The sequence below is a fragment of the Vitis vinifera genome, chromosome 2 (assembly GCF_030704535.1).
Source record: "Vitis vinifera cultivar Pinot Noir 40024 chromosome 2, ASM3070453v1".
Lineage (NCBI taxonomy): Eukaryota > Viridiplantae > Streptophyta > Magnoliopsida > Vitales > Vitaceae > Vitis > Vitis vinifera.
Window position 1 is genome coordinate 18,313,532 of NC_081806.1, and position 72,089 is coordinate 18,385,620.

A 72,089-nucleotide genomic window follows, 5' to 3' on the forward strand; every position below is an offset into this window, starting at 1 on the left:
AAACATCAAATTCTTTTCAAGTCCTGAGTCCAGACTTTCCTCCTCTTCAATCTTCAAAAAGCTTTATTCAAGCCTCAAAATCAAATTACATAAGTCTTCTTATTCAGGGTCAATCCAACCCTAGTACTGTTTCAACACTTCCTTCTTCCTCATCTTTACCATATAGTCAATATGCTAGAAAACTCAAAACATTATAAATTGCTTTCATTGAGCCCGAGTTCAATTTTGAAGAAATTCCTAGAATCCTTCCTTATATCTTTCCTCAAGGAGTTAACTTCAATTCAAATGACCATTTGAAATCTCATCACTTTTATGAGTTTATCTTGGTTGACATTGATTCAGTCAAGATTACTCCTAATATTGATAGAAACAATCCTCAGAGAATTGCATTCTCTAAATGTCAAATTTTTATAGTCATGACCATTGTTGATTGGAATCAAAAACCCTTCACTTGTAAAGTTTTTATTCAACATTTTCATCTCATGAGCTTCAACTACATAGACTATATGGATGCTTGGTACAATATGTTTTATTTGCAAAGTTATCAACATTCATAGTTCATTCAATTTTCAAGAGACTACAGTACCAAATTTCTTGCTTGGTTTCAAAAATGGTGGATTTTCTTTGGTCTACTTGAGTCAACATTTCTTCCAAGATTCAGGAAAAATTCAACTTGTACAAGAGCAAGACTTGAACTCAATCTATTACCCAACCGAGACTTTTGACGTTCTATTCCAAATTAAGAATTCCATGGATTCTTAGTTGGAATGTTTTCAAGAAACAAGAGCAACTTGTTTCTTTTCCCCCTTCTCTCTCTAAAGAATTCAGTATCATGTGGTGGGATAAATTCAATCAAGAATTCGTGTGTCAACAAAAGATTTTACAAATAATTTTGAAACTAGGATCATCAAATTCAAAAGATTCAACAAATTTCTCTTTACAAGGGTCAACTCAAGCAAAATTTCTAACTTTGAAAAGCAAATGTCAAGCTTCATTATCGACCACTACAAATCTAAAACAATATCGATAAGGACTTATTCAAACTCTCAAGCAATTCAGTGATAATCAAAACAAAGAAGAAAATGAAGATATAGTCCTATCAAATGATTCATATATAGATACAGAATTCATCCTATATGGTGGACCTATGGATCAATCTAGATAATTATCTTTCATAACTCGTGTAATCCTATACTATCCTATTAAAAAAAAGTTGTCAAGTCGCAAGATGTAATTAATATTTATCATCATTAATTTTAATCTTAAATATAAATTTGTTTATTAAACATCTATACATAAAGTATTATAGATATATAAAATTATAACCTTAAAATATCATTATAAAAAACGAGTCATGGTTTCTAAATATACTCTCATTAGATGTGAGTAAATAAAATAAAAAAGATTTGAGATTAAGAATAAGTTAATTATTTTAACTTAATAATTAAAAGTATTTTTAACCTTAAGTTGTTATGTTAAGTTATTTTACTAAACATGTTTAATATATTTAATAACTTAAATTAAGTTATTAAGTCACTTTAGTCATTAAATTGATTTATCAAACATCCTCTCATAACTAGAATTTGATTATTTTCCTATAATAAAATATTATAAGGGGGACAAGGAATAAAAATATTCATGTCCATCTATAATATATGAATGGGAGAAAAATCTCTTGACCCCTTACCATAGGTCAATTTACTTCGGCGAAAAGGAGGGTCAAATTGATCGAACCCTCGTGTGGACCCCGTATTTCTGCTCATGCGTTTTCCAATGGCTCGAACTCACTTTTTATTTATTTGAAAATGATTTATTTTTTAGAAAATGACTTAGAGTCGCCACTTATTTTTGTTTATTTTTAAAGAAAAAATAAAATAAAATAAAAAAGAAAACTCTAAGTGTGACTCCTTATTTGGAAAAGGTGGTCTGTTTAAAACCAAATATAGGCTCGAAGGTCAGGTTACTTGTTGGGAAGGTACGGTAAAGACCGTAACACCCCTCTAAGTCCCTAAAAATGGGTCTCTACTAATAAAATGAAGTAGACATGGTAATTGATTGATCAAACATGGATAGCGAATGAATATCAATCAAAACAAAATAACTAAATGAACAAAAGAGGCAAAGAGTGTACCTGAGTGATGAACTGATTTACTTCAAGGAAAACAAAGGTTAGTAAACAAACACAAAATAATCGCATCCATGTCATAGAGTGGAATAAGTCAATCATGTATAGCAATCAATCAATCAATCAATCAATGAGAAAATCACATATGCTAGGCCCCCACCAAAGCCTGATTATTTTTGCACAAATCAATTCTATAAATCCCATCACTTGGAATTACAAAGTTAAATTTATGCTTTTAAAATATTTTAAAAATGGAAGAAAATTTGTGAAAGGTACTTACCGGAAAGAAATATGGTAGCAAAAGTTTATTAAACATGGAATTTTGAGAACCTAAAAATTCTAAGGATGAAAAATAGTGGAGTTTGGATTATTTAAAAAAAAAAAAACAGAATCTGGAAAACTATTTGAAGAATGGGAGTATAGGGAATTATTTTAAAAATAAAAGATGAAATGGTGAAAGAAAGCCACGTGGCCCAAAGATTGTGGCCATGCAAGGAGCATTTTCTATTGGGCGCACTCTAGAGGAGTACTCCTTTTGTTGCCTTTTTTTTTTTTCCAGTGCAGTGAGCCCAATTTGAAAGGTTGATTCAACTTTTGATCCAGGTCGCTTTGAGGAAAAGGTCACAACTTGTTCCCCTTTTAATCTTGCCAAATAGTACTGAGCCTTTGTCAGTAGTTTCAATCCTATTGTGTCTTCACATTCTTCCTCTATAAGTGGTTCCGAGAAGGTAAACATCGAACCAGAAATTATTACCTATGAAGGTTGACCTCCTTTAATGTGATACGGAGCCAAATGTACACATGGATTTAAAACTACTTGAACTTTCATAAAAGCACCAGCTTTGATAATTCCCACCTCTACAACATCACGTGTAAATTTTATTTTATTTTTACTTATAAGGTAACGGAATGAAATGCGCTCAATTAATCGGAATGGCAATGTTCCTTCACAACCTACATGAACACCATCAAAGCTTACAATCACGTCCCCCTCTAAGATATCGTTTGCATCATAAGTGGGTTCAACTTTCTAGCTTTCTGGGTGGATCTGCTTCGGCGTTCTGGACCTCGGAACGACATGCTGGAAGCTGTTGTTTAATCATGCAATTTACAACATGAGGATGGGCTTAAGGGCAAGTTCAAGCTAAAAGACTTCATAAAATTCCTTTATTAAAGACTTGTGTGTCAACTGAAAATCATCAATATAGTTGATATCTGATGCTCCACGTCGATTGGATGACCCAAACTCCCCAAGAATCCCCTTAATGCGTCCAACCTCACGGTTCCTTATACAACATGGGACTATCAGCTGAAAGAGAGTAAGGTTTGTGGTGACATTCAATGCTAAGCCATGATACGCTATCCATTGAGACACTCGTGAAGAGTTTTGGAACGTCTCAAACATGCGTGCCAAATACGTCTTTGCTGTTTGTGAGCGGGATCCAACAACAAAAGCTTGATGTTCGAAGTAATTACCACTTGGGCAGTTGTAATAGCAGTGAGCCCTTGCTTCATCCAAGCCAGCTACAAGCGGACCAACACCATAAGACTGTTTCTAGGACCTTTGGGTGCGAACTTGGACCTTGTCAGCAAGCTGAACGACCAATCGACCAACAAAAAGCGGTGACTCATAAGTGAAGCTGTAATAGATGCATTCAAATCGTACATACCGAGAGAGGACTCTGCCATCAAAGGTGAGACCGGTGATAGCTACTCCAATATGATCACCGACCTTGAAGATCTTCTTCTAGTGAAAAGAGAGCTTGGAGTTAGCCTTGTTGACACAAGCTAAGACGACGTGAGTATTGAATCAGAGGCTAATTGTAATGACCGGGTATTTTATGCCACATTAGCATTTCTATTTTGAAAAGTCTTATTTTGAGTGATGGTTGAAAAGTCAAAAAGAAAAGTGTCTGAAGAACACGTGTTAGTTTTGGATTAGTGAAATTCAGTTTATTGTGTTAGTCAATTAAGCGAGTTGAAAATTTTATGTCATGTCATCCTTAGGGTAGAAATTTCTTAGGATTTTAGTAATTGAGAATTTCCGGAAAAGAAAAACAAAAACGAAAATGAAAGGTTAATTAATTAAAATTAATTAGAATTAATAAAATAAAAAAAAATGAAAATGAATTAATTTGGGCTTAGATGAAATGGGGTTTTAAAAGAAAAATGGGAATTAGTTATTGGGTTTTTGAACTTTGGGCTAGGCTTGAATGGACTGGTGGTAAGTGGATTAAAACAAGGAAATGAAATGGGTTTTGTAAAAGAAAAGGAAAACATGGGAATTAGTTATTGGGTTTTTGAACTTTGGGCTGGGCTTGAGTGGACTAGTGGTAAGTGGATTAAAACAAGGAAATGAAATGGGCTTTGGAAAAAGAAAGGAAAATAGTGGCAAAATGGGTGAGAAAAGGAGGTGGCGGCACTGTGGAGAAATTTCATCTCGTCGGAACTTTGATCGGCCATTTGGGTGGCCAAACGACCTCCGTTTCGGCTTAGGTTTTGAGGAGGTGCTCTACTCAACGAGAGGAACAATCCTATGATGGCCAATCGTGTTTTTAAAGGTTGAATTCTTAGATCTGTGGTAGGGGAACCTAACCCTAAAACTTAAAATTAAATGTGTTTTCCTCTGAAAAAAATTGTAAATCTTGTCATTATGAATTAAGTAGGAAATATGGGTATTGTATGAATTTTTATGGATTATTTGGAATTTGTTTGGAATTTTTGTAATTGCGGGAAATTGTTTTTAGTTGATAATTAATTGTTTTTAATTGTTAAAAATTATTAGAAGAGTTGAAAAATTCTGAAATTAGGGTTTAATTTCAAATATAGTGATTTGTGAATTTTTGGGCATTGGTTAGAATATTTTTTGAATTTTTATGGTGGAAAGTTAGTTAATTTCAAATATTAAAAATTATTAGACGGATTGAAAATTTCCAAAATTAGGTTTTAATTTCAAAAATAGTGATTTGTGAATTTTTGGGCATTAGTTAGAATATTTTCGGAAATTTTATGGTGGAAAGTTAGTTAATTTCGAATATTAGAAATTATTAAAATGGTTAAAAAATTCTGTAAGTGTGGTATAATTTCAAGTTTATTGATATGCAAATTTTTGAATATTTATTTGAGATACTTTCGAAAATTTTAATGTGGAAAATTATTTTATTGGATTATTGGGGAATGTTGAAATTGCTGATATTATTGAGGAACTTTGGAATTGTGGCATTCATTTGCATCATGGTTATGTGAAAAAAATTATGAAAATTGTGAAAAGTGTATGAAATGGAAAAAAATGAAATAGTGATGAAAAGTGAAAGCTTGTGTGAAGCGAATTAAGAAAGGAGAGAGATCCCTAGGGTGAAAGACCCAAAAGTTACCCTAGGAAGACTCCGAATGGGGAGTGTATTTAGGTGCGGACGCGTATCCTTCGATGAAAGCCCGAGAACAATAGTGCATTATATGACTGTGTGTCACTGTGGACCCGCATTTTTCATGTGCGCCTCCACTCGATCGGCGAGACTCGCTTTTCATTGGTAAAAAATTAATTTTGGAAAAAAAAAATCGAAGTCGCCACTTATTTTATTTTTATTTTAAAGGAAAAATAAAACAAGAAAGAAAAACCCTAAAATGTGACTCCATAATTTTTGGAAAAAACATGTCTTTGAAAAAACCCGAGTCTAGGTCCGGAAATCTGGTTACTTATTGGGAAGGTACCTCTAGGAGGTAGCACCCCTCTAAGCCCTAAAAAGGTCTCTACTAACCAAGTTGAGAGAAATATGGCAATTAACAGGTTAATCATGGATACCTAAGTAGGCTAGGTGATTTCGAAAAATAGTATGCTTAACAGGAAAACCAATCACGATCGTGAAGAAGATTTAGGGTACGTACCTGGACTGCTTCTTAAGCGCTATCACAAGACAGCAAAGGTTAGTTTGAAAATACGATGCATAATATGCATTTTTATCAAAGATGATCAAACAAGCATCAAGGCAATCAATTATGGCATCAAACATGGACATGGCTCATGATAACATACACATTCATAGAATTTTAGAGCTTGAGGGCAAGAAGAGCGTACCTGGATAGCAAGCTAATACTCCTCTATGGGAAACAAGTTTGCTTAGTAACAAGTGCGAAATAATCTCAATACCACAAAAAGGAAGCATAATCAATCAAATATCAAGCAAACAATATTGATGAGAATATCATCAATGTCGGGCCCCCACCAAAGCCCTAGTTGATTTCGCATGAGTTGATCCTATGAATTCCATTGTTTTGGATCATGGAGTTTGTTCATGCTTGTTGAAAATCGAGAAAATCATGAAAATAGTTGAAAATAAAATAAAATAGTGAAAATGCATGCCTAGAGGAAAGTGGCAGCATATTTATTAAAATCTGGATTTTAGCGACTAGAAAGACTCTAAAGATGGATTTTTCAAAGCTAGAAATATTTAGTTGAAAAATGATTTAAAAATTCAATTAAAACAATAAATTCCCAATCAAAGAAGCAAAAGGAAGAAGAGGTGTGTGTAGCAAGGTAAATATGATGGAGTGGAGTCTGGGAGGTTTAGTTGTATCTAGATTGCTGATGGTTGTGTGAAGAGACCTTTGTACATTGTTAGCATGTTTGAGAAGAACTGGCCATATTCATTTCAGAGCACGTTGTCACGGACTTAGTCGTTCACTAAGCTCGTGCGGCACTTAGACAAGCCAAGACGCTTGATCTTGCTAAGTCAGCCTTGCTCCCAATACTTAGCTTGCTCGGCTAAGACACTCGCGACTCAAAAGCTTAAAAAGCTTGGTAGGCAACTCCTTAAAGAATGGAAGCTCTTATTAACTCAAGAAAGCCTTTACAAGTGCTTGGATGCTCACTTGCTTGGTGTCTTGGCCAAATGAGGCCCTCACCTATTTATAGGCACCAATGGAACTCTCTGGAACCTTGGAGTGTTCCTTACAAATCAAGACTATTCTAGAATGTCCTACATCATTCTAGGTACAAGCCTATATACAAGTATATACAAGAGTCTTCTAGATTTCTCTAGAAAGCCCCGGACTCCTCTCGTGCCTTCTACCATGGTGTAGAATTGTGTGGATTCCTCCAGACTTCTCTAGAACCTTCCACACTCTTCTCACTCTAGGAGTCTCCAGAAGCTTCCTGGCTCTATATAAGGCCATGGGGAGGCTCATTTGGATCAGCTTGTGACAATGTGCTCACTTGCTGCCACTCATTCTCAAGTTTCAAATCTTCATTCAGAAGTTCATCTGGTTTATCAATTTTCTTATAGTTCACTTCCGGATTTTTCTGTAGTTCAGAATCTGAGTTTTCTAGCTCATCACAACTTCATCCTTTGCCTTTTCTGTAGTACTAACTGATCTTCTTTAGCTGGCATAGGGATATTCACTGATGTAGCTTTTCGAATAAATACACGGACTATTGCAACATCTCTAAGTTGTATGTGTGTGGTGCCCCTTTTGAATTTTGGCAAGTGCTTTAAAGCTCATTTTCTTTTAAGGCGAATTCCAATGCTAAGTGGTCCGAAGGTTGGATCAATTCTCTCTGTAAGGATGCAAGAACGTGTCTTGAAGTTATATCTTCAATAGTTTGTACAAGTAAGAACAGATTCAAACCATCTCTTCCTCTGAAGTCAATAAGCCATGATCAGGCCTCTCTAAACTGAACTTGGCTCTGATGGATCTACTGCTGGTTTAGGACTCTCTAATTTCTTTTTAGCTGACTGCAATGGGAACTCTGAGACCAAAGGTTCGCTTGAAGATTCTTTTAGACAAGATTTTGAAGGAGTATCAAAGCAACTTTCTTGTTCTATACGATTCGAAGTATCGATTTGCGGAATCCGTTGAGAAATCAGTGGTGTAAAGCACAAGATTCTGGTCAGTATGCAATATAATCATGGATCTTCCTCTCGAGTTATTCACCTCTGAGAAACGAGCAACAAGTTTACTGCCTTGATTCAGCATCTGAGTGGGTAGTATTGTGTCTGTTGGAGGATTAAAACTCTGCCAGAAATAGGTGGGATCGTAGCCCGCAAGCATAAGATTTCCAATGTCCAGCATGGTAGCATAGGTGACTCCAGTACTATTCAAATCAGCCTTCGAACATGAGAGAAAGAGAGAGCATTATAAATTCTATTTCGATTTTCCCATTTCTAATAGCATTTGCCTCAGCTTTTGGAGAAGAGTTTCATCATCTGACCTAGCCGTTTGCAATGCTTCCAAGAAATTCTTGCAGCCTGCATCATCTTGATCGCTTGGTTCGCTTTCCACATCGTCAAAAAAATGACCTTCAATAAATTTAGAAGTTGCTCCAGATGAGCCATATTCCTCAAATAAAAGGGTTGTTTCAAGAGGATCAACAGCAAAGCGATAGATAGGTATCCTTCATGATGCAGCCCTTTATCTACAACTTCATCCTCAAAGAATAAATAGCACTCATAAATCATTTTTTATGCTTCATTGAACCGTATTCTTCTCTCTTCGGGCGCATTGGAAATATGTATTTTGGTTGCTGGCATAGTTCAGTAATTCACCAAAATTTCTCATGAGCATGTTGGGCAAGATTCACAAAGGCGACCTTATTGAGAGGCTCTTTATGTTTCAGCTTCAGAAAATTATCTATAATAGACATTACTTCAACACATTAGTAAGAGTTCAAGATGAATCTGCATGTCCACTCTTGAATGACTCAAAGATGACCCCGTCCAAAACTCAAAGCCTATAGAATTCTCCAACAGCATCCTCTAATAGCTTATCCTGCTCATTAGTTGCTTCTCTGCCACTCCTTGCATAGAGCTTCTTAATATTCCAGAGCCTATTCATGACTTATCTCAAACGCAAACAAAATAGAGAATCAGGACCTTCAATTGATGCCTGCATTCAGAAGCTGTAACTGGGCATCAAAATCATCTAGGCATAGATCACAACCCTCAACATGAACTGTGTAATCTTCAATGAACTGCAAAATGTCATCCACCCGCTTTGGAACAGCAAATAAGAGCAAGCAAGGAATAAGAAAAAAAATAAAATTGATGTGATCTCCTCCAGTAACATCATTCTAGTATACTGAAACAAGGTTTCAAATTCCATTCTAACCAACTCAGAATTTTCCTCTCCATGCCATCTTTTGGCAAATAGTATGTATGTTGGACCACCAAAGACCTTGTCTCTTTTGGATCAAGGATCAGAAGCTCATCTGTTACAGCAGCCCCTCTAATAGCTGTTATAGTTCTAAAAACAGCAGCATACCAAAACAAGTTGCCACCAAATATATGGCCTTTTATTCAATGTTTTAGGATTAGAAACAAAGTCCCTTCGAACACAAAAGTTCTTATCAAACATGCTCTATAGTCTGCACCAATTCAAGGTCCATTCAAGGGCCTTTGTCAGTGTCAGATGATGCTGTACTCCATTTGAGCCAAACTTAACAGTCGGTCCAGCACTTGGGACTCAACGAGATATTGGGAAAGCAAGAACTCTCTTATGGAACACTCCAATTAAGTAATTCTCCTTCCGTATCAATCGCATCACCACGTCATGAGTAGAAAGATCCTTAACTACACAAAGTTGTGAATTTTGTGACTGAACAACCTTTCAAGAATTGATGCCCAAGGAATCGTTTGAATCTCATTGTTAGTAACATGGAGGCTGTTGTAATCAGGATCCATGTTGGATGATTTTTCTCTTAAATTATACATATTTTCTTCAATAGGTGATATCTGGCTGCACATTTCATCCTTCACTCCCAGAAAAATATCACTTCATAACCAAAAACACACATTCAAACAACTTCGTTGTCCTCTGGCTTTACTAAACGCAATCTCCCATTACAGGAGCCAAAGTACCATAGGGTTACCTTGTCCCAAAAAATGCTTATACATCAAATATCCATTGAAGCTAAGTTCATCAAATACGTCAACCAAGCAAGACAAACAGTCTCTGATGGGAGTTACAGCTCTGCAGTGCGAATTCTTCACAATAAAACAGGATTTCTTGCCATCCAAGAGCGTAATCAACAGATGGCTTATCTCTTGATGAAAAATAGTGTGCTTAGAGGAATAGGCACCCATTTCTTCCTGTCTCTGCTGTCAATTCAGTAACTGCTTGAAACAAACTAAACAGAGCAAGTTCAGGCAGAAGGTCTCCTCATAGTCACAGTCATTAATACAACACCCACAATGAAAATAGCGTGCTATACACAAAGTGCAAGCTGTGCACAACTAAGTAGGTTGATGTTTCCCTTGGCAACTCCCTGATGGGCAATTATATATTAATCTCACTTTCGGGCATCTGGGGCAAACCTCGATGTCAATGGCATGATCATCATCACATGAAAGATACAACTTCTCTCTATGATAAAACTGTGGTTCGATCTCTTGTTGCAGGCACTCAGTGGGGACAGTTCCAGTGTAGAGATGACCTGATGCTCTTTTTTACCCAAAAGTTATAGATTTTCTTTTATCAATCATACAAGCAAAATAAATACTAGAGGGTCATCTTCATAATTTAAATCTCTACAGCCGTCTGACCCCAAGCAACCCTGTTATACACATATTTCAAGAAGTTTCTGCCTTTCTTGGAATATTCATATCATCATGGTCCGTAGCCCAGGATACCAAAGGGGAAAGGGAAGAAATATGGATACAGAAGCAAAGAAGAAAAAAAATAAAAATAAAAATAATCCAAGAAAAAAACAAAGCAAGGGAGATAAAGGTGGGTAAGCAGATAAACCACATTTCATTATTTTCAAAAGGGCTTTGAAGAATCTGAACACATTAAGACAAACTTAGTTAAAATTATATCAAGATTCCACAAACATTAAAGTTCAAACATAAGTCTCTGTTTCAGCTATTTATATAAAAAGAAAATCAGATAAATCAAGAACACAATCATAACAGAGCAAGCTTGAAGGAAATTTCGATTCAACAACGCAAATAAGTGGCCCTCAATGTCCACTCCAATCAGTAAGAACAACTTCTCGAAAACAGCCAGAGAATCTAGAGTGAATGTAAACAGGAATACCAAAATAATTAAAAATAAATAAAAAAAGAACAAGAAGCATACCTGGACAAACCTTGGCTGCAATCTCCCTCTTCCGCTCTTGTGCACCTTTCCCACCCTTGACAATCAAAGAATCCTCATTTTCTTTCTTTTCACTCAAAAATTCCTTTTGCACCTATATATATCAGCCCCCAAAGACCCAAATCTGTTCCCAAACAAAAAAGAAAACCTCCCTTTCCTTTTTATTCTTTTCTTCCTTTTTAAATCTACTTTCCTTTCTTTTATTTCCCTTCCTTTCCGAAAATCAGAATGCTTTTCTCTTTCTATCTAGGATCTTCTCCAATGTGTGCATTCGAATCTCATGTTAAAATAAAATAAGAATTAAAATTAGTAAAGGTCATGAAATTGAAAATTAAAACTAATTTAAAATTATGCAATTAAAAACATTATGTCTATCATAGGTACACAAAAAAATAATTAAGACATCATTTTACACAATTAATCATTAATCTCATGCAATATTCTATAAAATAAATAAATAAAAACAAATAACTAACCAAATAATAAATAAATAAATAAATAAATAAATAGATAAATAAATAAGAAATCAAGTACATGCAAGCATTAAAAGTGCAAATCATGCAAATTATGTAAGTCGTATAGGAATTACCTAAAAGGTAACATAGGTGGGCCAGATGCCTAAGTAGACCTAAGTCTAAGTGAGCCTAAGTTTAAATCAAGACTGCCAAGGATCATAATAAGGGGTTAGGCAATCCCTCAACCAAAGTCTCCAAGGTGGCTCAGAAAAAGTAAATCGTATGAGTACTTATGGGCCACTAAGGAAGTACTATGAAGCAATGGAAATGAACTTAAAGACATGTGATAAAGGGACAAAATTGAGGGTCTACAATCACACGTTCATGTGCATTCATTTAATTGTTGAATGTTGTGAAATTGTGTATAATATTATATATTAAACTATGTGGTTTGATTGATACTGTTGAATTGTTCCTGTTGTGTTGAAGTGTTCTTTTCGTATTCTTTGGAACTTAGTAATCCCCTTAACCCCTTGGGTGTTAGGCATCCTACTAAGCAATGTGGAAATGCTCACCCTTTCCCTTTTTACATCTTTTTAGATGCAGATATCACTCCTGAGGATCCACAGGTGGGGCAGGGAGGACTTCAGGATGCTCCTCGAGCAGCCTAGTGGAGCGTGGCATTTTCTTTTATTCTGTTTTTTTTTTTTTTTTGGATTTTGGGATTTGTTTTAGTAATTATGACTTATGGATTTGTTATGAAGCCTTATTTTGATTAAGTTGTTTAATTATGAACTTTTATTTTTGAACTATAATGAATATTTATTAAACCTTGTTGTTTTGAGTAGTTTTGGGATATTGTAGTTTATGAGAATTCTAGTGGGATGTATGTGTAAAAAAAAAATTCAGAGTGTTTTGGTTGACTACCAGCGTGGAATAGGAGGAACCCTTAGGGTCAAACCTTTGACCTGGGGTCACGGGCCAAATTTTGGGTTGCCCGGAATTTGGGTCATGACAGCGTGGTATCAAAGCCAAGGTTGCAATAATACCTTGGGGTCAATGTTTGTGGGTGTTGTGTGTATTGTAATGTTATGTAATGTTATGATTTTTTATATGTGTTAGTTAATGAGTTTATTATTAAATAAATTAGTTAATTGTTGATTCTTGATGTTTGAAAAGCCTTGTGATGGTTCTTGTTGATGATAATAAGAAACATGATGATGTTAATTATGTTGAATTATGTATTGTGATTGTAGGAAAGTGAAAGTTTTGATAGTTGTTGAAGTTGTTAAATGGGTACATGTGAATTTATTTTGCTCACCTTGGTAACGTGGTTGAACTAGGGATTGTTAAATTTGAAATGGCGGGAAGGACCAAAAGAGGAGGATTTGAGAGAAATGAGGAGTTGGAGTCGGTAAGAGAAGAACTAAGAGAAGAACTACTCCGAGAAGTAAGAAGGGAGTTGAGAAAGACTGTTCAGTCGATGAGAGGCCAGGACTCTAGGAGATCAGGAGGTACCTAAGGCCATGAGGATTCAGACCACTCACATAGGAGGAACCGCATTGAGAGGCCTGTAATGAGCCAAATGGAAGCGATGAAAAGATTCATGGTGATGCAGCCTCCATCTTTTAATGGAGAGCCCAGTGCAAAAGCAGTTGAGCATTGGTTGAGGAGAATGAGAAGAATTCTGGTGGGGTTGGACATACCTGAGGAAAGGAGGGTAAGTCTGGCAGCATACATACTTGTGGATAAAGCTGATTTCTTATGGGAATCGATGAAAAGAGTGTATGACACTGAGGTTATGACCTAGGATGAATTTGAGGGGATCTTTCTAGGCAAGTATTTTAGAGATGTGGCTAAGCACGCTAAGATGATGGAGTTTGAGCACCTCATCCAGAGAACCATGTCGGTCCTGGAGTATGAGTCACGCTTTTTGGAGTTGTCTATATTCGCTTTAAGGATGATCGGGGAGGAAAGAGAAAATGCTAGAAGGTTCCAGCAGGGGTTAAGGCTGTTATTAGGAATAGATTAGTCCCATTGGCAATAAGGGACTATTCTGAGTTGGTTAAGAGGGTTTTGATGGTGGAGCAGGACATTGACGAAACCAACCAAATTCGAGAGCAAAAGAGGGACAGAAAAGGAAAACAAAGAATGGGGGAAAGTTCCCAAGGGCCGCAGAAAAGGCAGAAGACTCAATAGTCTGAGAGGCATCCCTCGTTCTATGCAGGAGGTGGGCAAAGTGCTTAGAGGGCGGCTGCTAATAGAGTATGTTATGGTTGTGGAACAGAAGACCACTTATGGAGGGCTTGCCCATTGTGGGGCGTACAGCAGGCTCGACCTTAGTCTCAAGGAAGTTCTCAACAGCAGTCAGTAATGCCTTTCCAACCCCCTCAGTTTCAGTTGCCTTACTACCAGATGCCACAATTACCCCCAGTAGCGTAGGGAACCAGGACAGCTACCACGAGTAGTCAGACCCGTTCTTCTCAGGGGTCGAATGCTAGAGGTAGGGGAAGGCAGACAGTTGGGAGAGTTTTTGCCTTGACCCCAACAAAGCCAGAGGAGGACGCCCTCTTGGTGGAAGGTATGATTTTGGTATATAGTACTTGGTGCGTGTTTTGTTTGATATTGGTGCAACTCATTCTTTCATTTCTGCATCTTGTGCTAATGCATTGGGGTTGAAATCGAAAAGGGTAGAGAATTTGTTACTTATTGAATCCCCTATGGGTACGAACGCTAGAGTTGATAGAATATGCAAGGGGTGCGTTATTACCTTGGCGGATAGAGCATTTAATGTGGATTTGAGGATTTTAGATATGACTGGGTATGATGTTATTTTGGGAATGGATTGGTTGATAGTGTATAGAACGCTTATCGATTGTCATCACCATAGGATAATATTTTGTCTGCCAGATGGTTTTAAGGTTTGCTTTGTTGAAGGAAAGTGTGTTAGTTTACCTTTTTCGCAGTCTGATCCGTGTTATCAGTATGTGTTGAGGAAATGATCAATAAATTTCCTAGCTTGCCTTCGTGGTAAGGAGAAAGCACAGAAGGGCATTACAGATATTCCACTAGTGAGAAAGTTTCAGGATGTATTCCCATATGAGTTACCAGATTTACCACCTCATAGAGAATTTGATTTCTCTATTGAAGTATACCTAGGAACTGATCCTATTTCAATATCCCCTTATAGGATGCCCCCTCTTAAGTCGAAGGAATTGAAAACTCAGTTAGATGAATTGTTGGGTAAGGGTTTTATTCGTTCGAGTATGTCGCCATGGGGAGCCCCAGTGTTGTTTGTGAAAAAGAAGGATGACACACTAAGGTTGCGTATTGACTATAGGAAGTTGAATAGAGTTACTGTGAAGAACAAGTATCCTCTTCCAAGAATAAATGACTTGTTTGATCAATTGAAGGGTGCAAAGTATTTTAGTAAGATTAACTTGAGAACTGGGTATCATCAATTGAGAGTTAAGGAAGAAGATGTTCCTAAAACCGCTTTTAGAACGAGATATTGGCATTATGAATTTCTAGTCATGCCTTTTGATTAACTAATGCCCCCGTTGCTTTCATGGATTTGATGAACAGAGTATTTCGTGCTTACTTGGATCAGTTTGTGATTGTCTGTCTGGATGACATTTTGATTTACTCCAGGAGTTTAGAGGAGCATAAACAGCATTTGGTGACCACTCTTAAAACTTTAAGAAGACATCAATTGTATGGGAAGTTGGACAAAAGTGAGTTTTGGCTTACTGAAGTGAATTTCTTAGGCCATGTGGTTTCGAAGGCAGGAATAGCAGTAGACCATTCCAAGGTGGAAGTTGTGCAGGAGTGGCAAAGGCCTACTAATGTATTTGAGATTAGAAATTTCTTGGGGTTGGCTGGATATTATAAGAGGTTTGTAGGAGACTTTTCTAGGATTGCAGCACCAATGACTCGATTGACTAGAAAATGGGTGAAGTTTGAATGGAATGAGGAGTGTGAGAATGCTTTCCAAGAGTTGAAGCGGAAATTGACCACTGCTCTAGTGTTAACTGCTCCTATTAGTGGAGAGTTGTTTATGATTTATTGTGATGCTTCTACAATGGGGCTAGGGTGTGTGCTAATGCAGCAAGGCAAGGTGGTACCTTATGCCTCAAGACAATTAAAGCAGCATGAGCAGAATTATCCAGCACATGATTTGGAGCTTGCAACAGTGGTGTTTGCTCTAAAGACTTGGAGATACTATTTGTATGGAGAGAAGTTTGAGGTGTACTCTGATCACAAGAGTTTGAAATACATTTTCACTCAAAATGATCTGAACTCTGGGCAGAGGAGATGGATGGAGACATTGGAAGATTATGATTTTGCCCTTCATTACCATCTTGGAAAGGCGAATGTGGTAGCAGATGCCTTGAGTAGGAAGAGTTATGGCCAGTTGTCTAGCTTGGGGTTGAGAGAGTTTGAGATGTATGCAGTTATTGAGGATTTTGAGTTATGTCTTAGTCGGGAAGGACATGGTCCATGCTTGTACAGTATATCGGTTAAACCAATGGTTATCCAAAGAATAGTGGAGGCCCAAGTTCATGATGAGTTTTTAGAAAAGGTTAAAGCCCAGTTGGTAGCAAGTGAGGTAGATGAAAATTGGTCTATGTATGAAGATGGGAGTGTGAGGTTTAAATGGAGATTGTGTGTGCCAAAAGATGTGGAGATGAGAAATGAACTTCTAGTAGATGCTCATAGGGCGAAGTATACCATCCACCTTGGGAATAACAAGATGTATCAAGACTTAAAGAGACAGTTTTGGTGGCATGGGATGAAAAGAGATATTGCTCAGTTTGTAGCCAACTGTTAGATTTGTCAGCAAGTGAAGGCTAAACACCAAAGGTCCGTAGGGTTGTTGCAACATTTACCTATACCTGAGTGGAAGTGGGATCATATCACTATGGACTTTGTGATAGGGTTGCCAAGAACTAGAAGCAAGAAAAATGGAGTTTAGGTGATTGTGGACCATCTTACTAAGTTAGCTCATTTTCTAGCCATAAAAACTACTGATCCCATGAACTCTTTGGCTAAGTTGTATATACAGGAGGTTGTGAGATTGCATGGGATACCTTTATCTATAGTGTCTGACAGGAACCCTAAGTTTACTTCTCAGTTTTGGCAGAGTTTACAAAGGGTTTTGGGCACCTAATTGAAGTTTAGCACTGCCTTTCACCCTCAGATAGATGGTCAATCAGAAAGAGTGAACCAGATCTTAGAAGACATGTTAAGGGCTTGTGTTTTGGATTTTGGAGGAAATTGGGCAGATTACTTACCTTTGGCAGAGTTTGCTTATAACAACAGTTACCAATCTAGTATTGGCATGGCACCTTATGAAGCACTTTACGAGAAACCTTGTAGATCACCATTGTGTTGGATAGAGGTGGGTGAGAGACGTTTGTTGGGATGGGACCTAAGATTGTTCAAGAGACTACAAAAAAGATACAACTCATCAAGGAAAAGCTTAAGACTGCCTAAGATAGACAGAAAAGCTATGCAGACCAAATGAGAAGGCCCTTGGAGTTTGAGGAATGGGATTGAGTGTTTGTAAAAGTGTCCCTTCGAATAGGCATGTTTCTATTTGGGAAAAATGGGAAGTTAGCCCCTAGATTTGTGGGACTATTTCAGATTGAGAAGAGAGTTGGGCCAGTGGCATACAAGTTAATTTTGCCTCAACATTTGTCCCTTGTGCATGATGTTTTCCATGTATCGATGCTAAAGAAGTGTACTCCAGATCCAACTTGGGTAGTGGACTTGTAAGATGTTCAAATTAGTGAAGATACTTCTTATGTGGAGGAACCTTTACGAATTCTGGAGGTTGGAGAACATAGGTTCAGAAACAAGGTGATTCCTGCAGTCAAAGTGTGGTGGCAACACCATGGGATAGAAGAAGCCACTTGGGAACCTGAGGAAGAAATGAGACGACACTATCCACAACTTTTCTACAATTTTTAAAGGTAATCTCTTTTAAATTTCAAGGCGAAATTTCTTTTAGGGGGCTAGAATGTAATGACCGGGTATTTTATGCCACGTTAGCATTTCTATTTTGAAAAGTCTTATTTTGAGTGATGGTTGAAAAGTAAAAAAGAAAAGTGTCTGAAGAACACGTGTTAGTTTTGGATTGGTGAAATTCGGTTTATTGTGTTGGTCAATTAGGCGAGTTGAAAATTTTATGCCATGTCAGCCTTAGGGTAGAAATTTCTTAGGATTTTAGTAATTGAGAATTTCCGGAAAAGAAAAACGAAAACGAAAATGAAAAGTTAATTAATTAAAATTAATTAGAATTAATAAAAAAAAACAAAAATGAAAAGGAATTAATTTGGGCTTGGATGAAAGGGGGTTTTAAAAGAAAAATGGGAATTAGTTATTGGGTTTTTGAACTTTGGGCTGGGCTTGAGTGGACTGGTGGTAAGTGGATTAAAACAAGGAAATGAAATGGGCTTTGTAAAAAGAAAGGAAAACATGGGAATTAGTTATTGGGTTTTTGAACTTTGGGCTGGGCTTGAATGGACTGGTGGTAAGTGGATTAAAACAAGGAAATGAAATGGGCTTTGGAAAAAGAAAGGAAAACAGTGGCAGAACGGGTGAGAAAAGGAGGCAGCGGTACTGTGGAGAAATTTCTTCTCGCCAGAACTTTGACCGACCGTTTGGATGGCCAAACGACCTCCATTTCGACTCAGATTTTGAGGAGGTGCTCTACTCGACGAGAGGAACAATCCTACGATGGCCAATTGTGTTTTTAAAGGTTGAATTCTTAGATCTGTGGTAGGGGAACCTAACCCTAAAACTTAAAATTAAATGTGTTTTCCTTTGAAAAAAATTATAAATCTTGTCATTATGAGTTAAATAGGAAATATGGGTATTGTATGAATTTTTCTGGATTATTTGGAATTTGTTTGGAATTTTTGTAATTACAGGAAATTGCTTTTAGTTGATAATTAATTGTTTTGAATTGTTAAAAATTATTAGAAGGGTTGAAAATTTCTGAAATTAGGGTTTAATTTCAAATATAGTGATTTGTGAATTTTTGGGCATTGGTTAGAATATTTTTGAAATTTTTATGGTGGAAAGTTAGTTAATTTCGAATATTAAAAATTATTAGAAGGGTTAAAAATTTCCAAAATTAGGGTTTAATTTCAAAAATAGTGATTTGTGAATTTTTGGGCATTGGTTAGAATATTTTCAGAAATTTTATGGTGGAAAGTTAGTTAATTTCGAATATTAGAAATTATTAAAATGGTTGAAAAATTCCGTAAGTGTGGTATAATTTCAAGTTTATTGATATGCAAATTTTTGAATATTTATTTGGGATATTTTCGAAAATTTTAATGTGGAAAATTATTTTATTAGATTATTGGGGAATGTTGTAATTGTTGAAATTATTGAGGAACTTTGGAATTGTGGCATTCATTTGCATCATGGTTATGTGAAAAAAATTATGAAAATTGTGAAAAGTGTATGAAATGAAAAAAAAAAAAATGAAATAGTGATGAAAAGTGAAAGCCTATGTGAGGCGAATTAAGAAGGGAGAGAGATCCCTAGGGTGAAAGACCCAAAAGTTACCCCGAGAAGACTCTGAATGGAGAGTGTATTTAGGTACGGATGCGTATCCTTCGGTGAAAGCCCGAGAATAATAGTGCATTATATGACTGTGTGTCACACGTTCATGTGCATTCATTTAATTGTTGAATGTTGTGAAATTGTGTATAATATTAGATATTAAACTATGTGGTTTGATTGATACTGTTGAATTGTTCCTGTTGTGTTGAAGTATTCTTTTCGTATTCTTTGGAACTTAGTAATCCCCTTAACCCCTTGGGTGTTAGGCATCCTACTAAGCAATGTGGAAATGCTCACCCTTTCCCTTTTTACATCTTTTTAGATGCAGATATCACTCCTGAGGATCCACAGGTGGGGCAGGGAGGACTTCAGGATGCTCCTCGAGCAGCCTAGTGGAGCGTGGCATTTTCTTTTATTTTGTTTTTTTTTTTTTTTGGATTTTGGGATTTGTTTTAGTAATTATGACTTATGGATTTGTTATGAAGCCTTATTTTGATTAAGTTGTTTAATTATGAACTTTTATTTTTGAACTATAATGAATATTTATTAAACCTTGTTGTTTTGAGTAGTTTTGAGATATTATAGTTTATGAGAATTCTAGTGGGATGTATGTGTAAAAAAAAATTCAGAGTGTTTTGGTTGACTGCCAGCGTGGAATAGGAGGAACCCTTAGAGTCAAACCTTTGACCTGGGGTCACGAGCCAAATTTTGGGTCGCCCGGAATTTGGGTCGTGACACTAATGGCAGCAGCCCCTTGCTGCACAGCTTCCATGGTGTATTCCGCCTTAAAGAGTTTGCCGGCGGGGTTCCATGTGGTCACATCCATGTCATACTGAGTATTGTTTTACAGCATAATCATTTTCTCTTAGCTAACATATGTAGCGTTCTAGTTTAGGATGGCGCACCACGAACATTTTGAGCGATTGTAAGGAAAGCCTTAGAGAGACCGTATTGTTCTGGAAAGCAAAGGCTTGAACCCTGCATGGTATTTGATACCCGAAGCAATGCGTTTAGGATCCACAGTGGAAGAAATCTGAACGCTTAAAGGTCCACGGGGGGTGATGAGTTTGATGGGTATGAAGGTTCAGGTGACAGATTAGGTAAGTAGGTAGGAAGATGTGAGCATGGTTTTACAAAGGGTTTTTTTTCTTCTTTTTCTTTTTTGCGTGGGAAGTGGGAAAGATGGTGGCTTCGTCAGCATTCACATCCTTGAGCACAGCGTCACCTTTGCACATCAAACAACAAACATGTATTTTCCATGGCGTGGGTCGCATTTGATCATCATGGGTGAGGGCTCAAAGACACTATAGGTGATCTCCGCCACAGCAAGATGCCCATGGTAGGCCTACTCGGTTGACATGAAATATGATGGCTTCTGTGATATCGGTGGTCTTATTACAGCATGATCATCTTCTTGTAAGGAGTGGCACTAGGTGGAAGTGGTAGTCTCATCATTGGCCCCAAGGATGTTCTTCAGCAAAAAGATCTTTAATATTCAAATTTGCTTCATTCAAGGATCCAAAAACTAATAGATCATTGCGGCTTCTGTAGGCACTACTGAGTTCATAAACAGTTCTCTTAAAGTCTTAGAATTTTGAGATTGGAACTAGCTCATCGTCTAAAGGGCTTCTTATGTGTCTCATCAATGCACTCTCAGCTTTAGGACTAAGAAGGTTAGCCGGTTTTATAACCTCTACAGATTTTAGCTCAGATAATAGCCATCACAAGACACTGCTCTCTAAATCATCCCTGAACTGTGGATTCTCAGCAGCAAAGGCACCCAGAGGTTGAATGAACTCAGAATACCCATTGAAAATTCTCATACAACCTCCAAAAAAGGCTACCCCGATCCAGATTTCCTTGTTCACATGCCTAACAGATACATGTATAAAGTCACCTAGCCATGACAAGCATGTTACAAGTCTTCATACCCATAAACTGAGAATACATACTCTATAGTTCCTTGCTGCTTCTAGCAGAGATGAGAAAACTGATGCGCACCATGGATAGACACCAAGAACAGAGGAAGGCAACAAAAATAGAGCACAAATGGTAGAAACAAAAAATGAACCTGTACAAGTCATGTTTCATATTGTAATCAACAGGCTTAGGTGAGGTGGGTGAAATCAAATGAGTACAAAATGAAAATCAAAACATGGTTGTAGATATCTTATGGGAAACTGAAACAGGGCCAAACTGATCCTCAACAAAAATCATTAAAAAGAGATATATGAACTTGCTTACTCCCAACCATCAAACATCATCCAAGAATCAGCCGAAAAAGAGAAGAAAAGCATACCAGTTGAAGTGAATGGGAAATCCACAATAAACATACCCGAAAAAGATCCTCTCCAACAAGGTCGGCAAGAACTCAGCAAGCCATCCTTCTTCTTCCTCTCCTGGTTTTTTTCTAAACAATGCAACTCTCTCTCTCTCTCTCTCTCTCTCTCTCTCTTACGCTCTCTCCCCAGGTCTCTTGTTCCTCAAGATACCTCGTTCTCTCTGTAACCAACTCCTCAAAAGATATGATATCTCCCTTCCCTTACATTTTCAGCTCAATTGCCTCCCTCCTCAAGCAACCTTGGCTCCTTTGTCAAAACTATCCCCCAGAAAAAATATCCTCTAGCCATCTCCACAAGCCTAAGCAACCCACGCTCCTCCATAACGGCCAGAATATTCCCATGGCAACGTGTCACACTCTGGTTGCTTACAGAAAAAACCACTGCTCTCTCCCAACATACAAAATGTCACTACCTAATGATCAATCCTAGGGCAACACGTGGCCATATAAAATTCTTCCACCTTGCAAAATAACACCATGCAAAAGCACACCTCCAAAATGGGGTCTACACCTCCTTATTTTAGTTAGGTTTAAGTTTGAACAGGAATACTATTCTACTACTAACAATTCATTTATTTTCAAACAAACTCAAGTACTATATATTATTTTGATTGACTAATCTTTTAAATTAGAATGGGTGTTTGAAATACTAAAATAGAAAATAAAAATATAAATCTAATACAATGGACTTGCATTTGAAATACTAAAATATGAAATAAAAATAAAGTCTATTTTCTTTTATTTGAATAACAATTAGAAAATAAGAATATAGATTTCATCTCATCAAAAGTCAAAATTCACTTTTGTAATAATTTTATTTTTTCTCTAGTACATAATATTATGATTTACTTCAATTTTTATTTCTATTCTCAATATCAAATAAAAATAAATCCTATTTTAATTCATTTTAATTCAAAATTTTAATTGTAGATGATAAATTATGAGAATAGGGATTTAATATTTTATTTCATGAATAATTGAATGATATATAAAATTAATTGTCAGTCATCATGTGGGCATTGAAATATCAAATCAATTATAAGGTCCAATATTGCCATCTAATTATTGAGTAGGGCCAACAAGAAAAGCATCCACTACTTTTATGGTATTAAATACTAAATATAAGCCATAGAGGTTGGTGGGACTACATTTTATGCCCTCTATTTATAGTTTTTTCTTTTAAAAATTTATATTTTTAAGAAGCTTGTGCCGTAGGATTGGTGGGTGATGAGGTGGCGCCACCAAACCACCTACATTTTTTCAAGTCATGGATAGGAATGAGTGTTAAATTATTTATTTAATTTTTTTATGAAAATAAAATAATTTATAAATTAAATAATTTATAAGTTATTTGAGAGTGATTTTATAAATACTTCATTATATTTGTAAGCATTTTTTTTTTAAAATTTAGGTATTTAATAAAATTTAAAAAAAAAATAATTATTTAAAGTTATTTTTATATGGATAAGAGCCTCCTTAAAGAGTGATTCCCATAAAAGCGCTTTTACCTTTAATATTTTTATTAAAAAGCATTTTTATGAATAATCAATTAGTATTAGTATTAACTCATAAAAGAAAGATGTTGTGAAAGTACTTTTGGCATCCAATGAAATATATACTAGAAAAATAATTGTTTAAAGAAACACAAACAAATTATAGTTCAAAATTTAGAGGTTGTTTAGTAGTGATTTTAGGAGCGCTTTTAGTTTAAAAAGTATTTTTAAAAACAATCAAGTATTTGGAAAAATTTAGGAAATTTTTTTAAAATTTTGAAAAATCACTTATAATATTTAAAAAATCGTTTATAGTGTTTTATGAAGAAATACTAGATGAATATTTTTTTACAAAATACTTTCTAGGAAAGTATTTTCACTAAAAACACTTCAAACACACTTTTTTTTTTTTCCTTTTTATAACCGAAAAACTTTTTATGACCCAACCCTTAGAACTCTCCATGAGGACCCAAACTTTAGGATGCTTACCATTTTGCAACAACCAGCACTCATTAGTCATATGATTTGAATTCAAGATCATGTGCCCTTAGAACTCTCCATGAGGACCCAAACTTTAGGATACTTACCGTTTTGCAACAACCATCACTCATTAGTCATATGATTTGAAATCAAGATCATGTGCCACTTAGAGTATGTTTGAGAGTAATTATAGGAAGTATTTTTAATCTTTCTAATATTTGAAAAAATTTATATTTCAAGTATTAAAAATGTTAAAAATACTTTCTAGAATTACTACAAAACGTACTCTAAGAACGCATTTAATATTATTTTTTAAAAAATATTTTTATATTTTCTAACAATTTGAACAATAAAAATTTCAAATGTTACAAAGATTAGAAGTGCTTTCTAGAATTATTGTCAACAGACTTTTAATGGGACCACACTTCTTAGTGTTCACCTTGGTCAATTGGACTATCCTGGCAGGTAAACACACTCTTATTTTAAAAGGTTTTCTTGATTTTTTATTGTGATATTTAAAACTTTGTCAAACTCCCTATTTTATATATTTCTCCCAAAATAGGTTGAGATGTTTGAAGAATGACTCTTACTCGAATTGTTAGGGGGTTGTTTGTATTTTACTTAAACTTTTTATTTTAAGATTTAACTTTGTTACTACACTTAACCTAGTTTCTTATATAATTTGGGTGATTATTATCTTAAAAAAAACATTAAAATACATCAATCTGGTGCAATTTAGATGAGAATTCACTATAAATTAGGACAATAACTCAAATATGTTGTATTTTTGTTCATTTTTTTAATATTATTTTTCTAGAAAATTTTAGATTTAAATTTTTTCAAAAACAAAACCAATAATATAAAACTCATTTTATTAAATTAATAAAAAAATAAGCAAATAAAATTCTAAATCACAAATTGAAATTCTACCACTAAAGGGTAGTGAAGATTTTGCTTTGAAATTCTTGTTTGAGAAACCCATATACTCAATAATAGGAAAGGTTAAGAGGTTAAAGCTTAAAGATACCTAAACAAGGAATCATAATTAAACAAAATCAAATTTATAAATCTCTATAGATTTCTCATTGGAAAAATGAATTTACATTAGAAACAAGGAGCCTCTTTGGCCAAGTGTGATTTAAAAACGGGTTTTTGTTTTTAAAAATAGAAAATTGTTTTTAAAAATTTATGTATTTTGACATATATACTTAATAAAATAAATTTAGAATTTGTTTAATTAAAAAATTGATTTCTGCATTTTGTTCTTGAAAAAAAAAAAAAAAAAAAAATATATATATTTTAATTATTTTTACGTACTTTATGAGAATTGTTTTAAAAAATAAAATAAAAGATTAGTCATAAAAATTATTTTAAAAATATTAAAAATAAATTAAAAAGATTTTAAAATTTTGAATAAATTTTTATTTTACAAAATATGGTAAAATAATTTTCAAAAATAATTTTTAAAAATTGTTTTTATAGAATTGTTGCTGATCATGCACTTACTTTTTAAAATTGTTTTTATTTTTATTTATTTATTTTGTGAAATACTTCTGGAACATTCCTTTAGCGGCGGCCTCCATCGCACGAAACGTAAAATGGACAAGGGTAGGAGAACTGAGGAGAGAGAGGAGTATAAATATGAAATAAAAAGAAATAATCCTAAAATTAGGTAACTTCGTTCCCACGTGGAGACTACAAAGAAAGAAAACGAAGGGTCTTATTATTGGGAATTTTTCATTGCCAAAGAGAGAGGAGACACGAAGAGGAGAGAGAGAGAGAGGGGACTAGAGCGAGAGAGAGCTCTGGAGTCGACCTTTGCCCGCGCGCGGCGAGGGAGGTTATGCCGTTTTCCTTTCTGGTAATATGCCCTTTTTTTTGTCAGATCTGATTTGGTCTCCGTCGATTTCGTGACCTTCTTTTCTGAATTTGGATCCTTTTTCCGGGTCTTTTAGGGTTAGGGTTTGAGCTCTGGTTTCTTCGGATCTGGGTTGTGTTTTGGTGGTGTATTTGATGGGGGTTGGGTGGGGATTTTAGGAAGATTGTGAACAAAATCTGAAATCCGACCATGATGGTTTGGATTTTGGGGTTTTGATCATCTCTTATTGATTTGGTTTTCGGATTAGGGTTTGTGTTTTGCGGATGAATTGGGGGAAATTTGAAGAAAGAGGTTGAATAAAGCTTGGGAATCTGGCCTTGGTGGGTTGGATTTTAAGGGTTTTAATTTGATATGCTATCGATTTGTTTTTAGGAGTACGATTTGATGTTATTGGATCTGGTTTGTGTTTGGTTGATCAATTGGGGAACAAGTTTGAAGAAAGATTAAACGACATTTGGGAAATTAGGGGTTTTGATTTCATCTCTCATTGATTTGTTTTTAGGGTTGGGGCTTAGCTTGTATGGTATTTGATTTGGTTTGTGATTAGGGATGCATGTTTTGGGGCTGGATTGCCGTTGAATTCAACAAAAATTGGATCAGATTTTCTTATTATTATTATTTGATTTCGGCTTATTCTTTCTGCATTTGGATCCCCTTTTATGGTTTTTGGGTTTAAGATTTGGTATTTTTGGTTTACGGTTAAGATTTGGTTTGATGGATCTGCTTTGATCTGCGATTCAGTTTGTTTGTTATGGCGTTGAATTAAAAATAAATTTAAGAAAATACGGTCAATATTGGTGGTTTTGATTTGTTTTTTATTTTTTATTTATTTATTTTTTAAATTTAGATTTAGATGATGTATCACATGGGGTTTATTTTCTAATTTAGGATGTAATATGGAGTTATTAGTCTTCTTTGATTTTTACCACAATGTTGGCTTTTACGTTTAGGGTTTGATTTCGTGCATGTGATTTGTGCTTTGTTGATGCATTGGGGTAGAAATTTAAAGAAAAGTTGAATAAGATGTCAAATCCAGCCTGGTTGGTTTGGGTTTTAGGTTCTTTTCGTTTGCTTTTAGATTGTGTTTTCCAAGAAATTCAGGAATTGATTTTTAGGGTTTTTATTTTATTTTAATTTTTTTATATAGAAAGGAGGATTCTTTGGGGTTTATTTATTTTATTTATTTATTTTTATCTAAGTTGGATTATACATCTTTTGAGCTGATAATGTAATTAAGTTCGTCTCCTCCTTTGGGCATCTGTTAGTTTCTAGGGTTTGGCTTGTTCAGGAATTGATTTTTAGGGTTTTTGTTTTATTTTATTTTTTAGATAGAAAGGAGGATTCTTTGGGTTTTATTTATTTATTTATTTATTTTTATCTAAGTTGGATTATACATCTTTTGAGCTGATAATGTAATTAAGTTCATCTCCTCCTTCGGGCATCTGTTAGTTTCTAGGGTTTGGCTTGATGATCTGATGTGCAGTTTGGATTCTTTTACATGGTAGTGAATTGTTTTGAAATTGAAGAGAATTTTATTTTATTTTTTTAACAAGAAGAAAAGAACAGTTTGGAGATTGGATCGGATTGGTCTTTTTTGGTGTATTTGGGGAGAGTGAAACTGAAGGACCTTCCAAGAGGAAGAGTTGCCAGATCAAATTTTGAGGGATCTCTTTATTTGTTCAGTGATAGAGTTGCATCCCCTTTCACTACAGGGATTTTTTTTCAGGGTTAATGTCTGGCTTAATCTGATCTTCTAGTGTAAATTGGAAATCTGCGCTCTAAATTTTATAAACCTATTCTATATAAGTTGGAAAAGAGGACCTTTTTCCACTAGGAGCTGGCTCATAACTTTTAATTGAATGATCTAGTTTTTAGCTTATATCTAACTTTCTGCATATCCACAAACACAAATCATGTTCAGCTTTCCATATAACATGTTTCTGTAAAAGTAAATAATATTTATATGGTTTCTGATAAAAAACCTATAAAATAATATGGTTTCTGATAAAAGAAAGCATGTTTATATGGTTTTCTGGTAATAATTTGTTGGACAGAATTTAGGTGATGTGTCACAGTGTTGAAGCAGTTCTTGCAAGAAACTCTTTGGTGATTGACAGTGTTTATTATCACATGTTTCAAATATAAGTAACGCATATTTGCCTGGTTTAATTTAATTCTTGTACTGAATTATTTTCTGTACAAACCTAGTTTGTATCAATGATTAACTTTTTATGATGGTCATAGAGACTTTATACTGATATGGTTGCCTCTTTTCTGTGTAATCTTCTTATTGTGGGTTTTAGCATTTGTAATGTCTTGTCAACTAATAGTATTTCATCAGAACTTCAATTTGCTATATCTCTCAGCTTTTGTTTAGCTATCTATCTGATTATTTTGGTATGAGTTTGCTGACATTGTTTTTGCTGATAGGTATTGCGGGACTTAGATCTTGAGGACTTACTTTCCTTTCTTAAGACATGGAGCAAGTGTGCTTCTGGTCAACTTGCCACCAGTTTCGAGTTTTTTCATTCCAGGAAGTGCTCGACTGGCGGTTTCTCACCCTTGGAGATTTCCTTCTTGTTTCTTTTGTCAATTGCACTTAGTGCCCAGCTTTACTTAGATGATCAGCACAACAGGCCTAATGCGATTTTTTTCTGAGATAGATGTTGGATCTTTAGTGCAGTTCTCCAAGTAAGCCTTTTACTCCCTAACTTTTTTTGGGCCAGACCTTTCTTATCATCTTTCCTAACAGATTCTTTTGTTGGTAGTGCATTGTTGATACAACATCCATTCAGAATTTCTTGAGTTTCTGAGGTATACTATTTTTATGCTATCAAATCTTTTTTTTATAGGAATATTTATTGGTGTAATTACTTTATTCTTGTGAGAAAGAACTAACTCTTTTCCCATGTCTCTCTCTTCCCCTTCTACCACAGGGCCAAATTCTGCAAGTAAACAAATGAGAAGTTGCTTACTCAGTTGATAATTAGATAATCTGTTGCATTGGATCTGCAAAGACCTAGTAGTTCTTAGTTATTCCTTCATCATTGCTGCTGAAGGCTTACATTTAGAGGGTGAGACACAAATTGAACGGAAGATTCTGCAAGAAGTTTGAAGTAGTATAAATGTGATAATTCTTCTTAGTTCTTTGGTAGTGTTGGGCGACTGTATCTTGAACCGGAGATTCCTTCTTTGACCTAGAAGAGTCTTTCTGCGCTGATCCGTCTCTGAGTTGCTCACAGGATGTTCTGCACTCGATCTTTACTGCAATCTATGCATTGTTATTGTCGTCCAACAGTGGGTTTAATATGTTTTCTGAATAAGGCTCTGAAGCTTGTCCATCAAAAAAGTATTGGTGTCACTCTCTTGCACATTGTCCTCGAAAATTAATGGTGGATTCAGCTGGACCAGCCAGGAAGTTTGTTTATTTTCTGTAGGGGTTTTCTACGAGTTATCAACTGAAGGCATATGACGTACATTCATCTATGTGTTCTTCATTCTTTTCTTAAATAAGTCAAAAGAGCCGCAATCCGTTGAAATCTGTGCCTTGTGCTACAAGAAGAATGGATAAGTGAGTGGGCTTGTATGGAACTTGCTTGTTAATATTTGTATTTTAATGTGTTGATATGTCTGAGAGTTTTGGCCTCTACAGGTATACGATAATCAAGGAAGTTGGTGATGGGACTTTTGGAAGTGTTTGGCGAGCAATAAATAAGCAGACTGGTGAAGTTGTAAGCAGCATGTTCATAGTTTTTATTGCTTTGAAACTGAAGGAAATTGATTCTATATAAGTCAGGGTTTGTTCTTTTGTTTCAACAGGTTGCTATAAAAAAGATGAAGAGGAAATATTATTCCTGGGAAGAATGTTTAAATCTGAGAGAAGTCAAGGTAAAACAGTTTATACTTCTGCTCTTATTATTGCTATTTTATTTCTGTATATGGTTTTAAATTTTTTCTTTTTGCAGTCATTGAGAAAGATGAACCACCCAAACATTGTGAAGCTCAGGGAAGTCTTTAGGGAAAATGATATTTTGTACTTTGTGTTTGAATACATGGTATGTGATATCCCTATCAACTAGTAAATTGTTTTCATCAGTGCTTATTATTAAATATGATAAATGCCATTTGTCTGTTTCAGGAATGCAACCTTTACCAACTAATGAAAGATCGGTTGAAGCTTTTTTCGGAAACTGAAGTTCGAAATTGGTGCTTTCAAGTGTTCCAAGGTCTTGCTTACATGCACAGGCGTGGATATTTTCATCGCGACCTCAAGCCAGGTGACTGCTACTTTTGTGATTTTTGACCAAAATCATAGAAATGCATTTTTTGAGCAAGCACTACAATTCCAATTTAGTTGATGATTCATTTAGGGATGGATGATATTTATAAGATATCCATTGAAGATCCTCTGATGCATTGCCATTAATTTTTTTTGATAGGCTTTATAGTAGAGGCTCATTTTGCCATAAAAATTTCAATTCCCATGGGTAGCCATATTTTGCCATCATCTATTCCTGAGAAAGGGGATGCATCTTAGATGATATTTAAAAAAGATGCCTTTTTCTTTTAAAATAATTATTAATATTTTTTTCCCGCTTGCTTATTGGTGCTATTTCTATACTTTGTGTGTGCTTTGTTGCCCCTTTTCTGAGCGCTTTTAAAATAATTGCCTTTTTACCTATCAATAAAAAAAGGAGTCTTTTTTTCTGGGGTGGGTGGGGGGATAAACAATTTTTATGTGATATTCTTGAGAAGAATGAACTTTTAGGAAATTTAGGTCTTTATGTATTTGAGATATTTCTGTTTATTTTCCAAAAAAACAATCTAGCAACGCTATTTGCTTAGGTTCTGTAACTCATAAAACATTTGAGTAGCATTTGGTTTTCTTCCAATTCTTTGATTGCCTGAACACTTGACAATGAAAGTGAAGGGCCTCACCCAGTATGATGAAAGTTTTAAAGATGACTCCATCATTATTCTGCTCCTTTCTCCTTGCTCTCTGTCTTATTATTTTTATTTTAAATTTAAGTTAAATTATCCTATGTTGGGTGATGGGATTTTCATTTCTGATTTTGTATATTGAGTCATCTTCTAGTCTTCTCTCTCTCTCTCTCTCTCTCTCTGTATATATTTGTTTTGTTGTTATGATTCAAATTGTTTGGGGTTGGGTGGGTGAGTGTTAGGGGTTGTATGCCCTGATTTTAATCTTGCATTAACTTGAGCTTTATATAATAGGTATAATTCATAAAGTGATATGAAATCTTCTTCTTCTTCGCTTCACTTGATCAAAAAAATGTAGAGTCGGTTATTTAATAAAGCGGACAGGAAAAAATTTATGTTTGCCTTTGCTCTTTTAATTTTAATGTTTACTTTGTTTTGTATTTATATGTGGGTTATAGTTTCTCAAATATGCATCTTCCATTCTGATTAAAAAAATGCATCTTCCATAAAAATTCCTTCCTTGTATGTTTCTTTTCAGAGAACTTGTTGGTTACAAAAGATGTAATAAAAATTGCTGATTTTGGTCTTGCTCGGGAGATCAATTCTCAACCACCATACACGGAATATGTCTCTACACGCTGGTACGTGTTTTTGGGTTACTTGTTTGTCCCCTTTATTAATGTGTTGCGTCCTTCAAATTTCAATCTCCCTGATATTATTTGGTTGTATTTTGTTATCACTAAAATATGGACATGGCAGGTATCGAGCTCCAGAGGTGCTGCTTCAATCATCCACATATGGTTCTGCAGTTGGTCAGTATATAGTTGGAAAGAGACTGAAATTTTATGAAGTTTGAAAAAATATCCATATTTTTGTCTGTAGACACTGAAATTTTATTTCCATTTTTTCCCTCCAGATATGTGGGCAATGGGTGCTATCATGGCTGAATTGTTTACTCTCCGTCCTCTCTTTCCAGGATCGAGGTAAATGTTTTTTTCCCCTTTCCTTCTAGGTATTGGTTTTTCCCTTTTGCTTTTACTAGTTATGGTGTATGTTGCACGTGGTTAATTTTACATAATTGAAAATAAAATTAATATTTCAAGAGGTTGGTTTTTAATTTCAAAAATCATAATGCAAGTGAATTTAATATGTAATTCAGGAAATCAATGTATAGGACTCGGTAGAATATGGTATTAGTTCTTAAAACATATATCTATTAATTATGGTTCTTAAACATGTATCTACTAGATATATTCACATTTCTTGTGTACCCAATAGGAGTTAGTTATTAATGTGACATCTTATTTTGTGCTAATTTTGATAAAACTATTGATTAATTTGGATAGTAGAAAGTGGTGGTTTTATATCAAAGGAAAAAAAAAATAAAAATTTGTATTTCTTACCTAACAACCACCAGGGATTTCTGATAGTTTTTTTACAATAAGAAAAATTTAAATTTATTATTTTTTCCAGCTTTTAACTAATTTGTCTCTTTTCTAGTTTACCAATGTAAGGTGACAATTGAAATTAGTTATTGAGTTTGCTTAAATATGGGAGCCCCTCTAAGTGTGTGCAGGCAAAAATTTTCTTTTCTTTTATGTTGCAATTCCTAAGATTTCATCTGCTCATTCTCTTTTCTTGGCCGTTATAATGTATTTCCTCCATAATGGCATCTTGAGCAATTATGCCTAACATGTAGTCATATAATTATTTATAAGGGTTTTCTTTTAGGGATTGGCTAAATCAATAAATATATTTTTTTATAGGATCTAAATCAATTAATATTGTGATTAAATAGTGGAGGTGCATTCTCAATTTGATAATCTGGCATTGCAGTAGCAATTTAGCCCTTCCAATATTGAGATGACAGGATACCTTGAGGAGGTTTAACTTGATTGAAAAGCATGGCAGACAGAGGCGAGAGTATACCGAGGGTGATAGTACGGCAAGGATTACAAGGAACTATCTGGACTGTCTTTCAAGTCATTAACCTGTTCAGACATGTCCCATTGGATTAGCGGTAGATCCTACCACTAAACCGAGACCTTGAAGCCACCTCACCTTATGAGCAAGGGCAATGATTTACAACAATTTGACCGTGGAAAATTTGACATAGGGTCTTAGTAATTTCTAAAAATTTTCATAGATATAGATATGCAGGTTGGTTGGTAACAATTCAAATTAACTTGCTTAAGAAATGCAGAAGCTGGTCCTCAGTTACATATTTTTGTGAGTTTGCCTCAACAGACACTGTTTCTCCTGCACTTTCTTCTTGATGTAAAACTAAACAAAAAAAATAGCTTGAAAAATGGTGGACTATGTATCATATCTAGACAATTTATTAATCCTTATACACAAATTTAATATTAGTATGTTGAAAATTTGCTTTGATAGGCATATCATATAGAAAGAGTGTTTTAGGCAGATATATATTATGAACCTTCTCTTGGCACTTTTTGGCGACTGTTGTATACATGATGTGTACCTTGTTGCACCCTTTTTTGGCGCTTTTCAATACAATTGCTTCTTATCTATCAAAAAAAACAAAAAAAAAAAAGTATGAACCTTCTTATCATTTTGCTATTCACCTACTGTTGGAATTAATTTTCTCTCTTTCTTTATTGGTGCAGTGAAGCAGATGAAATTTACAAAATATGCAGTGTTATGGGCAGTCCAACTTGGAATTCATGGGCTGAGGGACTTAAACTTGCTAATGCTATCAACTACCAATTCCCACAGGTAAGTTCTGTGTATTGTATATGCATTTTTGCATATGCCATGCATGTGTCCAAGTGGATGTCAAGTTCTCATTTGGTTTACCGGAGATATGTTTTGTAGGGATGATGAGAAAAGCATATTTTTTGAAAACCTTAAAAATGTACAAGTGGTTGAGACCATGATGATGAGGTATTGATGTTTGAGTTAAGTTCTCATTTGGTTTACCAGAGATATGCTTTGTGGGGATGATGAGAAAAACATATTTTTTGAAAAACTTAAATATGTACAAGTGCTTGAAACCGTGATGATGAGGTATTAATGTTCGAGTTTGCAAGTCTGAATACCTTCTATAGATGTGAACATGTTTGCTTTTCTGCAATCCATGTGCCATTTGCATTCTATATTTGCATGCATCTAAGGATGCCTTGTTTGACTTTGACCTCCTTTCCTTTCTATTCTTGTCTACTTTGACATGTTTGAGCCATGGCCATTTTTTTCCCTTTTTTTTTTTTGTTTTTTTTTGTTTTTTTTTTGTTTTTTTTTTTTGTTTTTTTTGTTTTTGGTTTTACCTCTTTCACTTCCTTCAAGAGAGAATCATCTTGGGCATATTACTTGAGAACCAGCTATGGTGTTTTGTGCTTATGCTTGCACCATAGCTATTTTGAGGTAACATTGAGACAGAATGGAACTGTGGTAACAAAAGAGGAGTGCCCCTCAAAAGTCTTTTTGCCTTAACCGAGCTAGGTCCTTGGCATAGGTGCACCTTTAATAAGAACCAATAAAGATTTTCATATGTGAATCACTACCTTTGTAATATTGAACAGTTGATAGCTCCATTCAATTCTATTAATTTTGCCGTTAATTTCATGGTTGCAGTTTTCTAGTATTCATCTCTCTGTATTGATACCATCTGCAAGTGAGGATGCAATCAGCCTTATTACTGTAAGCATCAGTAACTCTGTTTCCTTCATCCTTTTTTTCCTCACATATTTTCCAAACTTATTTCTGTTTCACTCTTAACTATAAACTGATGCTGGTTATTGTGTTGTGTGTGTGCTGGGGGGCAAGGGCTGCAAAAGGGAGTGTATTGTGTGCTGTGTTATTAGTAGCTTTTATTTATTTTTTGTTTTTTAAACATGCAGTCACTTTGTTCATGGGATCCCTGCAAGAGGCCAACAGCCTTGGAGGCTCTTCAGCATCCTTTCTTCCAGGTATTCTTTTTGGGAATTTATTCAATGATATAGTGTCCGATCTAGCAATATGCATTGTTGCCTTTCTCTGAGTTTAGGATGTGGTGATAGCCAGTTATTTGACTAATTTACACTGTTCTTTTTGTGGCAGAGTTGCTTTTATGTCCCACCATCCCTTCGTCCTCGAACTGCTGTGACTAGGACACCCCCATCTGGTTTGTGTCTTTTTCTGTACCACCAATGTTTGATGCACTTTGGATGATGAAATGCTTTTGGTTTTCCAGTTTCTGGATGAGATGTGTGAATATGAATTTTTTTCCTTAACCTTGCAGGTGAAACAAAGGGAGCTTTGGATCAGAAATCTGGTAGGAGGTATTCTAGGGCAACATCTAATTCCAAGCCCACAAGCAATTATTCTTCTGCAAAACCACATGCTGCTTTTGTCACAGGTAGTGTGTCATTTTGATATTTAAATTTTATAGCTGATATACTTAAGATTGGATTTGATACCCCTTTTAGTTCTATTGCTAAATGACGATGTGATCTTGAATTTAATGATATCTTTGAGTGTAGTGTCTTTTTGATGTTGCCACAAGTCTGAAATATGGAATTGGCTATAGTAGTAGTTTATCTTAGCTGATATTTCCTACAGTTTTTTTCTTTTTCAACGTTGGAAGTGTCTCCAAATCTCTGTATCACCCCAATAATTGTTTTGTCATCTGATGTGTTCATCATAACTCTTCATTTGATTAGATCTCACCCCCTCCTTATGCATACCATACATGGCCATATCTTATTGTTCTGACATCATTCCCTGTCCATGTATACTCTTTTCTTAGTAAGGAAAAAAGAAACAGTAATTTGGAACTCCATATGGATATGGAAGATCTGGATCACTGATCCTCTTGATATCATGCGGACATGACTAGTTTGGAGGGAGTCTAATCCCATGGTGGCTTGGTGTGGATCCAAGAAGTTAAGGTCTTTAGATCAAGTTTTTGATTAGGTGTGACCTGATCCCGTGTGCATGTGCAGGAGTGTGTGAATTTCTTATTTCCCTTTTGTTTAAAGCTACAATTGTATAAGTTGTCCACTAGATCTTTTTAGATAGATGGGGAAAGGGACGGTTGTAGGGTTTTATTTGTTGTTGGGCACCAGGACTCTGATATTGGAAATGGTTCACAAAAAGGTTTATGGTTGTCTATGCCATAAACAATGCCAGATTCCACCACAGCTTAAAGAAGAATGCAGTTGTTTCAATATTTGTTGACATGCTTTCTTTTTGATGTAATATGCTACTTAATAGATGATGCTAATTTTATTCCAAAAATTCTTACAGGTGTTCAACGCAAGCTGGAAATGAATAATCAGGTGAGTCTCCCTTTAGACGAGGACAATACTAAAAGGAAAATTTCCTTTTCCTTTGTCCATATGATACATATTCAAGATGTGAAGGCCCGCCTATATTTTTAGAAAATCATTGTAGTTTCTAACCAAAAGCAATGACCTCTGCAACTGACTTATGTTTTTATAATAATTATTAAGGCCTTTTAAGATATATATGAATGATCTAGTTTCTATTTGTCCTGAATATTCTCTTCACCAATCTTTGACTTTGGTTTTTGATATGTTGAGCACAGGATGTTTATAAGAATGATAAATCCTTGAAGAGCTCTCCTAAGCAGCCAAGATATCGACCACCAGCAAGGAACAGCCCAAGTAAGCTCCTTGACTGCTTTATTGGGTTCATGCAAATGTAGTTGTTGGATGACATTTTAGAAACGCATTACGCCTTAATTTTCCTTGTCCTGTTAAAGACCTTCAATAGAATTCTCTACCATGAGAAGGAAGAGGGATAAAATAGTAAATGTCCTAGCTCCTGCATGCATTCACAATGTTTTTGTATAAACAAGTAAAATCCAGTGCAATTGCCTTCATAACTAACTTGAAAAAAAATGTTAAATGTTGCAGCTTCCATTTATGCGGATAGGACTAAGCGTGAAGTTTCAGATGCAGCTGAGAAGCTGGCAAACATGACGGTTGGTTCTGGTAGGAATGGAATGAGGCAATCTCTGCCAGCTCCTATGAAGGCTGGAGGATGGCATGGCCAATCTGACTCTTTTCTTGGCCGGTCCCAAGAGCTTCGACCAGGCAGAGCTGCCTATACGAGGAAAGTTGCTGGATAAGGAGAGGGGAGGGGGGGAAGTGAAGGGCCTCCTCTGAATGGGGCCTAATAGTGGGTTCAGCTTGGTGATTGTGGGGGGTGCTCATGGGAATGCTCCGGTTCAAGCTTTCTAAAAGCTGAGACCCTAGGTACTTTGTCCTATCGATTCGGTGTGTTTGATGCGGGGTTGACTACAATTATAAGTATGCCTAGTTTATGCATAAAAAAGTTTGCGGGTTGCGCTTTGGATATTATGGATAATATAATGCAGTGCTTGTACTACTACTGGCCTGGTGTGTATGGTGGGTGGTGATGCCCCCAATATATATATATATATAACAGTGCTTGATAAAGGTGGATTTGGAGTTGGAATTAAGTTGGTTCTCCTGACTGGACTGATGTAATAAGAAGATAACACCTTACTTATTCAGTCTCTGGTTGTCTTTGGTTCCAGTTATTAATACACTATTGGATTGAGACTTATGCTTGAGTTGTCCTAATTATTGTATGGTTGAATTCTATATATTATCTTTGGTAGCAACTGTTTTCCCTTGTCCATGTGATTATGCTAAGAATAAAGCTTGAAGTTGAACCTCCATCTCTACAATGAACATTAGAGAGGATACCATTGTTTTTATCCTCCAACAAATCATGTTTACCTTTCATGGCATGGGAGCTAGGATCTTGCTATTCATTATAAGGATTTTTATTTAGTGACTACTTTCATCCTACAGAAGTCTCAGGATAAGTAATGTCTCATTTGAACCTATCCAATTTCTACAAAATTCTCATGAAGCCATCCCAACACTTAAGAATTGGAGTCTTCAAAAGGAAGGGTGGATCCTTATGTCGAAGAAAATACAAACTAAATGTGCATAAAAAACTACTAACACAACTAATAATAAAAAAAAGTATGAGATGGTGGAAAGGTACAAAAGAAGAAATATAGTCCAAAGGAGAAAGAAGTTACGTTTAATTTCAATGACCAACTCAAGCAAAAGCTCATAATTCCTATTTCATGGCAAAGTCATTCCATGATAAATATATGATAATAGTTCATTTTCAAGCATGTTATAAAATACATGATGAAAAAAGATTTTCCCATAGAAAAGATGAAAGTCCAAAGAGAAATACTTAATCCTAATATGAAGACTTATTCCTTACTCCAAGACTCATAACCTTTGTTGTTGGATTTTCTTGTAATTAAGTATTGAGTGGAGAGTTAAAATCTTACCATGCGTTTCACTCAGTGAAGAGAGTTAATATCTTACCATGCCTCTCACATGGTGAGTGAACTTGAGTTCTCTATGAATGGGCTTTCTTTTAACTCCTTAATGAGGAAGGCTAGAAGGCTATTGATGCGATCGTATTTGACTTCATGATAATGGAAAACATGCCTTTAAGTGCTTTATATGTGATGTCATTAAAGTTAGAACATAATACATGTTATTAATTAAGATGACCACTATGGGAGTGTTCCTTCTACTCTATCAACGTTTCAAATACTTACTAGATGATTCATTAATAGTAGATAGGTAATTTCTTAGTTGTATGTCATCTAATTATTATTGGTTTTAAATTTTGGTTGATGAACACCCTATAAATTTATTTTATTTATATAATTTATTTTTTAGATAGATTTTAGATAAAAAGATAATATATAAATGTATTTAGAGTGCATTTGATAGTGATTTTAAAAAATGTTTTTAGTATTTTTTATATTTAAAAAATTTTATTGTTCAAGTATTAGAAATGTCAAAAACACTTTATAGAATCACTATCAAACGCATTTGTAATAATGGTGCCATACCAGAAATTTGAAACCAACGAACCTGAAGGTGCGAGGGAAATTAACCCTTAATCTCTATACATGTATGGGTGTCCGCCCTTTGCACCGATCAACACTGCTACGCGAAGATGAAGCTAGCTCCCCACGAACGCTTCAACGTGTTAGTAGCTAAATGCATGGCTATTAAAGGCAACTTGGACTCGCAATTTCCAACGTCAACCTCTTCATGTCCATGCAATCATAAGAGTTATGCCAATAAGAATAACAATCTTTAATTCTTTCTTGTTTTTTATTTTCTTTTCTTTCTTCAAGTTGGCAAAAAATCCATTCATTTGCAAGGTATCGCACCTTGAATAACAATAATAGCATTAGTCAGTGATTGAAACCACGGTCAGTATGTTACTAGGCTAAAGGGTCGTGTTTGGCTGGTGAGAAAGTGTAGGGAATTGGAGGGAACAAAATATTTGAATAATGCATGGTCTCAAATTTTGGGGTTCATGAAAAGGATAAATTGTTTGGTTCTGTTTTCTTTGTTTCTCAGCTACCAAATTGGGGAGGGTGTAAATTGCTGTTCTCATGAACCTTGTTGTTTGATTTTTGATTTTTTCACTTCTTTCTTCAGAGGAAGGTGGAAGATGTGAAAGAAAATCTCAAACCTTTTGTTAACTGAGGGACGACTACTTCTTGATTTTATTCTGCCACTAGAATCAAACTCTTCAGTGATCAAAATCCCAAACCTTAAAATCTAAATAAAACCCAATCTTTTTCTTTTTCTTTTTCCTTTTCCTTTTTCTTTTCCTTCATTTTTTTTCATCTGCTTGATCAGACCACAGCAAGATTAAGTATGTGAAGAATGATTTGTTTGATTTCCGATTGACTTCTCAGAATCTGTAGAGTCACTCCTACCAAAAATCTATATATGGACCAAGAAGGTGCCGTCCCTCATCCTTGAAGCAATTCTCTTCAGCAGATGGAAAAAGGTTTGAGATTTTCTTCCACATCTTCAACCTTTCTCTGTACAAATAAGAATGTTACTGGGTATAGCAATTGTCATTAAACAAATTATCTTATTCTTGAAGAACCCCAAAATTGAGACCATACAGTATTCAAAGATTTTGGTTCCTTCCCTTTCCTACATTTCTTCACCAAACAAACATAATGACTAGCCGGGTTTAAGCATTGACATGAAGCTATCATTGTAATTCATACCAAGAATCCAAGAAATGCATGCATTCAGCGTATGAAAGATTATGAAAAGAAAAGAAAAGAAAAGAAAAGAAAAAACAAGGAATTGAAATTGTTCTTATTATTGGCGTACCCTTTACGATTGCATGGACGTGCAGAGGTCGAAGTCGGAAATTGCGAAACTCCAACTGGTTTTCATGGGCCATGCATTCATCTGCTACCACGTAGAAGTGTTCGTGGAAATCTTCATCTTGCTGTTCCCGTGGCAGTGGTGATGGGTGCACAGGATGGAAATCCGTCTTCTCGGTGAACTTGGTGTGTTTGGTTCTCGAGAAAAATTACAGTACAAAATCACTTTGGGGGTTTGACGGTTATATATATGGGCATAGTCGGCAGGAAACCGAAATTCAGACCCTGAGTTTGGCTTCTCTGTTGTGAGTCTTTTGTTGAAGATTGCAGTGACCAACAAAACATTGCCACGTGCACAATTTTTTAAAATCAAAATTGTACTTGACAAAGTGTGTTAAAAGCATATAATATGCTTCTTAGAGGAAAAAAAAATTACATTCTTAGGGAGTAATTTATCAATTGGTTGCAACTAATGTTTCTCATGTGTGAAGTGATTTAGTGGTTTAGTTTCATTAATGTTAATAACATAACATATTATCAAAAATGTAAATTAAAAATATTATAAGTGGTGTTATACTTAATTTTATAGTATGTTTGACAGTGATTTTACGAAGCGTTTTTAACATATTTAATACTTGAAAGATAAAAATTTTGAAGCATTAGAAATATTAAAAACACTTTTTAAAATCATTATTAAACATACTCTTAGTGTGTTTGACAATAATTTTTGAAAGCATTTATAGTATTTCTAATATTTAAAAGGAAGTCCGTTTCATAGATGATACTTTTCCAATATTTTTAATAGTTAAAAAAATTTATCATTCAAGTGTTAAAAGAATTATAAATGTTTTTTAATATTACTTTCAAATGCATTATTAAAATAGTTCTTTTTCCTATTTTATATAGCTAGGAAGATAACTATTTGCTACTTTATATTTAGCCTATACTTCAAGACAGGATGTTTCAATATTTTTTGTGAAAATTTCACATTTGATCAAAATTTTAAAACATTTTGAAAGAAATTGAAAAACTAGTTATAATGCTTTATAAAGAACTATTTGATTCTCTCAAAAAAGCTTTAGTAAGAATGTTGTCATTAAAGATATTTCTACGTTACAATTTCTTATACAAACCTTTTTATTATTCACTAATAAAAATAATTAGTTTCTTTTTAAGTATTTAAAATGATATTTAGATGCAAAAAGAAAAAAAGTCAGCATTCAACATAATTTTTTATTATTATTTTTTTGTAGATAGTAGTAATATTTTGCTATCTCATATTAAAGAGCAATTCTTTCAAGTGTTTATACTTTGAACTTTAGCTTTACATGATCATTGTTATGCCATATACACTTGAGATTACTATCGATTACAATCTCAGTCTCCTCTTGATACCCAATTAAGAATACACTTGGGTTTGCCTTAATAAATAAAAAACAAATAGTAGGAAGGAGATATGAAATTAAATCAATCTATTTAATTAGAAATTACACTAAAATAAGATTCTAAAAAAAAAAAACACTTTCTATTGTAGAAAATATTTGAAATTCATTACGGCCAAGACAACTCTCCTCTTATTCTCATTTAGAAGAGACTGATTTAAATATTAAGATAAACCCTATATAAGGATCATTTAAAAAATATAATAATTTGTGTTTCAGCTTTGAAAGTTGGTCGATTGATATATTAGTCTAAAACTATTTTGGATGCAGATGATTTATCTACCCCTCCATGAGAATGATAAAATATTTTGCTAATTTGATTAATTCAAAATTACTCTTAAATACCATTTAATTAAAAAAAATACAGAAATTTTAGAACGTAGATGATCAATTTTTGCACTCATCCACAATATCAAAACTGTTATATAAAATAGAAAAAAGAAATAAAGTAAATTAAATATTAGAACCACTTATTATAACATTTTTAATTTACTTTAATACAATTTGTCATATACAATTTTGATTTAAAAAAATTGTGGACGTGGCAATATTTGGTTGGTCACTGCAATCTTCAACAGAAGACTCACAAGTATAGAGAAGCCAAACTTAGGATAACTAGTGAGAGAGAGAGAGAAGATGGATTTCCATCCTTTGCATTGATCCCCCGAACAGTTCATGGTGGTAGCGGCTGAATGCATGGCCATTAAAGACAACTTGGAGTATCGCAATTTCCAACTTCAACCTCTTCAGGCCCATGCAATCGTAAGGGTTACGCCAATAAGAAGAATCTTCAGTTCTTTCTTGATTTTTCTTTTCTTTTCTTTCTTCGTAATCTTTCTGATACTGAATCCATTCATTTCTTGGTTTCTTGGTATACTGCTTTATTCACCCATCTCTTAAGTTGGGAGAAAATCCATCCTTTTGTACGGTATCTCACCATGAATAACAATCAATAAGTTACAAGGCTAGGGTCGTGTTTGGTTGGTAAGAAAGTGTAGGGAATCGGGGGAACCAAATATTTGTATACAGCTGCATGGTCTCAAATTGTGGGGTTCAAGAAAAAGAAAGCATGTTTGGTTCTGTTTTCTTTGTTTCTCAGCAACCAAATGGGGGAGGGTGAAAATTGCTGTTGTCATGAATCTTGTTGTTTGATTCTTTTCTCTTTTTTTCTTCCCACTTCTTTCTTCAGAGAAAGGGTTCAAGAAGATGTGAAAGAACATGTCAAACCTTTTGTTAACTACTGTTGCTTCACGGATGAGGGACGACACCTTCTTGGCCCATGGATTCTTGGTAAGATTAATCCTACAAATTGTTGTGTCAAATACTCCCCTGGGACTTCTATTGCTTTGAGCGTTGCAAACCAAGAAAATATACTCTGTAATTTTCTTTTATTTATTTTTCGTTTCTCAGCAACCAAATGGACATCGCAGGAGGGTCGACTTCAATGCATGAAGGAGCCAGCGGCAAAGTACGAAGGGGAGGTGGCCATGAGCTCAAAAGCAACATAGCCAATCCAGTTGTCCTGGTGCACCACCACCAGGTCTTCCACCAGCACCTCCATCTATTCATCCTCCTTATCCTATCATTCGTGTGTCTAAACCTGTACCAACACCATACACTGGGGAAAGCCACCACCATATCATCCTCCTTTTTCCATATCGTGTGCCTTTGTTTTTAAGCTGAAATGATTGAAGAAAAAAAATTTGAAGTTAATAAATTTTTTTTATGTTCTACCTCAAACTTATTACACTTTTTTTATTATTCTACATGAAGATTAAATAATTTCAAATTACATAAATTTTTTACTAATTTTAATTATATTTATTTATTTATTTTTACTATTTTTTTATAATAAAATCAAACCTGAAAAAAAAAATTTCTTAACATCTTTTTTCTTTCTTAATTTTTGAGAATCCAACATAGTTTTAAGTTATTTTTAGTTGAAAAATGATTTTCTCATATTTGATTTTATTATAAAAAATATAAATGAAAGTGCTCTAGTATGGTGGTGGCACGCATAGGCTTTCCCCTAGTCTATGGCCTAGTTGGAGGTTTAGATGTATGACTAGGTGGTCGTGCACCCAAACCACTAGGTGGTCATGGTGCTTTTGAGTTCATAGTCTACTCCCATTTGTATTGTTGGGAAGTTTAAGGCAAATCTAGAGAATCAGCTGGTACTAGTAAAGATTGCATTACGATAATAACAACCTCTCGATAATAATAAAATTCAATAAGAACAAACACTTGAAAACAGGTAAAAAGATTTCAATGATAATAACGAACTTTCAATAAATAAATAAAAAACTTGAAAACAGGCTTGCTAACTTGATGGCTGTGATGAAAGAGCAGGCCTTCAATTCATCAAACCGCAACACTTGATCTTGCCCCGCTTGCTGCTTGCATCGAAAACTACGTTCACTCAATCCTTCAGGTAGGATTCTTTTATAAACATTGAGAAGGTAGAAGATTGACATAGACTGTAGGCCTTTCATTGAAGTTGAATTCACTTTGTTGATGCAAAATTTTATTTTGATTAGTTTGATATTACTGTAGAGGAAATTAATTTCACTAAAAATAATCTTGTATCTTCGAGACCAATCCAAAAACTGAAGAGCATAAAGTCGACTTTAAGAATATTTGTAACAAAATTACCAACCTAAATTAGCCAGTCTAACTAACATGAGACAAATACAAGACTGGTTTTCAGTAAACTTCGTTGGATACATTTTATGACTTCTTGCTATAATTTTTGGTGTTTGATTTGTGAGTTTGAAGAATTTGAAGAAAAATATGAAGAATTTGAAGACAAACTATGGAGGAACACCTCAATTCATTCTATGATTTTTTTTTTTTTTTTTTTTTTTTTTTTTTTACAATGAATGAAAGCATAAATAAATAGCCTACAGATATGAGACAATTCCGGAATGGAATTTTCCTTACATGGAAAGTGAATAAACTCTTACATGGAAAGTGAATAAACTACTCTTACATGGAAAGTGAATAAACTACTCTTACATGGAAAGTGAATAAACTACCTTGCTAGAATTACTCCTAAATCAATTATAATAAAGGTTGTACATTACACTAATTAGGGAAGTAAACAGAGGATGCTGGCTTGATTTCCAACAGAGTTTGTAGTATTATGTATGCTAGCTTTGCTGAGCTACATTTCCTGGAAGAAACTGGACAAATGCATTAAAGAAAAAGAAAATGCATTTTGAATTATTAATTAATGTACTGCTGTGCCATGGGCAGCTCCTTGGAAAATCAAGCTCTTGGCCTAAGCATGCACCGTCTGCAGTGGGCCACCAGGCCAGATATACGTTTGGTTGTTGAAACAACTGGTGTTGTCGGCTCTAAATTAATCTGGTGGCATCATTCATATGGTGTTTACTCTGATTTTGATAGGTATGCTGCCACTAAACACTCAACACCGCACCTTCGCACTCTCCTCTTTTTCAAATTAGACAGTGGAAGTTTTGGGATGCCACAAGTTCATTTTATTAGCAAATGTTTCAAACTGCTTAGAGTGCTAGATTTTGAAGGCATAGAAATTGGAAGCCTGCCCAGCTCATTTGGGAAACTTACTCATTTAAGGTATTTGGGCTTAAGGGGAACTGGCTTAGAAACTCTTCCAACATCTATAGGCAATTTAAGGAGTTTGCAGACAATGGATACAAGCTGTCTCAAGTAACTACCCGATGTGATTGGAGAATGGAAAATCTAAGGCATCTTTCCTTGGATGGAAGAAGGGATGATATGCTCCTGCGGATTGAAACTCTTCAAAATCTCAGGACATTGTCAGGCATAAGGGTCAATAAGTGGAAATGAAATGACTCGAGCATGTCAACATGCCTTCAGAAATTGAAGATAGAAGGAAATTTTGTCTCCGAAGGAGTTGAGTTCTCGCACTCCATCGCCCAGCTCGGACAATCTTCAATCCTTGTATCTTAAGGCATCAGATGCCCCCAGGATTCCACACCTAGTCATGAATTCATGGTTCCATCTCTTTAAGCTGGAAATGAAGGGCCGTATACGCAAACTACCTGATGTACTTTAGTTCCCACCATGTCTCGCCAATCTGACTTTAGAAGCCTCAGGTCTCGACCATGATGGTGTGGCCACCTTGGAGAAGCTGCCAAATTTGTTAACTCTTAGATTAAAGGAGGAGTAGTACCTTGGAGAGGAAATGGAAGTATCTGCAAATGGATTTCCTCAACTCAAGATATTTCTGTTTTTGAGCTAACTCGATTGAAGAGGTTGAATATAAAGAAGGGTGGCATGCCAAAGATAATGCATTTGGAGTTTTATACAACCCTTTTTGGACTTACAAATACGTAGGCGGCTCAAACGCGAGACTTTCCACCAAACCAAGGTCTGATATTAGGTTAAATTACCAATTTTTCTATGAAGTTCAACATGCATATCATGTTAACGGCTTAAAAAATTATCCTTTTTTTCATTATATTTATATTCATGAGTGGTCAAAATTTGTATTGTTGTAACCATGGGTATGTTTTGATCAATCTTACGATTATAGGCTAATTTGATTGTGTTACTTGATTATTATAACTTTATGAGTTGTCTAATTATGTGCTATTACGTATTCCTTGTTTATTTTCACTTGCTTGTATATATACCCGTACCCTTTAAAATGTAAAAAAAAAAAAAAATAAAAAATATATTTTTCACTATATAAATATATTCTTCTTATTCTATTGATAAAATATTATTGTGGACCCTGCATTTCGGCTCATGCGTTTTCCACTCGATAGTGAACTCGATTTTTATTTGAAAAATTGATTTTATTTATTGTTTGAAAATGACTTGGAGTCGTCACTTATTTTTGTTTTATTTTTAAAAGGGTAAACAAAATAAGAAAGAAAACCCTAAGTGTGACTCCTTATTTTGGAAAAAGTGGTCTGTGAAAAACCGGATCGAGTTCGAGGGTCAAGTTACTTATCGGGAAGGTACGGTAAAGACCATAACACCCCTCTAAGTCCCTAAAGTCAGGTCTCTACTAATAAAATGAAGCTGACGTAGCGATCAATAAGAAAATCAACGGATACTCAAATCGACCGTGCACATATGGGAATTAGAACATGCATAGAGAATGACCAGAATGAGAGTGGATGCATACTTGTGCCACGAATGAGCAATGCGCTATCATAAAAATAGAGTCAGTGTATAATAAAGAGCACAAAACATATCACAGGCGTCACCAAATAAAAATTAAAAATTGTTCAAGGGAAAACTGGATTTTTGAAATTTATTTTGAAAATTGGAGTCTTAGGGATTATTTGAAAATTGAAGTGTAAATAACTTTTTTGAAAATTGAATATAACTGAAATTGAGAAAATAAACTGATTTTTTTTTTGTAAGTAAATAAATTGAAATCATTAATTCAAAATCATTTTTAGATAAAATCCTTTGAAATTTCTTTAAAACCTTTTTTTTAATATCTTTTATTTATTTAATTCAATCAATCATTTTGCATAATTCTCTTATTATTTATTTTATGTACTTTTGTAATTAGATTTCATCATTGTTTTTGTGCATATTAACTTTCACCATGACTTGTATATTGATTATTTTTCTTGGTGTCCATAATTAATTAATTAATCGCCACAATTTCTCAATTCGTTTAGTAAAGGCCGTACGTATACAGACTTAGAGGGGTGTCACAGCTCACCACCGTACCTTCCCAATAAGTAACCTGACCCCCGGACCCAGATTTGGTTTTTTATAGACTCGTTTTTTCCTTCAGGAGTCACACTTAGGGTTTTCTTTCTTATTTGGTTTTTCCCTTAAAAAAAATAAAACAAAAATAAGTGGCGACTCCAAGTCTTTTTCTAAAAATTAAATTTTCATCAAATAAAATAAAATGCGAGTTTCGCCATCAAGTGGGAACGTATCAAGCAAAATGCGGGATCTACAATTATTTTTTTTTCTCTTGAATATCTCTATTTAAAGGACTATGGGGAGTTATGTAATTAAAGATATCAATAAAAAATCTTCTAGCTAGCATTGTATATTTCCTCCATTTTTCCATAAAGACAACAAGAATCCTAAAACATGCATCTACTTTCCTAAGTTTTTAATAATAGTTTTAAAAAAAATGATCTCCAATGTATTACAGAATAAAACTTTGTTTGATAATTTGAAATATTTTTTACCTGTTTTCTATATTTTAAAATATATAGTTAAAATAATTTTTAGTTTCAATGATTTTCTATTTTATATAATTATTTGCTAAAAACAACTTTCCAAAAAAAGAAATGAAAATAACATTAAATAACTAAATGACATTTTCTAAAAACGCTTTATTTTTTACTTTTAAAAACACAAATTATCTTATTATGGACCCCGCATTTCAGCTCAATGCGTTTCCCACTCGATGGCGAGCTCGATTTTTATTTGAAAAATTATGATTTTTATTTATTAAAAAAATGACTTGGAGTCGCCACTTATTTTGTTTTATTTTTAAAGGGTAAACAAAATAAGAAAGAAAAACCCTAAGTGTGACTCCTTATTGTGGAAAAGGTGGTTTGTGAAAAACCGGATCGGGTTCGGGGGTCAGGTTACTTATCGGGAAGGTACGGTACGGACCGTAGCATCCCTCTATGTCCCTAAAGTCGGGTCTCTACTGATAGGATGAAGCTGACGTGGCAGTCAATAAGAAAATCAATAAACACTCAAATCGATCATGCACAATATGAGAAGCAAAGCATGTATAAAGAATGAGCAAAATATGAATAGATGCGTACCTGGGCGGCAATCACGAATGCGCTATCATGAAACATGGTTAGTGAACAATGAAAATATATAATTAAGCGCATATAAAGGAATAGAGTAAAACAATCATGCATGGCAAATAAATCAATCAATCAATCAATCGATTAGTCATGAAATCAAGTATGTAGGGCCCCCACCAAGGCCCGTTTATTTTAGCATGAATTAATTTCGTAAATTCCATTAATTGGAATTACAAAATTTAATCCTTACTTATTTTAAAACATTTTAAAAATCAAAGAAAGTTCAAAAATGGCTTGCCGGAAAGAAAAATGGCGGCCAAATTTTATTGAAAATGGGATTTTGGTACCTAAAACTATAAAGATGAGAGATTTGATGATTTGAATTCGTTTTAAAAAAAAAACAGAAGTTGGAAAAACATCTGAAGACGAGGTTTAGGAAACTATTTTTGAAATCAAAGGAAAACAATTTTGAGGGGGTGGCACGTGATTCAAAAAAGTGGCCATGCAAAAGGTAGCCTTACAGTGAGAATGGGTGCTTGAATAGTCTCTTGATTAGGCAATGGCATTGTGAGGCTCTGCTTATCTTTGGGATCCCACGGCTATCACCATTCTAACAGCCTTCATGCTTGGGGTAAAGGGTATTGTAGTGGCTCTACAAACTCCTTTGTCGTGGCAGATATCAATGAAGCTAACCTCGATGGCCTGATTCTTCACACAGATCTCACCCTCATTTGATTCTCTTATTTCGGCATCTTCCCACGTCAGGATCTCAAGACCATCAAGTTCATGAACCTTGAAGGCTCTTACCATGATTGCAGCTGCTGACTTTGGGCATGAGCCTGGGAAAAGCGCATTTGAGGATTGGGATGTGGGTATGGAGGATTGGCTTATGAGGGCCTGGTGAATGAGAGTGCGAGTGATGGATGAAGGAAATGGGTTCATAGGGCGATGGAAGAAATGAGTTTGGTGACTGAATAGAAGATAGAGATGGGAGGTGGGGTGACGGGCAGGACGATAGGTTAGATGGAGGGAGGTTTGGTGAATGAAAATCAATCGGGAAGTATGGAGAGTGAGTATCAGGATAGATTCAGCAGGCATGAATATAGTGGAGAGAGAAAAGGTAGGGACAGGTTAGGTAGTAGACGAGTGGTGATGTGGTCAGGTCTGCATGGTAGATGGAGAAGAAAAACGTAAAAGGGTTGATGGGAATGAGTATAGAAATGATGGCACGACTTGCATGTGAAAGTGAGAAAAAGGCTATGGGTAGGTATAAGACGTAAAAGATAGGTGCGAAATGATCAACAAGAAACCTGCACCATTCGGCATTGCAACATCCTTATTCCTATGCCCATTTGGATGTTTGCTCCTTTGCATGAACAGCTCGTTTGAAACCTCCATAAGAGCAATTGAGAGACAGAGATTACTTTACCTTACCATCATCAAATCTATGATCCTCACCACCCTCTGAAAACCCTCCTCATCCCACTATTCATTTTTACCTGGATGTCCTGCCACACTAAAACATGCTTCCCATGTTTGGGAAAAACACGCTGTGCATGTTTCCCATCTCAGAGAACGTTTCATGGATACTACCACAGAACGTGACAAAAGGATCCATGCGAGGCACTCACTGGTGTGTCATGCTTCCATGACGGTTCACTAGTACCTAAGTATGCTAGTCAGTGGCGATGACAACCCATGAGAGTGCCGGTTTAGGACCATACAACTCAATTTGATCTTTCCCTGTGCTTTAGTCTTAGTTGTCAACAAGCTAACTTGCGACATCTTCCTTGCTATCTCGGATGCATAGACGGGAAACAAGAGGAACTGTCAGACCAACTCCAAATCCACCCAATAACCTTGCCAAATATAGAACATAAACGTCGAGAGACCATAATTTTTCAAGGCCACTAAGGGAATAAAGAACAGATAAGAATTGTCAACATTGGATGCCGTCCGAGCCAATTTGCTATAGGTCCAGAGGAAAGTTATGGTAGCAGTGACTCCAATCAAGGACATGCCTGTAATCAATCCTTCTACAGTTGGTTCCATTTGTGAATAAACCTTTTTTTTTTTCTTTTTTTTTTCTTTTTTTTTTTTTATGTAAAGAAGAGCCCCTGCAATAGTTCTTTAACTGGCACTACCGTCAACACACAGTCAAATGATCAAACCTCAAGATGTATAACAGCACCAAACCAAATATTTCAACCCAGAATCCTCACCCACCGAGGACATATTCTTTGTAATCCCTTGTTCCCATAGGCGAAGATGAGAGAAATAACGTGCCCTAGGAGCAGGTACCAGAGGCAGGGGAAGGTGGGGAAACAGAGCACAAAATAGGATGAATAAATAAAGAGAACCTCAGAAGATTCACTTCATGAATTGTCAATGAACCTTCCGAGCAGGTGGGAAAATCACATCAAATGCTATTACAGACATGATTCTTGGACATTTCATAACCACAATAGGATCTGAGCAAGTTAAAAATGGACAAATCCACACAAAAGCAGAGATATAATGCAACAAACAAGTTGGTGCCCTTCAATATCCACCCCAATCAACATAATGCTAAAGAAATCACTAGCAAGCTGAGGAATAATAGTAAAAAAAAAAATGAGAGGTAAGAGGAATGTCATGTCCATACCTGGGTTCTTCAAACAAAGAAAAACCAATCTTCAGCTCTTTTCGATGAATCTCTTTCCCTCTCTACCACAACTTACCTCCTAAGAAAATTCAAAATCTCTGGTTTTCTCCTCCCCTACTCTCTCATACGCTCCTCTGCTTAAAACCTCCTCTTCCTTAGCAGCCTGCTCACTGCAAAATCAGCACCCTCTCTCCAGAAACATGCTCCATTTTTCTTAGTTTCTCTCCCTCAACTCTCAAGCTCTCCTATCCTCCTCTAAACTCCTCTCGGCAGCACCTCCCTCATAAATAAAAAAAAACTCTCTCTCTCTAAAATATCTCTAACGACCGAGCCTCTGTCCCCACTACCCTGCAGCTGCCAGCTTCTACTCCCCCCTCATGCAGCTGGAAACCTTCCCATAACAGAATATACGCTCCCCTGATTCTAGGATGTTCTTCACTTTCCAGGTGCCTTCCTCTAATTGGTCCATCAATTCCACGATTTTGATCCCATATTGACTAATCCGGGAGTGACACGTGGCCATGCAAGATGGTGACACTTGGCCACAGCTAGCTACAAGAAAGAAAACGTGAGAAGAATGATAGCTCCCCAAAATGGGGGTCTACAAATGTGCCCCTCTTTGGTAGAGTTCACAAGTGTAAGGAACATGAACACTAGAGTGAAAAGCAAGTGTGAATAGTGAGTGGAATGAAGTGAACTCTACCGAAGAACAAAGGAGACCCCCACAGGGACACTAGCAAAACACGAATTCGCTCAGGTTGACAGACTAACACAAAGGCTCTGATCCTAAAACAAAATGATGTCTCAAAATGCCTCTGCAGCCACACTAGGGATCCAAGCTCCCTCTAAGACATCTCCAAAAATGACTTGAAGATCGATGTCCAAGATGAGTAACGGTCGAACCACCCTGGAGTACAAGAAAGAATGTGCCCGAAGGAGACTGCCCTATGTGAACTATACGAGAATGCCAAGTGTAGGGTGCCCAACAACATGATCGAAATATGCGTCACAGACTCAAAGAACTATGTTATGTGCAATGGGAAGGGAAGCCTAGAAGAGCAATGATGAAACGATAAGCATAAGGTAACAAGGTGAGGAGAACGAGAATAAGTGCAAATCCATGAAGGTGAGACGTGCAATGCCAGTGAATATGAGTGTTAGGAGTTGTGACCCTGAATGTCATACTGAAACAAAGACTTGGACGTCGAACTGACCTGATAGGAAGACTGAATGACCGATCTATATGGGTGCGGTCCCGACTCAAACTAAACACAAATTGATAGAAAAATGGCCGATCGATATGGGTGCGGCCTCGACTCAAACTGAACTAGCATGACAAGGAGATGGTCGATCGATATAGGTGCGGCCCCAAGAACTGAACTGTCATGACAAGGAGATGACCGATCGATATAGGTGCGGCCCCGACTCAAACTGACACGATAATGACTGATCATATAGGTGTGATCCTAAAAACTGAACTGACATGACAAGAAGGTGACCGATCGATATAGGTGCGGCCCTGACTCAAACTGACACGATAATGATCGATCGATATAGGTGCGGTCCCATAAACTGAACTATCATGACGAGGAGATGGCCGATCGATATAGGTGCGGCCCCGACTCAAACTGACACGATAATGACCGATCGATATAGGTGTGGTCCCAGAAATTGAATTGTCATGACAAGGAGATGACCGATCGATATAGGTGCGGCCCCGACTCAAACTGACACGATAATGACTGATCGATATAGGTGCGGTCCTAGAAACTGAACTGACATGACAAGAAGATGGCCGATCGATATAAGTGTGGCCCCGACTCAAACTGACACGATAATGACCGATCGATATAGGTGCGACCCTGACTTAAACTGACACGATAATGACCGATCGATATAAGTGCGGTCCAAGAAACTGAACTGTCATGACAAGGAGATGACTGATCGATATAAGTGCGGCCCCGACTCAAACTGACATGATAATGATCGATCGATATAAGTGCTGTCCCGACTCGAATTGAATTGATAGGAAGATGGCCGATCGATATAGGTGCGGCCCTGACTTAAACTGACACGATAATGACCGATCGATATAAGTGCGGTCCAAGAAACTGAACTGTCATGACAAGGAGATGACTGATCGATATAAGTGCGGCCCCGACTCAAACTGACATGATAATGATCGATCGATATAAGTGCTGTCCCGACTCGAATTGAATTGATAGGAAGATGGCCGATCGATATAGGTGCGGCCCCGACTCAAACTAACGCGATGAATGACCGATTGATATAGGTGCGGTCCCGACTCGAACTGAACTGATAGGAAGATGGTCGATTGATATAGGTGCGGCCCCAACTCAAACTGACACGACGAATGATCGATCGATATAAGTGCTGTCCCAGAAACTGAACTGACATGACAAGAAGATGGCCGATCGATATAGGTGCGGCCCTGACTTAAACTGACACGATAATGATCGATCGATATAGGTGCGGTCCCAGAAACTGAACTGTCATGACAAGGAGATGGCCGATCGATATAAGTACGGCCTCGACTCAAAATGACACGATAATGACCGATCGATATAGGTGCGGTCCCAGAAACTGAACTGACATGACAAGAAGATGGTCGATCGATATAGGTGCGGCCCTGAATTAAACTGACACGATAATGACCGATTGATATAGGTGCGATCCCAGAAACTGAACTGTCATGACAAGGAGATGGTCGATTGTTATAAGTGCGGCCCCGACTCAAACTGACACGATAATGACCGATCGATATAGGTGCGGTCTCGACTCAAACTGAATTGATAGGAAGATGGCCGATCAATATAGGTACGGCCCCGACTCAAACTGACACGACGAATGACCGATCGATATAAGTGCGGTCCCGACTCGAATTCAACTGAAAGGAAGATGGCCGATCGATATAGGTGCGACCCCGACTCAAACTGACACGACGAATGACCGACCGATATAGGTGCGGTCCCGACTCGAACTGAACTGATAGGAAAATGGCCGATCGATATAGGTACGGCCCCGACTCAAACTGACATGATGAACTGACAAGATGATGACTGATTGATATAGGTGCGGTCCCGACTCAAACTGAACTGATAGGAAGATGACCGATCGATATAGGTGAGACCCCGACTCAAACTTAAACTGATAAGATGATGAATGACCTGATCAAATGGCCCAAAGCCAAATGATAACCCAGATAATGATGCAAGTAAACTCGGGAGGGGATATGCCCTAGTATGACAACTCATGAGGATTGACAACTAGGTCGAAAGATAATGAAGCCTATGAAAGGTCCGATGATCCTAGGGAAGGAGGGTATGCCCCAGTATGACAACTCATGAGGATTGACAACTAGGTCGAAAGATAATGAAGCCTATGAAAGGTCCGATGATCCTAGGGAATGAGGGTATGCCCCAGTATGACAACTCGAAGGGGTTAACAACTAGATCAAAAAGTGAATGAAACCTATGGAAGGTCTAGTGATCCAGGGAAAGAGGGTATGCCCTAGTATGTGACAGTGAACAGACTAAGATATACAATGTCTCAAAACTACTGTACTCTGAAATATGCTCATCCATCATGTAATGAAAATGTCCAACCTCAGATGGGTAATGCCAAACAGGACCATGTATCGTGACATCATGCTGACAAAACAAAACTAATTGGTGAATAACAACAATAGTGATCAGTGCTCAAAATGCAAAGAGTAAGCAAAACAATACTCAACATGCCAACTGTCAAAGTGAAAACATTGTCACTAATAAATCAGTAATCTGTCAGGCCCTGCCATCATGGAAGATGTTGAACCTAAAGTCCGAAAGATGCATGAAAACACAACCAAAGTGATCAAAGACTGATCCACATCTCCTCCTAATCGAGATAAGGGTGAGGTCAGGTGTCACAGTGGGATGTGTAGGATAAAATAAGGTGATGATCAGGGTGAAATAACTGAGTACGAGATGAAAGGTATGTATCCAAGATCGTCCAAGTATGCCGAGAAGACTAAACCCGAGGTATCAGGAGCTCCATAATCCATCGAAAAGCAGTAATCACAAACAGGAAGTCAAATCTCGATGTCAAAACATCCAACTAGGCGGCTATGCCCCAGTATGCAATGAAGACAACATGAAATAATCCAATGATCTCCATATCACTTGTCAGATGCTCCAATGTCAAGAACCAATCTGATCTCCCTCTAAAATATGGACATGCCCCAGTGTAAAGCAATGCGTCCGAGTCAACAAATCAATCAATCTCTACTCCGGGTGCTAAAAATGGAAACATCTCAACGTAGTCCATATGAATCAGAATCCCAGGGCTCTATGAATGTGAATGAGGTGGCTATGCCCCAGTATAAACCACCTGAAGTGACTATGCTCCAATGAAAAATCAAAGTCCAACGCCAACTAGAAGGCTATGTCTCAATACGTGCAATCTCTGAAGCAACTGTGTCTCAAAATGGACCATCATCTCAAAAATCAACCATCAATGAGTAGAATGTGTCCCAATGTAGAACATCGAGTAGAGTGACTGTATCTCCAATAAAAGCGCTCTCTGAAATGGCTATGCCCCAGTGTAGGGTCATCTAACAACTCCTGATCCATCATAATCCAATGTGAAAGAAGCAAACCGACTATGCCTCAGTGCAAAACATCATCCCGAAAGAAACTGTCATCGATGAGTGGGGTATGCCCTAGTGTAGATCACATCACCTCTGAAAATCCATCGCTGATAAGAAGGGTATGCCCTAGTGTAAATCATCATCTCAACTCCCCATCCATCATGCTCCAAGGAATAATCTCCGACTAATCTCGAGTATTGCCCATGCGTGAGCCATCAAGCACAACGTGTGAAGTCATGGCCTCAGGGTGGTCTTCAGACTCGGGACGTAACGTAGGCTAAGGTAATAGGGTGAAAGAAATGAAAGGAAACTAGGCTCAAAGACCCCAATGATATAATCCCCCATACCCCTCATGCATGAGATGCAACGCGTAGAAAACGTCATGAGTCCCAAACCTAGGAGTCCCCACACGAAAAGTGATGATAAATGAATGGTCACATCGAATAATCAAGCGTGAAGTGCGGATGCTAAACCCAAGTCAAACATAAAACAGTATGAGAAAAGAATGAGATAAGATGAAGTAGGGTGAAACGGAGGAATAAAATAAAAAATAAAGATAGTAGAAGGCGAAGAGATAAAAAAATGAGTGATGGTCAGCCCACATCAAAGCATGAAAAGTAGTCACATCCAAAATAGATAGAATGATGGATAGAGTAAAGATCCAGAGATACTAAAGAAAATGTCGCTCGTCTCTCTCACAAAAACGAATGGGCGACTCATACTCTCACCCAAAATATACCAAGATAGAATCACAGAAAGAAGCTCTCATACGAACTCTCTCTATCATATGAACTCAATGAAGCAACTTGGCATGTCCATACACATGCCTAATGAAGAATGATACGATGAATAATGCGCTATCATCATTTTTTATTTTATCTTTTTTTTTTTTTTTTTTTTTTTACGCGTACTCTGATCAATAGTGAATGATATCCCATAAAATACATAGCTAAATGAATAAACTCTTCCCATGTACTGATGTAACATGAATCCTCACTAACAAGACAACCTCTCAAAAATAAGATCTTTGGACCACTACCCATAAGGTGAATGGGGGAAAGAACGTGACAATCCTCCATGCAATGACGTGTGAGAAACCACCACTCAAGGTGAAATACGGATACTGTCGAGTAAGCAATGATGAAAGAAAAGACAGAGAACGAATATCACAAGAGGTGATATGTGATATCGGAAAATAATGATGAAATGATGTCCAAGTGGAAAATATCACAATGAAGAGTGAAGAATGAGGCTCGAATATGTATGTCAGGTCCGGAACTCATGATGTATCCAAACATAGCATGCAAGCACTACAGGGTCCCCAACCAGGTGTAATAGGTAAATGAGGTGATGAAAGAAAAGGCTATGTGCTCGTGTGAGGCTCAAAGGGCTAGCAACGGGTAACTCTATATGTGAGGGTGATAAAGTAAATAGGCTCATGAAATGATGGCCACCCATCATTTGACCAAAACCTCAAACATCGTGCTTTCGGGATCTCACATGGCCAATACTAAAGACTGGCATCCATCCAACATAGTCATGGTGACTCCTCTGAAATCGTGCGAAAGCTCCCACTGATGCTCTATGATAACCGTCAATGTCCTCTGATAATCACCTCACTCCATCATCATAAGCCACTCACCATCGTCTCATAAAATCACCATCTCTAATCATCCCGACTCTCTGAAGTCATGTGCAATGACTCAAATCTAGATGCTCCATGATAACCCCTCTATCTCAACAACATCGCCAAACAGTCAAACCACTCTCTCATCATGATCCATCTATCATCATATAAAGCTCACCTCGGGTCTAACCATCTCGGACTCTACCTAGTCAGATCAAGGAAATGATGGAAAGGAAAGGCAATGGTGCTGCAGCATGATAAGGCGAAAAAGGGTAGTAAAGTCGTGTAATGGTACCAAGGGGTGGTGTCATGTCAGGCTCAAAATGGGTAGGTCGACAAGTCCACAGAGTCAAAGTACGAATATGGATATGGTACTCACTCTAATCAAAAGGAGAAATGGATCACCGTCTCAAACTCCCTAGGTCGATCTCCTGATCCTAGGTCAATAAGCTCAATATCCTCCATGATAGGTCAAGCCTGAGCAATCATGATGTATAAGTGAAAACATGTCTCATATCGAAAGCACAAACGCACATCAACGCAAGATATGTAAAGCATACTCACGAGAAAAATGCCACAATACTCAGATAAAATATCATATTACTAAATGAATCAACGAGTACATCATGTGTGAAATGATAAAGGACTACAAACAACTGGACTCTCAACATGAAACTAAAAACAATGACCCTAAACTGAAAACAGGACTCAACAAAACAAAAACAACTCTGAAGAACTGAAAACTAGACTTAACAAAATGGAAATGAGTCTGATGATGACCATAATCAAAATGAGAAATGCTTTGAACTGAACTGCTACCAAGTGATGTACCCATGCTGACTGACCCAAGTCCTCATCCTAGAGGGTCCCAGAACACCATATGCCATCAGTACCCTCAATATCCAAAACAATCTACTGAAGACTAGGAGGAGGAGGAACTGCATGTGTGGAATGAGCAGGCAGAGGATTGGTGGTCACATTTGGCCCAGCCAAGTCGACCAACCCTGAATCGATCAAGTCCTGTATCGCATGATGGAGTGTTGAACAATGCTCAGTATCGTGCCCCAGAATTTGATGATACAAATAGTGCTCATGCAAACGGAAATGAGGAGGAATAGGATGGGGCAAAGGCCTCGGCGCCAAAGGAACAATCACTCCAGCGTCTCTGAGTTTCTTAAAAGCTCTAGTCAAAGTCATGCCCAAGGGAGTGAACTGTCTCACGGGCCTCTGTGCATATGGTCTAGGTGGTGGGTGAGTAGTGGCTCTCGGATGCGAAGGTCGTGGCTGCATGCTAGTCTGAGCAATGTAAGGCTCCTGAACATAATCCGGCTGATACTGATACCGCGGATGAAGGAAATGAGCTCTGACTACAGGAGGCCTATAAAGTGAGTGATGCGCAGGTCTCCGATGCTGATAACTAATAGCGCCAACCTCTTCAGATCTGGTGAATGGTCCAATCAGCTTCTTCCCCTTACTGTCAGGGGAAGGAGTAGTATCTGTCCATAATCCTCGAGCCATAGCCTCTTCTACACTGAAAGCGGCATGAACCAGACTCTTGAGGTCCTGAAATGGGACGCCCACAAGACGTCTCGCGAACCTCGGCTGTAGGTTCCAAAGAACCATATCAATCTGATCCTGCTCCTTAGGATGGTCTATCATACCAGCCACCTTTGCCCTCCAACGAGTGACAAAGGAAGAAATAGACTCATTTGGCCTTTGCCTGGTGGCCTCCAACTCTCGTCTAGATACGTCAATATCAGCACTGAACGTGAACTGGGTCAGGAACTCACGAGCCACATCCTCCCAGGTGCGGAGTCTCGAAGGCTCAACTGAAGCAAACCATCTCTGAGCTGCCCCACTGAGTGACATCAGGAAGAGGGCCACCAATTGCGCATCATCTATACCATGTGCCCTCATGACTATGCTGTATAGTCTCAAGTGGATCTTGGGACAACCAATCCCACTGTAACGCTCGATGTCTGGCATGCGAAACTTGGGGGGCAAGCTAGCCGCCGGTATGCCATCTCTATCATCCCAAGTCAAACCTCCATCCTGCAATCTGATCTGTCTCATCATGGACTCAAGCCTCTCAACCTTGGCCTCCTGCTTGGCTAATCGAGTATCCTCGATAGTAGGAACCATAGGAGGCGACACTGTGATAGTAGGTGGTGGAATGGTCTCATAATGATCTGCCAGATGGAATGGAGCACCAAGTGAAACCCCAGGTGGACGAGTCTGCGCTGTCTGAGATGCATGAGGAATCGTCTCGTCAGTGACCATGCCAGCCGGATGAGGATCCTGGCGAGAACTCTCTATCTGATCCAAGCGCCTACTGACTCCGGCCATGAACTCCTGAATGGAAGCAAGTGTGGAAGCTAGCTCGTCTGACATCTCAACTGAACTGTCTGAACTCGGATATGAATCTGCTCTGATCAATCGTCCTCCAACTCTCCTCCAAGAATGTGACTCCAGACTCAATCGACTCCTAAACTGACTCCCTACAATGCAAACAAAACGGATGAAGGACACGAGATAAAACTCTAAAAGACGACAATACAACATGCAAGCACATGGTCCTGAGATGGCAATCCGAAATCTGGATGTTTGACGAAAACTCTAGAGTCACAAAGGTATCCACTGCTAGATGGCTACAAATGTGACCAGAGAATCTCCATCAATAATCCGAGATAAAAGAGGTGTGAAAAACATACTATCACGAGATCAGTACTCCATCTATAAACAAATATACTTGAATCAAACTTCCACTCGAGCTCCATAAGAGAAAAAATGATAAGGTGATCAAGGCCACTCTCTCGAAAAAAGTGTGAATGTAAAAATGTGTCTTTCACCTTTCTGTAATGAAAATATGAGCATCGAGTTGAAAATTGAATCAAGTATCAAACAAATGATGAGGTACTGAGCCCGTGATAAGCATACAGTGTAAAAAAATTATCAATGAACATATCCCAAAGCATCGAGTGAGTGATAACAAAGTGAAGGGGTGTGTCAAGCCAAGAAATGAGAACGAAAACCCTAGGGAGAAAACATGCTAAACTCGTAAAGTAAAAAGCATAATCTAGAGCGACGAGACGAAAGGTGATCCAACCGATACTCAAACTCATACCGATCTCCGAGCACTCTCAACTAGAGACTAAAAAGAGGGAATACTGGATCCGAACTGTAACTAAAGAGGCTCTGAAGGCCCTCAGATGCACCCACGTGTAGGGACAGAGTCCTAATCGAAGGATCTACGGCTCAACCTACAAGGTCAAGGTGGCTCTAAATGGATATGGGTGGACTTTAAAATATCCCTAACAGAAGCGATCATACCCTCCAGCGGTACGCAACCCTCTGCACGCCTCAAAAAAGACGGGGCGCTTCCATGCAAGGTGGACATCGCATCCACACATGCACCACCTCGACATCCCAGGGGGTTTCCTATGGTGAAACCTCTCAAACTCTCAACGCTCAATAGTCAACTAGAGTGCACAGTGATGGTGTGGGTGCATCCGAAAATCCTAGGAAGCTAAAACGAGAAAGGAAACACACTGGCCACACAAATATCCATAAAACCTAGCTCCGGGCTATACAGGTCTTCAATGATCGGACTCCAATTAGCATCGATTTGTCGGTCTCCTCCAAAACGCTCCCAGACATCGTTATAACCCATCGCTAGACCCTACTCCTAATCACTAGCTCGGTCGGAGAGCAAACAAAGCAACAAGTCTCATATCAAATACGAGACCTCAGAAAACAAAGTCGACCGAGACTAGGGACTTGGAAATAAGGGGATAAGTGTGTGTCCCACATATACACGCAACTCATGCAGTCACATCAGGATGAGAGGAGTCATGCAACAGACAATCATGCAAAACAGGTATAAATCATCCAAACCTACACACAAGCTAATCGAGAAGAATATCTGGCAAATGATAGTATGCTCCATGATAACCAAGATAATATATAATCGAGAGAATCAATCATGTCAAATCAAATGATATATAATGGCGAGTCTATACATGTGAGGTGATCAGAACAAACATGGCAAAATCAGGGTCGCTATGCTAAGCAAGGCAAGATAATCGATCAATATAATCAGCATATCAATGTCTCAAACAAATATAGCAATGAATCACGGGGAAAAAATCACCACAATCAAAATCCTCAATCAAGACAAACCATCATAATCAATCATGTCAATGCCCCAAGTAAAAACAAACACCCAAGCATGCATCCAATACTATCGGGAACTCTCAATGTGCAATCAAGAAATAGGTACCCATTGATCGACTCATCAAACGCCACATTTGCTTCATCTTAAGTTCAAGTTTGACCCTCTAATGATCCCCAGTGGAGTTGTCATTTTGTGGACCCCGCATTTCAGCTCAATGCGTTTCCCACTCGATGGCGAGCTCGATTTTTATTTGAAAAATTATGATTTTTATTTATTAAAAAAAATGACTTGGAGTCGCCACTTATTTTTGTTTTATTTTTAAAGGGTAAACAAAATAAGAAAGAAAAACCCTAAGTGTGACTCCTTATTTTGGAAAAGGTGGTCTGTGAAAAACCGGATCGGGTTCGGGGGTCAGGTTACTTATCGGGAAGGTACGGTAAAGACCGTAGCACCCTTCTATGTCCCTAAAGTCAGGTCTCTACTGATAGGATGAAGCTGACGTGGCAGTCAATAAGAAAATCAATAAACACTCAAATCGATCATGCACAATATGAGAAGCAAAGCATGTATAAAGAATGAGCAAAATATGAATAGATGCGTACCTGGACGGCAATCACGAACGCGCTATCATGAAACATGGTTAGTGAACAATGAACAGATATAATTAAGCGCATATAAAGGAATAGAGTAAATCAATCATGCATGACAAATAAATCAATCAATCAATCGATTAGTCATGAAATCAAGTATGTAGGGCCCCCACCAAGGCCCGTTTATTTTAGCATGAATTAATTTCGTAAATTCCATTAATTGGAATTACAAAATTTAATCCTTACTTATTTTAAAACATTTTAAAAATCAAAGAAAGTTCGAAAATGGCTTGCCGGAAAGAAAAATGGCGGCCAAATTTTATTGAAAATGGGATTTTGGTACCTAAAACTCTAAAGATGAGAGATTTGATGATTTGAATTCGTTTAAAAAAAAAACAGAAGTTGGAAAAACATTTGAAGACGAGATTTAGGAAACTATTTTTGAAATCAAAGGAAAACAATTTTGAGAGCGTGGCACGTGATTCAAAAAAATGGCCATGCAAAAGGTAGCCTTATAGTGAGAATGGGTGCTTGAATAGTCTCTTGATTAGGCAATGGCATTGTGAGGCTCTACTTATCTTTGGGATCCCACGACTATCACCATTCTAACAGCCTTCATGCTTGGGGTAAAGGGTATTGTAGCGGCTCTACAAACTCCTTTGTCGTGGCAGATATCAATGAAGTTAACCTCGATGGCCTGATTCTTCACACAGATCTCACCCTCATTTGATTCTCTTATTTCGGCATCTTCCCACGTCAGGATCTCAAGACCATCAAGTTCATGAACCTTGAAGGCTCTTACCATGATTGCAGCTGCTGACTTTGGGCATGAGCCTGGGAAAAGCGCATCTGAGGATTGGGATGTGGGTATGGAGGATTGGCTTATGAGGGCCTGGTGAATGAGAGTGCGAGTGATGGATGAAGGAAATGGGTTCATAGGGCGATGGAAGAAATGAGTTTGGTGACTGAATAGAAGATAGAGATGGGAGGTGGGGTGACGGGCAGGACGATAGGTTAGATGGAGGGAGGTTTGGTGAATGAAAATCAATCGGGAAGTATGGAGAGTGAGTATCAGGATAGATTCAGCAAGCATGAATATAGTGGAGAGAGAAGAGGTAGGGACGGGTTAGGTAGTAGACGAGTGGTGATGTGGTCAGGTCTGCATGGTAGATGGAGAAGAAAAACGTAAAAGGGTTGATGGGAATGAGTATAGAAATGATGGCACGACTTGCATGTGAAAGTGAGAAAAAGGCTATGGGTAGGTATAAGACGTAAAAGATAGGTGCGAAATGATCAACAAGAAACCTGCACCATTCGGCATTGCAACATCCTTATTCCTATGCCCATTTGGATGTTTGCTCCTTTGCATGAACAACTCGTTTGAAACCTCCATAAGAGCAATTGAGAGACAGAGATTGCTTTACCTTACCATCATCAAATCTATGATCCTCACCACCCTCTGAAAACCCTCCTCATCCCACTATTCATTTTTACCTGGATGTCCTGCCACACTAAAACATGCTTCCCATGTTTGGGAAAAACATGCTGTGTATGTTTCCCATCTCAGAGAACGTTTCATGGATACTACCACAGAACGTGACAAAAGGATCCATGCGAGGCACTCACTGGTGTGTCATGCTTCCATGATGGTTCACTAGTATCTAAGTATGCTGGTCAGTGGCGATGACAACCCATGAGAATGCCGGTTTAGGACCATACAACTCAATTTGATCTTTCCCTGTGCTTTAGTCTTAGTTGTCAACAAGCTAACTTACGACATCTTCCTTGCTATCTCGGATGCATAGACGGGAAATAAGAGGAATTGTCAGACCAACTCCAAATCCACCCAATAACCTTGCCAAATATAGAACATAAACATCGAGAGACCATAATCTTTCAAGGCCACTAAGGGAATAAAGAACAGATAAGAATTGTCAACATTGGATGTCGTCCGAGCCAATTTGCTATACGTCCAGAGGAAAGTTATGGCAGCAGTGACTCCAATCAAGGACATGCCTGTAATCAATCCTTCTACAGTTGGTTCCATTTGTGAATAAACCTTTTTTTTTTTATGTAAAGAAGAGCCCCTGCAATAGTTCTTTAACTGGCACTACCATCAACACATAGTCAAATGATCAAACCTCAAGATGTATAACAGCACCAAACCAAATATTTCAACCCAGAATCCTCACCCACCGAGGACATATTCTTTGTAATCCCTTGTTCCCATAGGCGAAGATGAGAGAAATAATGTGCCCTAGGAGCAAGTACCAGAGGCAGGGGAAGGTGGGGAAACAGAGCACAAACTAGGATGAATAAATAAAGAGAACCTCAGAAGATTCACTTCATGAATTGTCAATGAACCTTCCGAGCAGGTGGGAAAATCACATCAAATGCTATTACAGACATGATTCTTGGACATTTCATAACCACAATAGGATCTGAGCAAGTTAAAAATGGACAAATCCACACAAAAGCAGAGATATAATGCAACAAACAAGTTGGTGGCCTTCAATATCCACCCCAATCAACATAATGCTAAAGAAATCACTAGCAAGCTGAGGAATAATAGTAAAAAAAAAATGAGAGGTAAGAGGAATGTCATGTCCATACCTGGGTTCTTCAAACAAAGAAAAACCAATCTTCAGCTCTTTTCGATGAATCTCTTTCCTTCTCTGCCACAACGTACCTCCTAAGAAAATTCAAAACCTCTGGTTTTCTCCTCCCTTACTCTCTCATACGCTCCTTTGCTTAAAACCTCCTCTTCCTTAGCAGCCTGCTCACTGCAAAATCAGCACCCTCTCTCCAGAAACATGCTCCCTTTTTCTTAGCTTCTCTCCCTCAACTCTCAAGCTCTCCTATCCTCCTCTAAACTCCTCTCAGCAGCACCTCCCTTATATATAAAAAAAAACTCTCTCTCTCTAAAATATTTCTAACGGCCGAGCCTCTGTCCCCACTACCCTGCAGCTGCCAGCTTCCACTCCCCCCTCATGCAGCTGGCAACCTTCCCATAATAGAAGATACGCTCCCCTGATTCCAGAATGTTCTTCACTTTCCAGGTGCCTTCCTTTGATTGGTCCATCAATTCCACTATTTTGATCCCATATTGACTAATCCGGGAGTGACACGTGGTCATGCAAGATGGTGACACTTGGCCACAGCTAGCTGCAAGAAAGAAAATGTGAGAAGAATGACAGCTCCCCAAAATGGGGGTCTACACTTATATTTTTGTATTATTAAATATTTTTCTTGTTTTTATTATGAAAAACAACAAACTATTTTAAAAAATAATTACCAAACAAACCCTAAAATTCTCAAATTACAACAAAACTTTGTACAAAATACAGCAAATGGTGGTTCAAGCATGCCTCAAACCCAAACCCTGAGTACCCGACCCAACCTATTCATATACCCACTCCAAACTAAAAATTCCTCCCACCGAAGTAATTAAAGTCATGTTTCTCCACTTATAATAATAATAATCATCATCAAAGAGGGCCATGAGTTTGAAAATAATAAAAATGATGGCGGAGAACATATATTATATTCTATAAAAGTCCAAGATAGGTAATAAAAATTAAATAATGGACCAACTCATAAGTTATGTTTGATTAATGAAATAGAATATGATAAGGTACGTATATTTTAAAATATCATATCTCATTGAATATCCTAAGATATACATGGGATTATGAAATAATTTATTGGTTTTTGTTCGACTAGTTGAATTGGTGAACAAAGGCCATAGTCAATACAAACATTAAGACCTGATTAAATTAAAATACAATGAATTAAAATAAAATGAAAATGCACCTCTTACACATCACATGGAAGGCACATGGCATGTGGAATAATGCCTTTTCATTCTTTCATCTCAATTTCATCACTAGAGTTCATGTTTGGTACAAGAAATGAGAAGTGAGCATTTTCTCATTTATTTTTATGTTAGAATAATTTAAAATAATAGAATAAAAATTTATTACAATAAGAATGAAATCTTACTGATAAATGAGATTTTAATTGATCTCTAACACAGAGTATTAAAATAACATGGTGATATAAGATATGTTAACATTATTATTTTACCCTTTTATTTTCATTAAACTTGTATGACTTTCTATGATTTTAACCTAATTTTCCTAGGTACGTCCTACTACAAGAATTGAAATCACTAAATTTATATTAAAAAATAAGGTGACCTAAGGGTTTTAATTTTATCACCCATATGGAGGCTCCTTGAAATAGGGATGACAATGAAGTGGGTTTGGGATGGACCGCCCCATCTGGACCTGTCCTTTTTATTTAAAATAATTTTAATCCTTATCCTAATAAAATAAAATAAAAAATTAAATAGAACGGGATGAGATAGGATAGGTATGAGATTTTTCATACTTCCTTGCTTTTTCCCATTTACTATTATTTTAAAAAAAATTAAAACTTAAAAAAAAAAATTAATTACGTTAAAATAAATATATTTTATAAATAGTTATAATATTATAATTTTTATAACTTATTTTATTGAAAAATAATTTTAATAATTTTATATGTGTTAAAAATGGGGAAAAATTAAACTAAATCCTTTTTTAAAATTAATTATATATTTACAATGAGGCAAGATAAGATAATTCCTTCAACCTTTCAAATATTTCAAAAAATAAATAAATAAATAAATCTCAAACCTACCCCAAACTATTTATTTTAATTCTAAAGTCATCCCATCAAGGGTGGGTACCCAAAAAAAAAAAGGGAGAATTGGGCTTTAGACCCATTTGACTTTGATAATTAATAAAGAGTCCTTCAAACACCCATAATTGATTTCAAGGATATGAGATGGGAATAGACAAAAATACCCACTTGACTTATTTTTGTCTTTATTCTACCACCATTCACATGACACTATTATTTCTTATTTAACCTTTTTTGGATTTTTCATTATTTTTTTAAACTCTTTTATAAATAATTGAAAAATCAAAATTATTTTTTTATTTTTAAATTATAAATAAGCAAAAATTATATTAATGATTCAAAGACTATTTTGGAAAATACTTTCTAAAAAAATATTAATTTAAATAAATAAAAATTACATTTTACATTTATTTTTATCTTTTATATTTTAGAAGTAAATAATTTAATGATTAAAATACCATTTAAAATAAATATATTCACTATTTTAATTTTTTTTATATTAAAAAGTATTTTAAAGTTTTTTTTACTATTATAAAATATAATGTTTATTTTTTTTAATCTTCTTTCTTCCTTATTTTAATAACTTTTTGAATATGATTTTTAGCAATAAGTTATATGAAATGTTACAAATTTGTTTATTAAGGATTTATTTTAATGATTTGAATTAATTGAAAACTTATTAAAATAAGAAAAAGAAAAAGAAAGAAAGAGAATGGATGAAAAGTTTTTATTTTAAGTACTCAATTAAAATGTTTTCATATGACCGAACTTTAGAAGTGGATTATATCAATACATAGTAGAGATTGAATTTTTCTTATATAAAAGGGTTGAAAGGTATATTTACTTATTTTAGATGAAAACAAGTAGTTAAAAATTATGTAGATTATATTTGAGTTTGGTTTTAAAATATTTTTCTAGTTTTTATTTTTTATTTTTAAAAATAATTTTTATTTTCTATATTGTCTCTTTTTGAAAATATTTTTAATTAAAAAATGAAAACTATTTTTTAAAATGAAATTGAAAACCTTGTTTAGTACTATTTTTTTATATGAAAATAAAAAATAATAAATTTTATTTATTTATTTATTGCGTCACTGTACAATTGTATTACATTAACTGTATAAGGGAAATGTACTAAGTGTACAAGGCTACCCTTTGTGAAATATTATAATCAATTATGAGTCATTTCTTTTTTTTTTTTATCACTTATGAATTGTACATATATGTCATGCACTTTATTTAATTTCCGCATGGAAATTCCAATATTTTTCCTAATAACAATATTTGGAGAAAAAAAAATTTTAACCTTAAATCATCTACCATTTTCTCAACTAAATCATTGAAAATATAGTTAAACACTCCTACGTGGACACATAACTTAGGAGAGATATAAAATTTGTGTCATTGTACAAGGGTATTACACTAAGTGTACAAGGAAAATGTACTAATTGTACAAAGGTGTACAAGATTACCCTTTGTAAATGATTTTAATTGATTCTAAACTACTTTTTTATTTTCCTTGTCACCCAATGATTGTACACCTATGTCATGCCCTTTATTTAACTCTTACATGAAAATTCTAATATTTTTCCCAATAATGATATTTGGGGAAAAAAATTAACCCTAAGTCATCCACTATTTTCTTAACCAAACCATTGAAAATATGATTAATACACCTACATGGATATATAAATTAGGAGATATATGAAATTTGTGTCATTGTACAAGGGTATTACACTAACTGTACAAGGGAAATGTGCTAAGTGTACAAGGGTGTATAAGGTTTCTAATAGGTTTTATACGATTTTTAAATAACTTGAATTTGACATTAAGACGATTATTGATAGTTTTGTTTTTCTTTTTTTACCAAACTATGTCATTAAATATTCTTTACAAAAATTAACACATAGGAAATAAAATTAAAATCAATCATGTTTGAATTGCTCATTATAAGTAAACTAAATGAAATATATATTTTTACTATTTTGCCTTTGTAAATATAATTTCATTGTTATCAATAGAGATTAAAAAAATCATTTTTAAATGGCATTAAAAATAAAAAAAATATTTTTATAACATTTTTATTTTTTAAAATCATTAATTTAAATTATGAAATTAGTTTTAAAGTTAAAAATATTTGTTGTAATTATAGTTTTGAAGATTTCATGATTTTTATCTTATTACTTTGAAAAAATTGCTTTAATAAGAAAGTATTTATTTTAATGGTTTTAAATATTTAAATCTTTATTCAAAAATATTTAGGATTAGTGTGGAGAGCAATTAGGTAATTTTGGAATGGAGAAATTTTGAATATTTTTGAAGACTTTGATTCGACTAATTACCCTATTTACATTTTCAAAATTATTGAAAGGTTGGTAAATTAGTCTTATAAATATTGTCTTCTTGATTAATATTATATATATATATATATATATGCATGTGAGTATTTACATTATATTCAAAAAAATAATAAACACCATGTGCCTAATTTGCAAGTTAGAAAAAAAAAATTAATAATATTTTATGAGGTATTTAAAAAGTATTTATTATATGTTCTACAAATTTGAAAAAATATAATATTTGATGATATCTAATTTACAAGTTAGAGTAAACAAATAATACTAATATTTTAGGAGTTGTTTAAAAATTATTTAATATATATGAGAAATAATATAGGTTTGAAATAAAGAATGATATTTATTATATATTATGTAAGTTTGAAAAAAAGACTAATATTTGATAAGGTTTTTAAAAGTTATTCACTTCAAAAATATATTTGGTAATAATAATTTTTAACCATCTTTCATATTTGATAAAGAAAAATGATTCAAGTTGATTCCACTATTAAATAGGTGAGAGAAGGGTAAAAGAGTCAAAGAAAGAATGAGAAAGGTGAGATGATTGGTTAGTTTTTTCATTTAATAGTCAAGGGTATTTTAGGGATTTTTTAAAGATAATATCCTTACTCTCAATTTCTACTCTTTCATTGGATGTTGGGCTTAAATATGAAACTTATATGGACCATACATTAATTTTTGGGCCCTGGGCCCAAAACACAATTTTCCCAAAAAAAAAACTGACCGCATTGACCATCATATCCTAAAATCTTATGTGGCAAAATATAAGAGGATGATATGTTAACGTACATGAGAACTTTTATTGGAAATAAAATTGAAATTTGAGGGAAAACTAGTCTATTTTTTTTCTTTGTATAGACTATGAAAAGATTTTTTTTTTAATTTTTAATAAATAAAATAAAATCTCACAAAAATACTGAAAAAAATTGTTATGTATTTGGTTCCCTGTAAAAACCAACAACCAGAGAGGAATAATTGTTTTAAATTAAACTTTCTTCAAAAACAACAAATTCAAAGAGAAACATAATTTTTTCGCACCTCAATTTCACATAATCATTATAATTTTAATCCCAAAATTATTTTTAATTTTATCATTCTAAAAAGTTGGCAAATCATATTTGCAAATCTTATTATTAATGATATTAAATACATTTGTGTGGACCCTGCATTTCGGCTCATGCGTTTCCCACTCAATGGCGAGCTCGATTTTAATTTGAAAAATGATTTTTATTGATTAAGAAAAATGACTTGGAGTCGCCACTTATTTTTGTTTTATTTTTCAAAGGGGTAAACAAAATAAGAAAGAAAACCCTAAGTGCGACTCCTTATTTTGGAAAAGGTGATCTACGAAAAATCGGATCGGGTTCGGGGGTTAGGTTACTTATCGAGAAGGTACGGTACAGACCGTAGCACCCCTTTAAGTCCCTAAAGTCGGGTCTCTACTAATAAAATAAAGCTAACGTGGCAATTAATGAGTAAATCAATGAATATCTTGAATGATCATGCTCATGTGAAAATCAAAACACTCAATAAGAACGATCGAAGTGGGAGCAGAGCATACCTTGGCATCAAACAATCAATGCGCTATAAAAAAAAAGGGGGTTAGCGCACAATTAAGAAATGCATGTCATAGAGCAGAATAAATCAATCATGTACGACCATCGAATCGACTAATTAATCAATCAATCATAAAATCGTGTATGTGGGGCCCCCACCAAAGCCCGATTTATATTGCATGAATTAATCCCATAAATTCCATTATTCGGAATTACGGAAAATTCGTTCTTGCCTATTAAAGTCCAGAGGAGCAGAAGATTGTTTGAAAGCCAGAGCGGAATTAAAACTATTCGGGAGAAAATTAGATTTTTGAAATTTAATTGAAAAATTGGAATCTCGAAGATCACTAGAAAATTGGAGTTTTAGAGTTTATTCGGAGATTAGGCTTTTAGAGATTGAATGTGAGAATGAGAATTTTTAGAAACTGAATTTGAAAGAGATTGGAATTTTGAAAACGATTTGAGGGTTCGAGATTTTAAAGAAAGATTAAGTTGCGAAAATTGAGACTTTGGGAGTTGAATTTTGAAAGAGATCAGAATCGTAAGTTATTTGAGAAGTAGAAATTATGAAAGTTGATTTATGAAAATTGGAAATCTCGAAAATCATTTGAAGGCGGACTTTTTAGAAATGAACAAATAAAATGGTAATAAAAATAATGATGATAACAAATGAGTAACTGGGTAAATACAGTAATTGGAACATTAGGAATTGAAAATTAAGTTCGGAGATAGGACACTTGAAATTTTAGATAGTTAAATTTAGAAGTAGGAATTTTGAAGAATTGGACTTTAATGATTGAGATTTTTAAGAGAAATAAATGGGTAAATATGGAATAATATTATTAATTAATCAAAACGATATGGGAACAGATGAATAGTGAATAGTGGGGTTTGTGAGATTAAAATTTAAATTGGAGAATCGGATTTTGATGAAAGTGATATTTGAACGGATGAAAATGAATAGTGGGATTTTGAAAATTAAGTTTGAAAGTCGGATCTTTAAATAATTGGACTCTAATTATTGGAATTTTTAGAAGAAAGAAATAAGTAAACGTGGAATTTATAATAATGATAACAAAGATGATATTTGAGTGAATAAAAGTGAAGGGTGGAATTTTTGAGTCTCAAGGTTAAATTTGGAAATCCGGTTTTGAAGAATTGAATTTTAATGATTGAAATAAATAAATAAACAGATATGGAATAATGATATTTATTAACAAAAATAATGTTTGAACGAATAAAATAGTGAAATTTTTCTAATTGAAAATTTGAATTAGGGCGTTGGATTTATAAAGGATTAGGCTTTGAATAAATAGGTAGGTATGAGATTATAATACTAATTAACGAGAATAATATTTAGGCGAATAAAGGTGGGTGGTAGAATTTTTGGGATTGAAGTTTTAATTCAGAAATTGGATTTTTGAAGAATTGGATCCTATATAAATAAATAGATGCAGAACAAGAATCCTAATTAACAAGAATAGAATTTAGACGAATAATGGCATTTCTGGGATCGAAAGTTGAATTAAGACAGGGGGGTTTTCGAAAGACTGGACTTTGAATAGATATGGAATAATGATTCTAATGAGTAAGGATAAAATTTAGATGAATTGCAGAATTTTTAGGATTGAAAAATTAAATTAAGACATTAGATTTTTGAAGAACTAGTTTTTAAATAAATAGACACATATGAGATAATAACCCTAATTGATGAAAACAAGATTTAAACGAATCACTGAAAAACTAAATTAAGATAGGGGATTTTTGAAGGATTGGACTTTGAATAACTAAATAAACATGGGATAATAATTCGATTTATGAAAATATGATTTAAACAAGAATTTGAAGAATTAAATTAAAAACATGGGATTTTTGAAGGGTTAGGCTAGATAATAAATGAATGTATAAGATAATAATTCCCATTAATGGACATAAGATTTAAACGAGTATTTGAAGAATTAAATTACGGCATGGGATTTTCTTAATAGATTAGACTTCGAACAACTAATAATACGAGATGATGATTCGATTTATGAGATTAAGATTTAAACAA

General features: G+C 35.7%; 3 protein-coding genes and 1 pseudogene across 3 annotated transcripts; 1 reads left to right on the forward strand and 3 right to left on the reverse strand.

Moving 5' to 3' along the window:
- Positions 1–3,269: 3,269 nt before the first annotated feature.
- LOC100263142 (proteasome subunit alpha type-1-B-like) lies at positions 3,270–21,911 on the reverse strand (annotated as a pseudogene).
- Positions 21,912–25,139: 3,228 nt separating this feature from the next.
- Positions 25,140–36,937, forward strand: LOC104882706 (cyclin-dependent kinase F-4). The gene is made up of 19 exons (XM_010666916.3): positions 25,140–25,423; positions 27,872–28,132; positions 28,210–28,255; positions 28,378–29,012; positions 29,094–29,172; positions 29,261–29,329; positions 29,407–29,496; positions 29,580–29,718; positions 30,921–31,023; positions 31,142–31,194; positions 31,299–31,365; positions 33,013–33,121; positions 33,977–34,042; positions 34,243–34,311; positions 34,442–34,505; positions 34,623–34,739; positions 35,630–35,661; positions 35,931–36,009; positions 36,262–36,937. Exons 4-19 carry the CDS (start codon positions 29,005–29,007, stop codon positions 36,474–36,476), a joined length of 1,359 nt encoding a protein of 452 aa, XP_010665218.1. The 5' UTR covers positions 25,140–25,423; positions 27,872–28,132; positions 28,210–28,255; positions 28,378–29,004; the 3' UTR covers positions 36,477–36,937.
- An 11,396-nt stretch (positions 36,938–48,333) lies between these two features.
- On the reverse strand, positions 48,334–48,696 carry LOC104877522 (uncharacterized). The gene has a single exon (XM_010645955.1). It carries the CDS (start codon positions 48,694–48,696, stop codon positions 48,334–48,336), a length of 363 nt encoding a protein of 120 aa, XP_010644257.1.
- An 8,889-nt stretch (positions 48,697–57,585) lies between these two features.
- On the reverse strand, positions 57,586–62,374 carry LOC104877524 (uncharacterized). Its single transcript, XM_010645961.3, has 3 exons — positions 62,039–62,374; positions 59,231–59,321; positions 57,586–59,171 (listed from the first exon to the last, which is right to left on the reverse strand). The coding sequence occupies exons 1-3, from the start codon at positions 62,372–62,374 to the stop codon at positions 57,586–57,588; spliced, it is 2,013 nt and encodes a 670-aa protein (XP_010644263.3).
- Between the last annotated feature and the right edge of the window lie 9,715 nt (positions 62,375–72,089).

Excerpts from the sequence above, each read along its gene's own strand:
- LOC104882706 (XM_010666916.3), top strand. Across the intron at positions 29,719-30,920 it reads TCATCGCGACCTCAAGCCAG|AGAACTTGTTGGTTACAAAA; the intron begins GTGACTGCTACT and ends GTTTCTTTTCAG. Across the intron at positions 33,122-33,976 it reads TCAACTACCAATTCCCACAG|TTTTCTAGTATTCATCTCTC; the intron begins GTAAGTTCTGTG and ends TCATGGTTGCAG.
- LOC104877522 (XM_010645955.1), bottom strand. The coding sequence starts at position 48,696 with ATGAACCCATTTCCTTCATCCATCACTCGCACTCTCATTCACCAGGCC.
- LOC104877524 (XM_010645961.3), bottom strand. The coding sequence starts at position 62,374 with ATGAACCCATTTCCTTCATCCATCACTCGCACTCTCATTCACCAGGCC. Across the intron at positions 59,322-62,038 it reads GCATGAAGGCTGTTAGAATG|CCATCTAGCAGTGGATACCT; the intron begins GTGATAGTCGTG and ends TCACATTTGTAG. Across the intron at positions 59,172-59,230 it reads GGACCATGTGCTTGCATGTT|GGAGTCAGTTTAGGAGTCGA; the intron begins GTATTGTCGTCT and ends TTTGCATTGTAG.